Source organism: Amblyraja radiata, chromosome 36 (genome assembly GCF_010909765.2).
Source record: "Amblyraja radiata isolate CabotCenter1 chromosome 36, sAmbRad1.1.pri, whole genome shotgun sequence".
In the NCBI taxonomy this organism is placed as follows: domain Eukaryota; kingdom Metazoa; phylum Chordata; class Chondrichthyes; order Rajiformes; family Rajidae; genus Amblyraja; species Amblyraja radiata.
This window is the reverse complement of record NC_045991.1, coordinates 7,262,905-7,328,458: the sequence shown is the minus strand read 5'-3', so window position 1 is coordinate 7,328,458 and position 65,554 is coordinate 7,262,905. Positions and strand designations below refer to the sequence as shown.

The following is a 65,554-nucleotide window of genomic DNA, read 5'->3' as shown; positions in this document are numbered from 1 at the left end:
TCAATCTGGCTGTAAATTTTTCTTCAGATGCGTTTTCATTTTGTATTTAAAAACCCACTTGAGAACCATGGACGATTAAAAAAAATTACAGCCAGATTTATCACTTCTGAAACTTTTTAGATGCCAAAGGAATCAAGAAAAACACCTTAGTTGATGAAATGCAATGAGCAAACGGCCAATGTTCGCCAAGCACTCTGGCTGTTGTTGTCCCTTCAGCTCTCGCTTCTATCTGCCGTCATTTCTCCACACTTTTGGAATTGTGAAGTAGGTTAAATGTCTCTCATGTTTATCCCGAATTCCATAATTATTTACAGGCAAAAATTGACAATTTCAGCGGTGGGGTTTTAACGGGCCCGCTACGCTGGAAACAACAGGGCAGCCAGAGAGGACTGTGCAATCAGAGAGGACTGTGCAATCAGAGAGGACTGTGCAATCAGAGAGGACTGTGCAATCAGAGAGGACTGTGCAATCAGAGAGGACTGTGCTAAGCGTCGAGGTGCTAAACGTCGAGGACTGTGCTAAGCGTCGAGGTGTGACTCCGCCCAGGACAGGAAGGCTCTGCAGGAACGGAAGGGACGTCACGACCGCGGTACCACAGGTGAGGCCCGGGCTGTCGACGAGGGAGGAAGGACGGAGCCGCGACTCGAGAGACTAACAGAGGCTAAGAGGTTTGCCACGCACTGCAAGGGAGCAGTGGACCAGACAGGAAGAGCGGACGGAATTACCACTAGACAGCCAAACCAGTAGGTAATTTACGGCTGGGGTGAGTACTTTCCCATTTATAGGAGGTAGGATTATATAAATAAGGGGTGTATCAATACAGTATCCGGGTAGGGGATTCTTAAATAGGACCAGTTAATTACTTATATAAGATGGGCGGCCAGGAGATGTGCCAATACTGTGAGATGTGGGAATTTGTCGACACCATTGATGTAGATGATCCCTACAGCTGCAGTAAGTGTTTGAAGCTAGCGGAACTCGAGCTCCGCATTGATGAGCTGGAGACCCAACTTCATACGCTGCGGTACATCAGGGAGGGGGAGTGTTACCTGGATGTTTTGTGCCAGGGGATGGTCACACCGACTAGTTTAATTAATTCAGTAGTTAGTGAGCAAGGAAAGGAAGGTGTGGCCATAAGCGAGGCAGGTAGGGGGAACCAGGAGGAGATGCGGCAGGAGCCACAGCCCTTGTCCCTGACAAGCATGACCGAGGCTCTTACTCAATGTGAGGACGGGATCAGGGGCTGTGGGAGGGATGAGCAACCTGGCTGCAGCACCGTGGATCAGGGGGCCATTCAAGAGGGGGGAGTTAGAAATGCCGTTGTAATAGGGGATAGTATTATTCGGGGGGTAGATAAGGTTCTCTGCGGCCAGCAGAACATGTCCCGAAGGCTGTGTTGCCTACCCGGTGCTAGGGTTAAGGATATCTCTGCGATGCTGGAGAGAAATTTGCAGAGGGAGGGGGAGGATCCAGTGGTCGTGGTCCATGTGGGGTCCAATGACATAGGAAGGACGAGGAAGGAGGATCTGCTAAAGGAGTTTGAGCAGTTAGGGAATAAATTAAAAAGCAGAACCTCGAGGGTACTGATCTCCGGATTGCTACCTGAGCCACGGGCCAAATCGGCGAGGGTACGTAAAATTAAAAAGTTAAATGCGTGGCTCAAAGACTGGTGTGGGAAAAATGGGTTTGGTTTCTTGGGCCACTGGCACCAGTACTGGGACAGGGGGGATCTGTTCTGTAAGGACGGACTTCACCTGAACGGTGCTGGGACTGGGGTCCTGGCAAATCATATAACTAGGGCAGTAGAGAGGTCTTTAAACTAAGTAGCGGGGGGGAGGTATCAAGGGGGGTAATAACGGCAGGGGTAGAGGAAATAGAGCAGGGTATCAGTGGGGAAACGGAAAATCAAAATGTGACAGGAGGATTCAGAATGTGTGAAGATAAAGCTCTAGATGTTAAAGGGGCAAAAACAGAAAGGAAGGGTAGTAAAAATCATCTGAAAGTGCTTTATCTAAATGCACGGAGTATTCGAAATAAGATAAATGAATTAACGGTGCAATTAAATATATATAGTTATGATATCGTGGCCATTACGGAGACATGGCTGCAAGGGGATCAGGACTGGGAGTTAAATATAGAGGGGTACTCGACAATTAGAAAAGATAGACAGGAAAGAAAGGGAGGAGGGGTGGCCCTTTTAATAAGGGAGGGAATAACGGCAATAGAGAGGAAGGATATTGCGTTGAAGGATCAGGATAGTGAAACAGCTTGGGTACAGATAGAGAATAACAAGGGGAAAAAAACACTAGTGGGTGTAATTTATAGACCTCCAAATAGTTGTGACGCTGTTAGTCAGAACATAAATCTGCAAATAGTTGACGCATGTAAAAAGGGAACTGCTGTAATCATGGGGGACTTCAATTTTCATATTAATTGGGCAAACCAAACTGGGCAGGGTAGACTAGAGGAAGAGTTTATAGAATGTATTAGAGACGGGTTCCTAGAACAGTATGTCACAGAACCGACAAGGGGGGAGGCAATCTTGGATCTGGTCCTGTGTAATGAAGTAGGATTAATTAAAAATGTCATAGTTAGGGACTCGTTGGGAACAAGTGACCACAATATGGTCGAATTCCATATTCAAATAGAAGGGGAGCAGGTTGAAACTCAGGCTAGGGTACTTAGTCTAAATAAGGGGGATTATGAAGGTATGAGGACTGAGCTGATCAAAGTTGACTGGGATAGCAGACTCAAGAATAAGACGGTACATGAGCAGTGGTGTACGTTTAAGGATCTACTGTATAACCTTCAAGAAAAAATTATTCCTATGAAGAAAAAAAGGGGTAAGGGTAAGAACAGTCAGCCATGGCTCAGTAAAACTATAAAGGCTGAAGGCAAGGGCATATAAGGTAGCCAGAGATAGTGGGAGGGTAGAGGATTGGGAAGCATTTAAAGGTCAGCAAAAAATAACTAAGAGATTAATTATTAAGGAATTTAGCGAACAACATAAAAACTAATAGTAAGAGTTTTTATAGCTATATAAAAAGAAAAAGGGTGGCTAAGGTGAACGTTGGTCCATTGGAGGGTGAGACTGGAGAGTTGTTGGTGGGGAACATGGAAATGGCAAAGGCATTAAATGAGTATTTTGTATCAGTCTTCACCATAGAAGACACAAAAAATATTCCAACGCTGGATAAACAGGGGGCGGTAGGAATGGAGGAGCTAAATACTATTAAGATCACCAAGGAGGTGGTATTAGGGAAATTAATGAGACTGAAGGAGGATAAATCCCCTGGGCCTGATGGATTACATCCAAGGGTCTTGAGGGAGATAGCGGTGGGAATTGTGGATGCATTGGTGATAATTTTCCAAAACTCCCTGGAGACAGGAACGGTCCCAGTGGATTGGAAAATGGCCAATGTAACACCTATATTTAAAAAAGGAAGTAAACAGAAGGCGGGTAACTATAGACCGGTTAGTCTAACATCGGTGGTGGGTAAAATGTTAGAGACAATTATTAAAGAAACACTAACGGGGCACTTGGATAAACATGACTTCATCGGACAGAACCAGCATGGTTTTGTGAAGGGGAAGTCCTGTTTAACGAATCTGCTCGAATTCTTTGAGGAAGTAACAACCCGGGTGGATAAAGGGGAACCGGTGGATGTGGTATACTTGGACTTCCAAAAGGCTTTTGACAAGGTGCCACATAAGAGACTATTGCTAAAAATAAAAAATTATGGTATTGGGGGTAATATATTAGCATGGGTAGAGGATTGGCTAACAAATAGGAAGCAGAGAGTGGGGATAAATGGTTCATACTCGGGATGGCAACCGGTAACTAGCGGGGTTCCGCAAGGGTCGGTGCTGGGACCCCAGTTGTTCACAATTTATACAAATGATTTGGAGGAGGGAACCAAGTGTAATATATCAAAATTTGCGGACGATACAAAAATGGGAGGAAAAGTAGGGGATGAGGAGGATAGGAAGAGTCTGCAAAAGGATATAGATAAGTTAGGTGAGTGGGCAACAACTTGGCAGATGAAATTTAATACTAATAAATGTGAAGTCATTCACTTTGGGAAAAAAAATGATAGGGCAAGTTATTTTCTAAATGAGGAGGAGCTGCGTTGTAATGCAACGCAAAGGGATCTAGGGGTAGTAGTACATGAATCACTAAAAGTTAGTATGCAGGTGCAGCAAGCAATCAGGAAGGCCAATGGAGTTTTGGCCTTTATTGCTAGGGGGATTGAGTATAAAAACACGGAGGTCTTGCTGCAGCTGTACACAGTATTAGTGAGACCACATTTGGAGTACTGTGTACAGTTCTGGGGTCCATACTTAAGAAAGGATGTACTAGCCCTGGAGGCAGTGCAGCGAAGGTTTACAAGATTAATTCCTGCAATGAGGGGATTGACATATGAGGAAAGGTTAAGTAGGCTGGAACTCTACTCTTTGGAGTTTAGAAGAATGAGAGGCGATCTCATTGAAACGTATAAAATCGTGAGGGGCCTTGATCGGGTGGATGCACCGAGGATGTTCCCAATGATCGGGGAAACTAGAACTAGGGGACATAGTTGCAGAATAAGGGGGGGCTCTTTTAAAACTGAGATGAGGAAGAACTTCTTCACCCAGAGGGTGGTTAATTTATGGAATTCACTGCCCCAGGGAGCAGTGGAAGCAGAAACATTAAATATATTTAAATCTAAAATAGATGGTTTTTTAGCTGCCAAGGGGATAAGGGGCTACGGGGAGAGGGCAGGGATATGGACCTAGGTATGGTTAGTATAGTAAGACCTGAGTGATCTCCTGGACAAGTGTCGATCGCCTGGATTGGGGTCGGAGAGGAATTTCCCGGATTTTTTTTCCCGAATTGGACCTGGGTTTTTATCCGGTTTTTTGCCTCCCCCAGGAGATCACGCGGTTCTTGGGGAGGAGAGGGGAGATAGAGGTATAAAGGGGAGGGTAGTGTCTTGTGTTCTGTGTCTTGTGTCTACTGTTTGTGGGTAAGGGTGTCTGTTTGGTGTTCAGCCATGAGCGAATGGCGGTGCGGGCTCGACGGACCTGGTGGTCTACTCTCGCACCTACTTTCTATGATTCTATGATTCTATAATGGTAAGTGCCTACCTGCAGTTCATCTCGTGTACTCCACTTGGAGTAGCGTAGCAACAGTACGGGTCATGGGTCGTGACCCGACTGCCGTGAAACCTCCCTATATAAATAAATGTGACTTGACTTGACTTGATTGAACCTGTGGCCCCCTAAATCCCAATTTTTTTCTGTGCCCCCCTGAAATTTGCCATGGTATGGCCCCAGGTTGGGAATCACTGTCCTAGAGAATCTTTGGTTGGAAGTGGCCAGGACACCTTCACACTGAACACTTGCAGCCGAATAACATGCATTGCCCGGGACGGCAGCGAGCGCAGTGGACACACGCGGTAATGCGGTGGCAACTCGCTGTAATGCAGGGATTCAGCAACTACACGTCAGTGAAAACATATTGAACCAGGGAGATAATAAAATGGCTGCGAAACGCCCGGCCGGGAGTTGGACCGAGGAGGTAGTTTGTCCCATCTGCCTGGATTTCTTCACCGATCCGGTGGCGCTGGACTGCGGGCACAACTTCTGCCGCTCCTGTATCACACAGAGTTGGGACAGGGAGGGGAGAAACTCCTGCCCGGAATGCAGAGAGGATTCTGCAAACCGCACCCTCAGGGTGAATCGGGCCTTGGTTAGACTGTCTGAGAAAGCTCGAACACTGAGCCTGAATCTCAAAGCGAAGAAAAGCAAACTTCAGTGCGAGAAACATCAGGAAGAACTGAAGCTGTTTTGTAAAACTGACAAGAAACTGATCTGTTTGATTTGTGCAACTGCGCGGGGACACAAGTCTCACAGCTTAACGCTGATAGAAGAAGCAATTGAATTCTACAAGGTAAAACCAAATCACTTTTGATCACATCATTGTCTAATCTTTTCTTCCTTGTCTGACATTTTTATTCTCTGATCTGAAACCCAACCCCAGGAACAGGTGAAATCTTCTTTCGAATCTCTCACAGAAATGGAATCAGAGATCCAGAAAGTGGAGCAGGAACAGAAAAAGAGCATTTCTGGAGTTCAGGTGAGGCTTTGTGCTATCGATTTAATGTTCTTGTGTGGATTTGATGCAGTGATGTGTGCAATAATTTGGGAGAGAGGGATGGGAGGAGTGGGAGAGGGGTGAGGAGAGGGAGATGGAGAGGGGGAGGAGAGAGTGGTGGGGGAGGGGAGGGGAGAGGGAGAGAGGTGTGGGGAAGGGGGGAGATGGGGTACCACCATGAGGTACCATCTACAGTTTAAATTCCATTTGGAATATTTTGGAGGACCAAGAAACCAAGAATCAAGAACCTTTATAGAACTCAGTAGTTGAGAGCCAGAACTCTTGGTAGAGGTTGAGCAGCCAAGGACTTTACTCCCTGGACCACAGCAGTCTGTGGCAGGTGTATAATATCATGAAATGAAATGATATGTTGGATGGTCAATCTCGTACGCTTAGTATGGGGATCGAGAATGTGGAGCATTTTGGTTTTAGCTGAGAGGGAAAAGATTTAAAATGAATGTGAATGACAACTGTGGAAGTACTAGGTTACATGGAACGAGCTGCCAGATGAGGTAGCATACTCGGGTACCGTAACAACATTTAAAAGATATTCAAACAAATTTGTGGAGAGCACCGTTTTAGAACTGTCTTGGCCAAATGCGGTCAAGTGGAACTAGTGCAGATGGGGCGTGTTGGTCGGTATCTAACACTTTTTCATCATTGAGCTGATGGTCCCATGGGAGGAGGCTGTGGATGAGGCTTATGAAAGGAAAAAGCTTTGATATTCAAACCTTGCAGCAGAGGAGAGAGATTGGAGTGTAAGGGTGTGTCCAGTGGCGGTGGGGTGCAGGGGCTTTGTAGCCAGTTCCACCGCAAGGCTCCTGAGGGAAGTAGGAGTCAGAGGGCAGGCGCAAAGGAGGGCAAGAAAAGAACTTGCCAATGCTGCCGAACGGAGCAGTCACTGGCTGTGGCTGAAGAGGATAGATGCTGTCTGGGCTGCCACGTGACCATCTAGAGACCAGCAATAAGACACACACCCAGGTCTGATCACCCTGCGGTGGGCCTGCCTCGACTGAGGATGTCTTGTGATAAAAGGCCGAAACACCCAGTGACGTTGAGGTACACAACTGAAGATGTGTCTGATTGTTACCAAATTCACTTGGTGGTCATACCCATGAATGTCAATTGTAGTGAAAATCTTAGGGATTGTAACACCCAGTCCTACTAATCAATCTTGCTGTGTGACTCTATGAAGTCTGTCATTCTAAGTGGTGCTGGTGTCTGCTACTTCTGATGACCTGGTTCTGTCCACTGAGGGTTAATGGACACATGAAATGGAATAGGCTGCAGGGAATTATACTGGGGAAATGGGAATTATTTGATTGTGCGTTACTTTCACATAATATTTCATAATTATCAAGACGAGTACTTAAATTGCCAAGGTAATGAAAGCTATGGATTAAATACATGTAAATGGGATTAGTGTAGATACGTACAGAGCCCAGCATGGACATGTTGGGCCGAATGGCATATTTCTGCACTCCAGAACTCGACATTGATTAGCTGATTGTCACATTCCATGTCATGAGGAAACACGGCAGAGTGACACATTATATATATTTTTTTAATTTAATTTTATTATTTATTTCGAACAGAATAAAAGAATAAAAAGCAAATGTGAAACAGCATACAAAAAACAAAACAAGAATATTTATAAAGTGTCATAAACAATATCTATAAATAAATGAAATCATATGTGTCCGAAAAGCAGCAGGAAGAAGCCAAAGCTTATTAATTCCCACCCCTTATTCAACTGCTTGTAATTATCTTATACAAATTTAGCTGCTATATGTACACCATATGTACACCATCCACTATATGTACACCAAATTAGTTACATTTGAACACTAATCAAATATTTACAAAGCCATACAAAAAAGAGAAATAAAATAAAAAACCCGCATATACTATACAGTATCTTAGTCATATATACAACCCATCACTCTATAATCACCCTTCCCAATACAATCAGTATAACAAATATCCCACTCACCTATCCTCATTCCAATACCCCTTTAAACAAGTGTTTTTGTACATCTTTTTAAACTGATTGCTATGCACATACTTTTAAGAGTTGTTCTGTTTAAGAGGTTTTTTAAATTATGTTCCCCTCTCAAATTATACCCACCCTGTCTTTCCATAAACAGTTTTTGTATATTTCTTGGAAGTAAATTATTTCTTGCTTTGTACATGATTTGCGCAGTCTTAAATTTAACCAGATCAGTGAACTTCAGTGTATGTAGAATAGAATAGAATAGAATAGAATAGCCTTTTATTGTCATCCAGACCGAAGTCTGAACGAAATTTAAGCAGTCATACATATAATATACAATACAATAAAAAACAACAATAAACACATATTAACATCCACCACAGTGAGTCCACCCAACATCTCCTCACTGTGATGGAGGCAAAAGTCTTAGGGCTGCAGTCTCTTCCCTCCTCTTCTCCTTCTGCGCTGAGGCGATACCCCCCGGGCGATGTTAAAACCTGTCCTCGCGGCTCAAACACCGCGGCCCGGGGTAGTCGAAGCTGCCGCTCACCAGACCTGCTGACGCAGCCGCTGGCCCGCGGCCGAACCCCGGTCTCAGGCCACCGCCACCAGAACTGCCGTCCCAGCCCCCGGAGCATCGTTCCAGCCCCGAGCCGGATCGCCCTCACGTGAGTACTGCCACCGTCTCAGCCTCGCGCCAGGCCGCCGCTCCTCCCTCGGGCCAGGCCGCCCCGACCGGGCACCGCTCCTCCCTCGGGCTGGGCCGCCCCGACCGGGCACCGCTCCTCCCTCGGGCTGGGCCGCCCCGACCGGGCACCGCTCCTCCCTCGGGCTGGGAACGCCGTACCTCCCCGAGCTCGGCTACTCCGACGGGAGCACCGTTCCTTCCTCGGGCCGGCCATCACAGCCCCTCACGAAAGCCCTGTTCCAGCCCCGAGCCGAGCCGTCCTCACGGGAGCGAGCTCAGTGCGAGTCCTGGCGGGCTCTGCCTCCTGAGCCTCGAGGTCGCCAGCTCCGCCATTAGGCCTCAGCGCAGACGGAGGCAGAGAAGGGGAATACGACAAAAAAGTCGCATTCCCCCGCAGGGAGAGACAGCAAGCCCCGTTTCAACCCCCCCCCCCCCCCAAAACACAAACTAAAAACCAAAACTAGACTAACCAAAACGAAAATAAACAACCCAAAAAACACAAAACAAACAGGACTGCCGGAGAGCCGCTGCAGCCAGAGCCGCGCCAATTTAAGAATAATAAATTGGTATGTTCAAGATATCCAACGTTATTGATAATTCTTATTGCTGTTTTTTGTAATGTGCATAACGGCTGTAGGTTGGTTTTGTAGGTGTTAACCCATATCTCCACACAGTAACTCAGATATGGCAATATGAGTGTATTATACAGAGTATGTAATAATTTGTGGTCCAGAATGTGTCTTGATTTTCCCAATTTTGCTATAGACTTTGCCAGTTTTGCTTTGACGTGGTTTATATTGATTTGCATCTTTCATCTGACAGGAAGAGTCACACAACCTTCAGTCACTGATCACATCCCAGTTTGCTGAACTGCACCAGATTCTCACTGAGAAAGAGCAGCGCTTACTCGGAGATGTCCGGGAAGAAGAGGAGAAGATTGTAAAAACAATGGAGAAAAATCTTCAAGAGATTCAAGAGAATTTAAATTCCATTCAGGAGGAACTCTCAAAATTACAGGGACAGATAGACCACAAGGACGGTGTGATATTTCTGAAGGTGAGGGGTTACACTACAGTTGGCAAAGTGAAAGTGCACAGTAACAAAATGGTGGGTTAAATTTCTGAAATAAATGCTGCATTTACCAGTATTTCAGTACTAGGTCAATGTTCCATCTGTCGAACTACTCACCACATCCGACAATAATGCCCCAAATTCCAGGAAACTTCATGTATTTATCCTACTTCAACTTAAATTTATCTGCAATATTGTCTTCAGGCCACCCTGTGAGTTCCACATTCTTTTTACTGTTATTCTTGTAGAATTTATTAAAGGCCATCATACATTTCAGGTTTTATTTTTCTTCTCCCCATAAGTAGTGACAATATTTCCAACCCCCACACATTTAAATCTGCCGCTGATCTTAAAATGTTCCATCACATTATCTCTGACATGTTACAATAAAAGACAAATGGTGCAGGAGTAGGCCCTTCGAGCCATTCAATATGATCATGTCTGATCATCCACAATCAGTACCCCATTCCTGCCTTCTCCACATATCCCCTGACTCCGCTATCATTAAGAGCTCTATCAAACTCTCTCTTGAAAGCATCCAGAGAATTGGCCTCCACTGCCTTCTGAGGTAGATCATTCCACAGATTCACAACTCGGGGTGAAATGTTTTTCCTCATCTCTAAATGGCCTATGCCTTATTCTTGAACTGTGGCCCCTGGTTCTGGATTCCCTGAACATCAGGAACATGTTTCCTGCCTCTAGCGTGTCAAATTCCTTAATAATCCTATATGTTTCAATAAGATCCCCTTCCATCCTAAATTCCAGACTATAAAGTTGTTCGGCACGGACTTGTAGGGCCGAGATGGCCTGTTTCCGTGCTGTAATTGTTATATGTTATTATACAAGCCCAGCTGCTCCATTCTATCAATATATGACAGTCCCGCCATCCCGGGAATTAACCTTGTGAACCTAAGCTGCACTCCCTCAATAGCAAGAATGCCCTTCCTCAAATTTGGAGACCAAAACTGCACACAATACTCCAGGTTTGGTCTCACTTCAGTCTAGTACAACTGCAGAAGGACCTCTTTGCTCCTGTACTCAATTCCTCTAGTTTTGAAGCCCAACATGCCATTAGCTTACTTCACTGCCTGCTGGACCTGTGTGCTTACTTTCAGTGACTGATGAACAAGGACCCCCAGATCTCTTTGTACTTCCCCTTTCCCCAATGACACCATTCAGACAATCTGCCTTCCTGTTCTTGTCACCAAGGTGGATAACCTCACATTTATCCACATTAAACTGCATCTGCCATGCATCTGCCCACTCACCCAACCTGTCCCAAGTCCCTCTGCATCCTCATGGCATCCTCCTCACAGTTCACACTGTCACCCAGCTTTGCGTCATCTGCAAATTTGCTCATGTTACTTTGAATCCCTTCATCTTAATCATTAATGTATATTGTAAATAGCTGCAGTCCCAGCACCGAGCTTTGCGGTACGCCACTAGTCACTGTCTGCCATTCTGAAAGGGACCCGTTAATCCCTCCTCTTTGTTTCCTATCTGCCAACCAATTTTCTATCCATGTCAGTACCCTACCCCCAATATCATGTGCTGTAATTTTGCCCACTAATCTCCTATGTGGGATCTTATCAAATGCTTTATGAAAGTCCAGGTACACTACATCCACTGGCTTTCCCTTGTCCATTTTCCTAGTTACACCCTCATAAAATTCCAGATTAGTCAAGCATGAATTCCCCTTGGTAAATCCATGCTGAATCAGACCGATCCTGTTACTGCTATCCAAATGTGCCGCTATTTCATCTGTTATAATTGACTCCAGCATCTTCCCCACCACTGATGTCAGGCTAACTGGTCTATAATTCCCTGATTTCTCTCTCCCGTCTTTCTTAAAATGTGGGGTAACATTCGCGACCCTCCAATCCACAGAATTTGATCCTGAATGTGTAGAACATTGGGAAATGATTACCAATGCATCCATGATTTCTAGAGCCACTTCCTTAAGTACCCTGGGATGCAGACCATCAGGCCCTGGTGATTTATCAGCCTTCAGTCCCATCAGTCTACCCAACACCATTTCCTGCCCAATGTGAATTTCCTTCAGTTCCTCTGTCACCCTAGGTCCTCTGGCCACTAGTACATCAGGGAGATTGTATGTGTCTTCCTTCAGGTAGAAGGTACAGGAGCCTGAAGACTGCAACAACCAGGTTCAGGAATAGCTACTTCCCCACAGCCATCAGGCTATTAAACCTGGCTCGGACAAAACTCTGATTATTAATAACCACTTTCTGTTATTTGCACTTTATCAGTTTATTTATTCATGTGTGTATATATGTACATTATGGTGTATGGACACACTTATCTGTTTTGTAGTAAATGCCTACTGTGTTCTGTGTGCTTAAGCAAAGCAAGAATTAGGGACACATGACAATAAACTCACTTGAACTTGAACTTGAAGACAGATCCAAAGTACCTGTTCAACTCATCTGCCATTTCTTTGTTCCCTATAATAAATTCACCTGTTACAGTCTGCGTTCTTGGCTAGCTTACCTTTGTACCTTATCTTCCCCCCCCCCCCCCCCCCTGTATTACCTTTTTAGTTATCTTTTGTTGCCCTTTAAAAGTTTCCCAATCCTCACTCAGGCTTCCCGCTCATCTTTGTTACGTTATACTTCTCTTTTATTTTTATACTGTCCTGGTCTTCCCTTGTCAGCCATGGTCGCCCCTTACTCCCCTTGGAATCTTTCTTCCTCTTTGGAATGAACTGATCCTGCACCTTCTGTATTATTCCCAGAAATACCTGCCATTGTTGTTCCACTGTCATCCCTGCTGGGGTATCTTGCCAGTCAACTTTGGCCAGCTCCTCCCTCATGGCTCCATGGTCCCCTTTGTTCAACTGTAATACTGACACTTCCGATATTCCCTTCTCATTCTCAAATTGTAGATTAAAACTTATCATATTATGGTCATTATCTCCTAATGGCTCCTTTACCTCGAGTTCCCTTATCAAATCCAGTTCATTACACAATACTAAATCCAGAATTGCCTTCTCCCTAGCAGGCTCCAGTACAAGATGCTTTAGGAATCCATGACGGAGGTACTCCACAAACTCCCTTTCTTGGGGTCCAGCACCAACCTGATTTTCCCAATCTACCTGCATGTTGGGCAAGAGTGACCATAATATGGTTGAGTTCTTCATTAGGATGGAGAGTGACATTGTTAATTCAGAAACAAGGGTCCTGAACTTAAAGAAAGGTGACTTTGAGGGTATGAGACGTGAATTGGCCAAGATAGACTGGCCAATGATTCTTAAAGGGTTGACGGTGGATATGCAATGGAAGGCATTTAAAAACTGCATGGATGAACTACAACAAGTGTTCATCCCAGTTTGGCAAAAGAATAAATCCGGGAAGGTAGTGCATCTGTGGATAACAAGGGAAACAGGGATAGTATCAAAACAAAAGAGGAAGCCTACAAATTAGACAGAACAAGCAGCCTACCAGAGGACCGGGAGAAATTCAGAGTCCAGCAGAGGAGGACAAAAGACAAATTAGGAAAGGGAAAATAGATTATGAAAGAAAACTGGCAGGGAACATAAAAACTGACTGCAAAAGTTTTTATAGATATGTCAAGAGGAAAAGATTAGTTAAAACAAATGTAGGTCCCTTGCAGTCAGAAACAGGCGAATTGATCATGGGGAACAAGGACATGGCAGACCAATTGAATAATTACTTTGGTTCTGTCTTCACTAAGGAAGACATAAATAATCTGCCGGAAATAGCAAGGGACCGGGGGTTAAATGAGATGGAGGAACTGAGTGAAATCCAGGTTAGCCGGGAAGTGGTGTTAGGTAAATTGAATGGATTAAAGGCCGATAAATCCCCAGGGCCGGATAAGTTGCATCCCAGAGTACTTAAGGAAGTAGCCGCAGAAATAGTGGATGCATTAGTGATAATTTTTCAAAACTCTTTAGATTCTGGAGTAGTTCCTGAGGATTGGAGGGTAGCTAATGTAACCCCACTTTTTAAAAAGGGAGGGAGAGAGAAAACGTGGAATTACAGACCAGTTAGTCTAACGTCGGTGGTGGGGAAAATTCTGGAGTCAGTTATTAAAGATGGGATAGCAGCACATTTGGAAAGTGGTGAGTTCATTGGACAAAGTCAGCATGGATTTATGAAAGGTAAATCATGTCTGACGAATCTTATAGAATTTTTCGAGGATGTAACTAGTAGAGTGGATAAGGGAGAACCAGTGGATGTGTTATATCTGGACTTTCAGAAGGCTTTCGACAAGGTCCCACATAAGAGATTAGTATACAAACTTAAAGCACATGGTATTGGGGGTTCAGTATTGATGTGGATAGAGAACTGGCTGGCAGACAGGAAGCAAAGAGTAGGAGTAAACGGGTCCTTTTCAGAATGGCAGGCAGTGACTAGTGGTGTACCGCAAGGCTCAGTGCTGGGACCCCAGCTATTTACAATATATATTAATGATCTGGATGAGGGAATTGAATGCAACATCTCCAAGTTTGCGGATGACACGAAGCTGGGGGGCAGTGTTAGCTGTGAGGAGGATGCTAGGAGGCTGCAAGGTGACTTGGATAGGTTGGGTGAGTGGGCAAAGGCATGGCAGATGCAGTATAATGTGGATAAATGTGAGGTTATCCACTTTGGTGGCAAAAACAGGAAAGTAGACTGAATGGTGGCCGATTAGGAAAAGGGGAGATGCAACGAGACCTGGGTGTCATGGTACACCAGTCATTGAAAGTAGGAATGCAGGTGCAGCAGGCAGTGAAGAAAGCAAATGGTATGTTAGCATTCATAGCAAAAGGATTTGAGTATCAGAGCAGGGAGGTTCTACTGCAGTTGTACAGGGTCTTGGTGAGACCACACCTGGAGTATTGCGTACAGTTTTGGTCTCCTAATCTGAGGAAAGACATTCCTTAAATTAAACAGTAACAAAACAGAATTTCTCCCCATTGGCTCCAAATCAACACTTACCAAAATTAACAACAAACCCATTCTCACTATTGACGGCACCACTGTCTCCCCATCTCCTCAGGCCCGCAACCTTGGTGTGATCTTTGACTCAACCCTCTCCCTTGAGCCTCACATCCGCCATGTTGTCAAAACCTCCTTCTTTCACCTCCTCAACATCGCCAAAATCAGACCCTCTCTCACACCCCCCGCTGCTGAAAGACTCATCCATGCCTTCATCTCCTCCCGACTGGACTACTGTAACTCTCTTCTCTTTGGCATTAATTCCAGCAACATCAACCGACTCCAACTGGTCCAGAATGCAGCCGCCCGACTCATTACCCACACCAAATCCTGGCACCACATCACCCCAGTCCTCAAAGAACTTCACTGGCTTCCCATTTCCCACCAGATCATCTACAAAATCCTGGTCCTCACCTACAAAGCCCTCAACCACTTGCCCCCCCCCCCTTATCTCACTGACCTCCTCTCCCCCTACCAACCCTCACGGTCCCTCAGATCCATTTCAGCCGGTCTCCTCTCCATTCTGAAATCCAACCTCTGCACTTTTGGAGACAGAGCCTTCTCCAGGGCAGCTCCCAGGCTCTGGAACTCCCTCCCACAATTGATCCGAACTTCTGAGTCCCTCACCCTCTTCCAGTCCCGCCTCAAGACCCATCTCTTCACCTCTGCATACCCTTAGTCCCATGTCCTCCTCCCCTTTGCATCTCTGTCTTACTGCTCTATTTTGTTTTGTTCTTGACTCACCATGTAAAGCGACTTTGAGTCCTTGAAAAGCGCTATACAAATAAAATGTATTATTATTATTATTATTATTCTTGCCATAGAGGGAGTACAGAGAAGGTTCACCAGACTGATTCCTGGGATGGCAGGACTTTCATATGAGGAAAGACTGGATAGACTCGGCTTGTACACGTTGGAATTCAGAAGACTGAGGGGGGATCTTATAGAAACGTACAAAATTCTTAAGGGGTTGGACAGGCTAGATGCAGGAAGATTATTCCCGATGTTGGTGAAGTCCAGAACTAGGGGTCACAGATTAAGGATAAGAGGGAAGACTTTTAGGACCGAGATGAGGAAATCATTTTTTACACAGAGAGTGGTGAATCTGTGGAATTCTCTGCCACAGAAGGGAGTTGAGGCCAGTTCATTGGCTATATTTAAGAGGGAGTTAGATGTGGCCCTTGTGGCTAAAGGGATCAGGGGGTATGGAGAGAAGGCAGGGATGGGATACTGAGTTGGATGATCAGCCATGATCATATCAAATGGCGGTGCAGGCTCGAAGGGCCGAATGGCCTACTCCTGCACCTATTTTCTATGTTTCTATGTTGAAATCTCCCATAACAACCGTAGCATTAGCTTTGGGACATTTTGCGACCAATTTTAACTCTTGATTCATCTTGCACCCTATATCCAGGCTACTATTTGGGTGACTGTAGATAAGTCCCATTAGGGTCTTTTTACCTTTACAATTCTTCAGTTCTATCCATACTGACTATACATCTCCTGATTCTATATCACTCCGTGCTGGGGACTGAATTTCATTCCTCGCCAACAGAGCTACCCCACCCCCTCTGCCCACCTGTCTGTCTTTTCGAAAGGACGTATACCCTTGAATATTCAATTCCCAGCCCTGGTCCTCTTGCAGCCATGTCTCTGTAATTCCCACAACAAATTTCTAACTGAGCCTCAAGCTCATCCACTTTATTTCTTATACTTCGTGCATTCATAATAATAATAATAATAATAATATATTTTATTGTCATTGCACATAAGCACAACTAGATTTGGTATGCAGCTTCCATCCGATGTCATAACTTGAATAACTAATACAATTTAGATATCCCGAGAACATGGTTTGTAAAAGAATAGAAAATAGTCAAAACAGTTCAAACAGACTAAAGTGCAGATGTGTCTGTGCGACGTGACCATCCGAGGGAGACAGTCCAGGGGGGATGGGGGGCACTCAGCAGGGCTGGTTCAGAGTCGCTATAGCTCTGGGAATGAAGCTGTTCCTGAGTCTGGAGGTTCGGGCGTAGAAGGCCTTGTAACGTTTGCCGGAGAGAAGTAGTTCGAACAGTCCGTTACAGCGGTGTGAGGAGTCTTTATGGATGCTGACGGCCTTCCTGAGGCACCGTGTGTGGTAGATGCCCTCCAAGGCTGGTAGCAGTGTCCCAATAATCTTCTGCACTCTGTGGAAGACGCTCCTCTCCGCCTCCGTGCAGCTGAGATACCACACAGAGATGCCATACGTTAATATGCTCTGTGGTGCAGCGGTAGAAGGTTGTCAGCAGCGTCCTTGTCATAGATAAAACTTTTAATCCATTACTCCCCGCACCATTCACATTGATGCCCATTTCACTTGGCTTTACTCCCCTATCCCTTCCTGGGCGTTCTGCCCCGTTAATTCTGGTGTCTTCTCTTTTCTTTTACTCTCTTTCCCTTGTATCTCCATTTTGTCCTCCCTTCTCCAGATAAAATCCCACGACCTGCCCGGTCTTACTCGTAAGTTGCATACTCGCAGTTATTTTCATCGACATTCCTAATACTCTCTCCCCCGTGTTCGATGTCTCTACGACAATATCCACTTACTGTCTGTGTGACAGCGACAAAGCGTTGGGAATTCTCAGAGGGTATTTTGTAGCAATCTAGTGAAATACCCGCCGTCGGGATCATGACGATCCATCTCAGTCTATTGAGATTTGTGTTTTTATTTATTTCAGGAGGAAGCTGGTCGCAAGAGCAGGTAGGACATGCGTTTGACTGAAACAATGTACGTTTTTACAGTACCGCTCAAAAAAAACAGCTAATGCTCAGTTTCTAACCAGCTGTTAAATATTTGCAGGGTTATTGATGAAACCAAACCAATGTTGGTGGTAGATAGCGCGTTGCCCATTGAAAAGTATGATCGCACCCTTTTCTACAACATAGCATTGAGCGAAACATCTGATATCATCAAACGAGGTAAAACTGATACCTTTTCCATTGATCTTTTTTAAGACATCTTTATGCAATACTTATATGTGAAGATTAATGGTATTAATGGACTCTGGGGGGAAGTATCACAAAGACAAAGCAAAGATTGTTTGCATTTGAACAGATCCTTGTTCCTGGGAGAATGGGTTTGCTGTGCTGGGTGAAATTGCGTAGACTAGGCCTGTGTACTCGAGGGTTCAGGTGTATTAGAGGAGAATTCAGTGAAACACAAAGTCCTTACACGGCTCAGTGGGCTGGATGCAGGGAGGATGTTTCCCCTGTCTGAGGGGGTCTGGAGCCAGCGGAAACCCTCTGAATGTGAGCTGCACCATTTAGGACAGAGACAAGAAGACATTACTGCATGCTGAGACTAGGCAACCTTTAGAATTCACTGCACACCCGGTGGCTGTGCATAATCAGTCATTCAGTGCTCTTGGAGCCAGAGAGCCATGGTTGTACATTACAGAATCAGGCCATTGGGCCCATCACCTCCATGTCCACCCTTTTCCCCAGCCACACAAATCCCATTTGCCCACATTAGAACCATATTAGTCTGAAGAAGGGTTTTCGGCCCGAAACGTTGCCTATTTCCTTCGCTCCATAGATGCTGCTGCACCCGCTGAGTTTCTCCAACATTTTTGTGTACCTTATTCTACACCTCGTTTGCCAAATCGCAATGCCTCTTAAATATAGTGGTTACATCTGATTTCACCACCTCCTATGGCAAAATATTCCAGGTATTAACAACCATTGCTGTTCATTTTATGTTTTCATGGCTTTGATGTGAATGTAGGAGGTGTGACTACTAAGTTTGTGGAGAATGGGTAATGTTGGGGATAGCAAGGTAGTCTGTCAAAGTCTGCAGAAGGATATAGGCTCGATCATCGAAACCTTATTGTCATGCAGGGATATCAATACCGGAGGTTGCAGGTGGTTGCCGGAGGTTGCAGGTAGGGAGACTGACAAAAACCTCCGGGAACCGCACGGAAACCTTGGGCAAAGTCTCCAGAGGTTTCCGTTCAGGTTTCCTAAGTGGGACAGGGGCATAAGTCTCTTTGAAGAGCAGCCACGAATGGCAACTGAAATGCAGGAGTCAATTTGTAGACAGGAACACACAAAAGGAGTTTAAAAAGATGCTATACAGTGCGAAGTGATTTGGGTTTATTTCAATTGTAGTATTAGAAGCACCAAGCACAGAATTCATATAAATCTTTCTATTCAGTTCTTGTGAATGTTACTGGTGATGCGAATTATCCAAATTCAACATCAGGGTATTAAGTGTATGTTGTATTAATCTACAAACCTACAATATTGTAAGTGGTTAAGAAGTGTTTAAGATGGAACTGCAGATGCTGGAAAATCGAAGGGACACAAAAATGCTGGAGAAACGCAGCGGGTGCAGCAGCATCTATGGAGGGAAGGAAATAGGCAACGTTTCGGGCCGAAACCCTGAGGCTAAAACCAAGTTTAAATGATCTATCACACCAAGGGGGAGGGGGGGGGGGGGTATAAAATGACCCTATCTGCTGACCTATGACCTATAAATGAACAATTATCTGCTGCCTTGGGTCTACCAGACACCCTAAATGGACCCTTGGACCCATCTAGGCTAGCCTAGATATTAAAGATACCAGTTAAAACCAGGTTTAGATGGTCAATTACAGCCTTGGAAATACAAAATCACCCATTGCCTTGGTCCTACCAGATTCCCCAAATAGTCCCTGAATTGCCTAACTGGGGGGAGTTGAGGGTTTGATAGGCACAAGGCATCCACACCCCACCCCCCCCACCCCCTCTCCACCCCCTCTCTCCCCAGTTCCTCCACCCCCCCCTCCCCTCTTCCCCCCCACCTCTCTCGCTTTCTCTGCCACGGGGAGGGGGTAGAGAGGGAGGGGGAGGGGGTAGAGGCAGCAGCTACCGGTCATGGAGCACAAGCCTCCCCATCGGGCACCGGGCCCAAGCTAGGCTGCCGGCGTCGTGGACCAGAGCGAGGACCGCAGCGCTCGGAGGACTGAAAAACAGCAGAGGGCTGGCAGGGAACTCACCAGCGTGACAGTCTACAACTCTGTCAGTTTCACCACCTCCAACGTGACCTCACCACTGGCCCCATCTTCCCATCTCCCCACATGTCTGCCTTCCGCAAAGACCGCACCCTCCGTAACTAAAAATGTTAATCTATTCGTAAGAAATTGATAGATGTTTAGATCTGGTAATTGAATTTTGTAATTAGCTAGAATTAGGTAACTAACTAATTATATGCTTTAATTTCAAGTCATCTAAGTAAGATTGTTTCATATTTGTTTCAGAATGCTTCAATCTATAATAACTGAACATTTATTTTAGTTCTCTTAATTTTTAAGAAAGTTATGGCCATTTGACTGTCCTCGATCACAGCTTTTGTGTTAAGTCAATGGAAAAGCAATAGGGAACAAGATGCTAATTTCCGAGTATGAAAATGGCCACATATTCTTATAGAAACTTACAAAATTCTTAAGGGGTTGGACAGGCTAGATGCAGGAAGATTATTCCCGATGTTGGGGAAGTCCAGAACTAGTGGTCACAGTTTAAGGATAAGAGGGAAGTCTTTTAGGACCGAGATGAGAAAATCATTTTTTACGCAGAGACTGGTGAATCTGTAGAATTCTCTGCCACAGAAGGTAGTTGAGGCCAGTTCATTGGCTATATTTAAGATATGGCCCTTGTGGCTAAAGGGATCAGGGGGGTATGGAGAGAAGGCAGGGATGGGATACTGAGTTGGATGATCACCATGATCATATCGAATGGCGGTGCAGGCTCGAAGGGCCGAATGGCCTACTCCTGCACCTATTTTCTATGTCTATGTTTCTATGACTTTTTTTAATACTGAAGATATGAAAGTGAATTAGGTGACAAATTAAACTTCTTTTTTTGCTTTATCTGTTGGGATAAATTGCAGACTTGATTTTAAAAATCTCAAAAATTTGTAACATTGCTTGATGGGGGCACGCACATTGAATTCTCCCAATTTTGTTAGCCCTTGCTGTCTCCTCCCCTTCCTACCTCTCCTTCAGCCCTCTGACTGTCTCCTCCTCCTTTATCCGCTATTCTCCCCGCCCCCCACCAGTCTGAAGAAGGGTTTCGGCCTGAAACCTTGCCCATTTCCTTCGCTGCCTAGATGCTGCTGCACCCGCTGCGTTTCTCCAGCATTTTTGTCTACCTTCGATTTTCCAGCATCTGCAGTTCCTTCTTAAACAAATAACATTCACCAAAGATCCTATAGCTCCGAGATGGGATCTTTGCTGCCGCATGGAGTCAGTCGCATACAGGTGGGACAGGCCTCGTAAACACTGCCTCGTTAACCTGCCGTCACTCATGAGCGCGCTCCAGTTAAAGCTCCATTCACAAAATCATTTGTTCTCTCTGACGTCACCGGGCCGCCCACTGACGCGTGATTGGCCGGTCCAGATCACCATGTCCCGCCCCCGGATGCGTGATTGGCCGCCCGTGATCACGATGGCCCGCCCGCTGACGCGTGATTGGTCGGCCCAGATCTGGATGGCCCGCCCCCTTAAGCGTGATTGGTCGGTCCAGATCACTATGATCCGCCCCCGGATGCGTGATTGGCCGGCTGAGATCATGATGGCCCGCCCACTGTCGCGTGATTGGTCGGTCCAGATCACCATGTCCCGCCCACTGACGCGTGATTGGTCGGCCCAGACCAGGATAGCCCGCCCCCCCCCCCGCTGACCGCGTGATTGGCCCGCGCCATCCCTTCTCTCCAGGGATCTCAAGTCAAGTCAAGTTTATTCGTCACATACACAGACCCAGAGATGTGCAGTGAAATGAAAAGTGGCAAATGCTCGCGGACTTTGTGCAAAAAGACAAACAACCAAACAAACTATAAACACAATCATAAACACACACATATTATTTTACATATTAAATATTGGAAGGAAAAACGTTCAGTAAAGTTAGTCCCTGGTAAGATAGGAGTTTACAGTCCGAATGGCCTCTGGGAAGAAACTCCTTCTCAACCTCTCCATTGGCTATTTCCATGCCTGACCTGTTCCGCTGAGTTATAGACCCAGAGACAGACAAAAAAACAAACAACCGTGCAAGCTATTCATTCACACATGGTCAGTATCTGTACATTTAATAGTGTTATTTATTCATGCGGTGACTTCGACTTCTGTACATTCATCACCTATCGTTCCAGAGAGTACTCGTGGGAAAACGTTAAAACGCGTGCAAAGGTTGTAATTTGTCTGTACACAAAAAAGCTGGAGAAACTCAGCGGATGCAGCAGCATCTCTAATGAGCGAAGGAAATAGCCAACGTTTCGGGCCGAAACCCTTCTTTACTCTGATGGTGGGTGGGGTGCGGGGAGAAGAAAGGAAAAGGGAGGAGGAGGAGCCCGAAGGCTGAGGGAGAAATAGGAAGGGGAGGAGACAGCAAGGGCTAACAGAATTGGGAGCATTCAATGTTCATGCCCCCAGGATGCAGACTCCCCAAGCGGAATATGAGGTGCTGCTCCTCCAATTTCCGCTGGTGCTCGCTCTGGCCATGGAGGAGACCCAGGACAGAGAGGTCGGATACGGAATAGGAGGTGGAGTTGAAGTGCTGAGCCACCGGGAGGTCAGGTTGGTTAATGCGGACCGAGCCGAGGTGGTCGGCGAAACGATCGCCAAGCCTACGCTTGGTCTCAGACTCTGCACAATAACATCACTTCAATACCAGACACTGCAATGAAGAAGGGGCCTCGTCCCGAAACGTCACCCATTCCATCTCTCCAGAGATGATGCTTGTCCCGCTGAGTTACTCCAGCTTTTTGTGTCTATCTGCAGTTCCTTCTTATACGCTCGATTTTTATTTAATAATCTCATGTGTAAACTTGAATTCAATGATTCAATTATACTCTATTGTCACGTGTACCTCGTGACTGTGGGATTATTTTCTTTTGCATGCAATCCGGTAAAATACAGACCTCGCCTCCTCCATGGCCAGAGTGAGTCCCACCGCAAATTGGAGGAGCAGCACCTCATATTTCACTTGCGTAGTTTGCACCCCAGCGGTATGAACATTGACTTCTCCAATTTCAGGTAGTCCTTGCTGGCCTCTCCCCTTCCAAGCTCTCTCACATACCACTGTCTCCGCCTCTTCCTTTCTTCTTCCCCCCCCCCTCCCCCACCCCCATACCAGTCTGAAGAATGGTGATAACATCACTTCAATACCAGACACAATAACATCACTTCAATACCAGGCACTGTAATGAAGAAGGGGTCTCGACCCTAAACGTCAACCATTCCTTCTCTCCAGAGATGCTGCCTCACCCGCTGAGTTTCTCCAGCATTTTTGTCTACCTTCGATTTTTCCAGCATCTGCAGTTCTTTCTCAAACAATCATACTCTATTGTTCAATGTACCTCGGATCAGTGAAATGCCTTGTTTTTGCCAGCAATCCGGTAAAATACAGATCTGACCTGGGCGGTAAAGTGGGCGCCGACTAGGTTGCGAGAAGTTCATGGAACAGTCTATATTTCCCCGCAGCGGCGAACCAGGCCCCGCCGCACCAGGTAGCAGGCACCACCCGCGCCGGCTCCCCCTTTGTTCTCGGCTGCCCCCGCCCGGTTGCTCTCGGCTTGAAATGATTCAGGGCTATTTTCCCAGCGTGGAAATGTCAATGACGGGACGCCATAGATTTTAGCACAGTAGGGGATCTTTCAAGGAGATGTGCGGGGCATGTTTTATCACACAGGGTGGTGGGTGCCTGGAACGCGCCGCTGGAGTGGTGGTCGAGGCACATACGGAGGAGGCATTGCAGTCTGATGTGGGCTGAAGGAACTGTTCTGGTTCTATGTGGCCCTCAACAAAACCGACAGGTTCATTAGAGCTCCCATTCTCAGCTCCTTACCCACAACCATTAGATTCTTGAACCGACCTGTACTGCCTGCGTTTGGCCCCCATACCTCTAACCTGTCCTATCAATGTACCTGTCTAAATGCTTCTGAAACGTTACGATAGTGCCCGCCTCATATACCTCCTCCAGCAGCTCATTCCATACACCTACCACCATTGTGTGAACAAAGTTACCCCTCAGGTTTCTATTAAACCTTTCCACCTTCACCTTAACCCTATGTCCTCTGGTACTTGATGCCCCTCCTCTGGGCAAGGGGCTCTGTGCGACTACCCGATCTGTTCCTCTCATGATTTTTTTACATCTCTTCTAAGATCATCCCTCATCATGGAAAAGCAGCCAACATAATCAAATACATGTTCTACCCCGGCCATTCCTTCTTCTCACTGTTCTTGTCGGGCAGAAGGTACAGAATCTTACCAGTCTCAGGAACAGCCTCCTTCCCTCTGTTATCAGGCTTCTGAATGATCCTTCCATAAGCTAGACATTGTGTGTTGAAGGGCCTGTTCCTGTGCAGTATTGATGACGTCTTGTTTTCTCTGTTGAGCGGCAGTGCAAGGTTGATTTTCTGACCAGTGGAGCTTACTTTACTTTAGAGATACAGCATGGAAGTAGGCCCTTCGGCCCACCGAGTCCACATCGACCATCGATCACTAATTAGTCACCAATCACTTGGTCTCTGTTATCCCACCTTCCCGTTCACTCCCAACATACTTGGGGCAATTTACAGAGGGCCAATTACCCTACAAACCCGCATGTCTTTTGAATGTGGGAGAAAACCGGAGCACCCGGAGGAAACCCACGCGGTCACAGGGAGAATGTGCACGCTGCGAACAGTGAACATGGTCAGGATCGAACCCGGGTCTCTGGCCCCGTGAGGCAGTGGTTCAATCTGCTGCTCCATATTACCTCAGAAATATTAACCCTTCCCTCTCCAGATACTGTACACTGCCCGACCTGCTGAATGCCGACAACGCTTTCTGTATTTTTGTTGGCATTTTATGGTCAGACTCATGTTCCAATCACCCATTTAACTGGAACAACTTTAGTTTAAGGGAATGAAATTTACCCGAAGCTGATTACAAATGACATCGGCTTTCTGGTCAGGGCTGTGATTGACGGGGCTGAGCTCCGCCTCCCCTCAGCCTTGCCCCGCCCCTTTCATTGATTGTTCCACAGCTCCGGGCTCCCCCGGGTCCTAAAGCCCGTCCACACGTTGTTGTCCAGCCTGACTTACCTCCTCTGGCAGCTTGTTCCATTTCCCCACGACCTTCTGTGTGGAAATATTGTTCCTCAGGTTCCGATTAAATCTTGCACCTCTCACCACAAACCTGTGTCCTCTAGTTCTCGACTCCACTACTCCGGGTAAAAGACTGTGCATTCACCCTATCCATTCACCTCTTGATCCCATGAACTTCAGCCTCCGGCGCTCCAATTAATTACTGCAGGGCGTCAGCAGTTTCAGCGAATGGGAATGCGTTTTGAACCAGGAAGTGGAGGTTAAAATGGCTGCGAAAGACCCGGTCGAGAGTTGGACCGAGGAGGCAGTTTGTCCCATCTGCCTGGATTTCTTCACCGATCCGGTATCACTGGAGTGTGGGCACTACTTCTGCCGCTCCTGTATCACACAGAGTTGGGACAGGGAGGGGAATAACTCCTGCCCGGAATGTAGAGAGGAGTTTACAGACCGCACCCTCAGGGTGAGTCGGGCCTTGGCGAGACTGTCTGAGAAAGCTCGAACACTGAGCCTGAATCGGACAGAGAAGGAAAGTAAACTTCAGTGCGAGGAACATCAGGAAGAACTGAAGCTGTTTTGTGAAACTGACAAGAAGCTGATCTGTGTGATTTGTGCAGCTGGGCGGGAACACAAGTCTCACAGCTTCATGCCGGTTAAAGAAGCTGTTGAAACCTGCAAGGTAAAAGCAAACAAATTTTGATCGCATCATTGTTTAATTCGGTCTTTATAATCTAACACTTTTATTCTCTGATTTTCAATCACAATCCCAGGATCAGACGAAATCTTCCATCCAGTCTCTTACAAAAAAGAAATCAGGGATCCAGCGAATGGAGCAGCAACAGAAACAGAAGATGTCTGGAGTTCTGGTGAGGCTTTTAAGTTTCGATTTCCTGATCTTGATTAGATTTGATCCCTGTGATGCGTGTAATAATAGGGCAGCGCAGTGACACAAGTAGTGCTGCTGTCTCCTAGTTCTGGTGAGCGGGTTCGATCCTGACCTCGGGTGCTGCCCGTGTGGTTCATGCCTTCTCCCTGTGACCGCGTCGGATTCCTTCCACGTCCCCAATACACGCTGGTTCAATGGTCAATCGGTGACTGTTATAATCCCTGGGAAAGTGGGTGGTGGATGGATAAATGGCAATTAATGGGCACGTGAAAAGGAACAGGCAGCAGGGAATTGTATTGGGGGTAGAGGATTGATGGGTTATAACATTACCCTCACGACATTTCGTGAAGTCTGAAGAAGGGTCTCAAGCATCACCCGCTGAGTTCCTCCAGCATTTTTGTCTACATTAGACAAACTATTGAAATGCCAAAGCTAATAAAACATGCACAGGCCAAATGTCACCGTTAAAGTCGTGAGGAAACACAACCAGTGACATTATATATTAATCTTCACCTTTTATTTCATAGGAACAGTCACACAACCTTCAGTCCAAGATCACATCCCAGTATGCTGAACTGCACCAGATTCTCACTGAGAAAGAGCAGCGCACACTGGCAGATATCCGGGAGGAAGAGAGGAAGATTCTAAATACAATGGAGACAAATCTTGGAAACATTCAAGAGAATTTAGAATCCATTCAGGAGGAACTCTTAAAGTTGCAGCAACAGATGGATCAAAAAGACAGTGTGGTGTTTCTGAAGGTGAGGGGTTACACTACAGTTTGGTGAAGTGAAAGTGCAGTCACAAAATGGTGGGTGACATTTCAGAAATAAATGCTGCATTTACCAGTAATTGAGAACTGGGTAAATGTTCACTCTATTCCAGCTGTTGTTGTTCCCAAACTAATTGGCCTCCCGTATAATCTATGGGATCTCAGGAATGCCTGGCCGGAATGTAGAGAGGTGTTTGTATTCTGTAGCGTTTGGAACAACGACGGGTGATCCTATATCTGATCCCAAGGACCACGAATGGACAGAGGGCAGTAAATCTCTGGGATTCTCCAACCAAGAGACTCTGAGAGGGGTCACAGCTTAAGGATAAGGGGGAAATCCTTTAAAACCGAGATGAGAAAACCTTTTCTGTGGAACTCTGCCACAGAGGGTAGTTGAGGCCACACAGTTCATTGGCTATATTTAAGAGGGAGTTAGATGTGGCCCTTGTGGCTAAAGGGATCAGAGGGTATGGAGAGAAGGCAGGTACGGGATACTGAGTTGGATGATCAGCCATGATCATATTGAATGGCGGTGCAGGCTCGAAGGGCCGAATGGCCTACTCCTGCACCTAATTTCTATGTTTCTATGTAAGACTTATTTAAACCAGAGGCAGATACATTTTTGAAAATTCGGGGGATTGTAATTGAAGGGAATGGGGCAAAGAGGAGGAGTTCAGTCCTGGGCTAGATCAGCCATGACCACATTGTGGGGATTAACATTGAAATCTAAAATGTGGCGCACACATCATCTATATCCAGTTCCCATCAGCAGTGGGTGGTCACCTTGAGGGAATTTGCTCTGTTTGTTTTGTCCACCTTGTTTCACCATAGAATGACATCCCATTTAACATCATAGACAGGCCATTTGGCCCATCCTATCCAGTCAAGATTTCTGCTCCACTCATCATCCCTCCTATCTATTCTCCACACCCGGTAACTATATCCCAAATTCCATGAGCCCTAATGTGTTTACCCCACTGTTAATCCTGGCTAAATTGGACCAGCCAGGACTTCAAAATGGGGTTAAGTTTCAGGGTTTGCTGGGAGATTTGGTCAAATTGGAATTGCTCTCTGGGACTGGCTGCGAGAGATGCCAGGAAGTCTGGAACTTAGATACAATTTGCAAGCAAAGAATGGGAAGCCTTGCAAATCCTGTCAATCTGGTACAAAATGCATAGAATGGATTGGATGGCTGCAAACCAGACATACACCTTGTAAATAGCTTGTAAATAATGTTGCAGAGTCTGACTCTGCTAAGTGTTGATTGGATGAGGTGTTGAGCCTTGTCTGAGAGTTCTGTTCATCGGGGTAAATGTTTCCAAGTTGACTTCATCTTGAAGTCGGTTGTGAATACAATGTACTGAATTGTTGCATCATTGGGTTAACCATATAACATATAACAATTACAGCACGGAAACAGGCCATCTCGGCCCTTCAAGTCCGTGCCGAACAACTTTTTTCCCTTAGTCCCACCTGCGTGCACTCATACCATAACCCTCCATTCCCTTCTCATCCATATGCCTATCCAATTTATTTTTAAATGATACCAACGAACCTGCCGTCACCACTTCCACTGGAAGCTCATTCCACACAGGTACCACTCTCTGAGTAAAGAAGTTCCCCCTCATGTTACCCCTAAACTTCTGTCCTTTAATTCTGAAGTCATGTCCTCTTGTTTGAATCTTCCCTATTCTCAAAGGGAAAAGCTTGTCCACATCAACTCTGTCTATCCCTCTCATCATTTTAAAGACCTCTATCAAGTCCCCCCTTAACCTTCTGCGCTCCAGAGAATAAAGACCTAACTTATTCAACCTTTCTCTGTAACTTAGTTGTTGAAACCCAGGCAACATTCTAGTAAATCTCCTCTGTACTCTCTCTATTTTGTTGACATCCTTCCTATAATTGGGCGACCAAAATTGTACACCATACTCCAGATTTGGTCTCACCAATGCCTTGTACAATTTTAACATTACATCCCAGCTTCTATACTCAATGCTCTGATTTATAAAGTCTAGCATACCAAAAGCTTTCTTTACCACCCTATCTATATGAGATTCCACCTTCAAGGAACTATGCACGGTTATTCCTAGATCCCTCTGTTCAACTGTATTCTTCAATTCCCTACCATTTACCATGTACGTCCTATTTTGATTTGTCCTGCCAAGGTGTAACACCTCACATTTATCAGCATTAAACTCCATCTGCCATCTTTCAGCCCATTTTTTCCAAATGGCCTAAATCACTCTGTAGACTTTGGAAATCCTCTTCATTATCCACAACACCCCCTATCTTGGTATCATCTGCATACTTACTAATCCAATTTACCATCCCTTCATCCAGATCATTGATGTACATGACAAACACCAAAGGACCCAACACAGATACCTGAGGCACCCCACTAGTCACCTGCCTCCAACCCGACAAACAGCCATCCACCATTACCCTCTGGCTTCTCCCATTCAGCCACTGTTGAATCCTACTTGCTATTCCTGCATTTATACCCAACAGTTTAACCTTCTTAACCAACCTTCCATGAGGAACCTTGTCAAAGGCCTTACAAAAGTCCATATAGACAACATCCACTGCTTTACCCTCGTCAATTTCCCTAGTAACCTCTTCAAAAAATTCAAGAAGATTAGTCAAACATGACCTTCCAGGCACAAATCCATGTTGCCTGTTCCTAATCAGACCCTGTTTATCCAGATGCTTATATATATTATCTCTAAGTATCTTTTCCATTAATTTGCCCACCACTGAAGTCAAACTAACAGGTCTATAATTGCTAGGTTTACTCTTAGAACCCTTTTTAAACAATGGAACAACATGCGCAGTACGCCAATCCTCGGGGACTATTCCCGTTTCTAATGACATTTGAAATATTTCTGTCATAGCCCCGGCTATTTCTACACTAACTTCCCTCAATGTCCTAGGGAATATCCTGTCAGGACCTGGAGACTTATTGACTTTTATATTTTTCAAAAGTGTCAGTACTTCTTTTACTTTGAAACTCATAGTACTTTGAAACTACACACGCAACTATGGCATACACTGAAGGAATTCAGTCATTTACATCTGGAAATGGCAGTCAAGTAATTAAAATAATAAGCGAAAAGAAACAACTGAAGTTACAACCATTTGAATGTACCGATCACAATTTACAGGATTTGGAATACGATATAGACCCGGACAATAATTTTTACTTTAATTCTAACGACAAAAATATCTGCTGCTACTACACAGAGGAACAGTATAATCAGAATATTAATGCAAAAGGCAAATTATCTATTATCCACTTTAATAGCAGGAGCCTCTATGCGAATTTCAATAGTTTTAAAGAGTATTTACAAAAAATTTTACAGCCATTCAATGTCATCGCAATATCTGAAACATGGATTAATCAGGAAAAGGGAATTGATTTTGAGATGGACGGATATGATTTCAATTACATCAATAGAAAAAATAAGGGGGGAGGAGGGGTAGCACTATATGTGGATACAACTCTGAATTATAAGGTAGTAGATAATATGACAACTGTGGTTGACAATCTGCATGAATGTATAACTATAGAAATAATTAATGGTGGAAATAAAAATGTAATCATTAGTTGTATATATAGGGCACCGGGGTCAAGTATTGAAATCTTCAGGGGCTGGATGGAGAGTATGTTTTCAACAACAAGTAGTAAATCAGTGTTTTTATGTGGAGATTTCAATATTGACCTACTAAATCCTAATCAACACAACCTTACAGAAGATTTTATTAATACTATGTACAGCATGAGTCTATTTCCTAAAATCACTAGACCGAGTAGAATTACTTCCCATTGCGCTACACTCATTGACAATATATTTAATAATGATGTGGAAAATAAAATAGTAAGTGGATTATTAATTAATGATATAAGTGACCATCTGCCAGTTTTTATAGTTTATGATAATATCCACAGGAACAACAAACCAAACAAATTAATAGAATATAGACGAGTGAGATCGGAGGAAGCTATCAATGCACTAAAAAAGGATCTATTGGCACAAAACTGGGATATAATATACCAAAAAAGAGACATTGATAGTGCTTATGAAACATTTATTGCTATGTTTAAGTCATTATATGATAAAAATTGTCCAATTAAAGAATATAATAGAAAATCAAAATATACTAAATGTCCATGGATTACAAAGGGATTACAAAATGCTTGTAAAAAAATGCCCTATACAGAGATTTTATAAGAGAGAGAACTAAAGATACAGAAAATAAATATAAAAAGTATAAAAATAAATTAACTTACATCATAAGAAAAAGCAAGAAAGATTATTATAAGAAGAAATTAGATGATAATAAAGACAATATAAAAAGAATATGGAGCATACTTAATAGCATTATCAGAAATGGTCCGGGGAGAACAAATTACCCGAAGTATTTTATTGATAAGGATAAGGAAAATTACAATATGGAAGATATAGCTAATAGCTTTAATAATTTTTTTGTAAATATTGGACCAGACCTGGCTAAACAAATCCCTGATTCAGGGACATCTGGAGAAACTCCTGAGAATTTAGTGGAGAGAAATCCCTGCTCTATGTTTCTTACGGCAGTAGAAGAAAAAGAACTGTTGGATATTGTCAAAACATGTAAAAATAAAAAGTCTACCGATTTCAATGACATTGACATGTCGCTAGTTAAGATGGTCATTGAGGGGATCTCCAAACCTTTAACATTCATCTGTAATTTATCCTTCCAAACCGGTACTTTTCCAATTCAAATGAAAATAGCAAAAATAATACCAATATACAAAACTGGGAACAAGCATCATTTTACAAACTATAGACCTGTTTCCTTACTCCCACAATTTTCCAAAATATTAGAAAAAATGTTTAATAATAGATTAGACAAATTTGTAGAAAAGAATAAATTAATCACAGAAAGTCAATATGGATTCAGAACAAATAGATCAACATCACTTGCAATACTAGAATTAATTGAAGACATCACAAACGCCATTGATAAGAAATTATATGCAGCTGGGATATTCATTGACATAAAAAAAGCATTTGATACAATTAATCATGATATTTTATTTAAAAAATTGGAGAGGTATGGAATTAGAGGAATAGTACTGGACTGGATTAAAAGCTACTTAAGTAACAGGCAACAGTTTGTAAATCTGGGTAGTCATAATTCTACATGCTTGGACATTGTGTGTGGTGTACCACAGGGGTCAGTGCTGGGCCCAAAATTATTTATCATGTACATAAATGATATTTGTAATGTGTCCAATGTCTTGAGGCTGGTTTTGTTTGCAGATGATACAAATATTTTTTGTTCTGGGGAAAATTTAAAACAGCTATTGGATAAAATAATAAAAGAAATGGGTAAATTGAAAATATGGTTTGATAGGAATAAAATTTCATTAAATCTGAGTAAAACTAAAATAATGTTATTTGGTAATTGTAGAATAAATACACTAGTAAGTATAAAGATAAATGGGGTGGAAGTTGAAAGAGTGCATGAAAATAAATTTCTTGGGGTTATAATTGACGATAAAATAAGCTGGAAAGCACATATTAAACATGTAAAATTAAAATTGTCAAAAAGTATCTCTGTATTATACAAAGCCAAGCAAGCTCTGGATTACAAATCACTCCGTATTCTTTATTGTTCATTAATTTTACCCTACTTAAATTATTGTGCAGAAGTCTGGGGTAATAACTATAAAAATTCGATACACTCATTAACCATGATGCAAAAAAGAGCAATTCGTATTATCCATAATGCTAAGTATCTGGGTCATACGAATCCATTATTTTTAGAGTCAAAATTATTAAAATTAGAAGATTTGGTTACATTCAAAACAGCTCAGATAATGTTTAGGGCCAAAAATAAAAATTTACCTGGAAACATTCAAAAATTATTTAACGAGCGTGTGGGGGGTTACAATTTAAGAGGAATATTTAACTTTAAGAAACAAAAAGTCCGTACGACTAGAAAAACCTTTTGTATTTCGGTTTGTGGAGTAGGAGTGTGGAATAAATTGAACGGGGAATTGAAGCAATGCACAAACATGAATCATTTTTAAATGATATATAAAAAAATAATTCTCAAGGGGTACAGGGATGGAGGGGATGGTTGACAAGTGGGGGTTGATGTTTATCTTGCTTTACTATTGTTTACTTATGTTTGGGTACTTCAGATATGAAGTTTGTATGTACATAATAGTTGTATGTATATATATGTCTGTAGGTATTATGGGAAATTGCCTAGGGTAGTATTATTATTAGTAATGAATTGATTTTTAAATATGGTAGTAGTGTTGGGGAAAAGGGGTGAGATTTAATAAGTTATTCTTCTTCTCACTCCTTTTCGAGCTTGTACAGACACAGAGTTGGACATTGGAACTTTGATTTTGTTCTTCTCATTGCTTTGTAAATATTGATTGTAATGTCCAATTGTTTGATAATTTCGATTTTGTTAATATTAATGTCTTTAATGTCTTTACTTGTTCGGAATAAATAAATAAATAAATAAATAGATAAATAGATAAATAGATAAATAGATAGATAGATAGATAGATAAATAAATAAATAGTATCCATAGCCACTGCTCGTTTCCCTTACCTCACATAGTTCAATATCCTTCTCCTTGGTGAATACCGAGGAAAAGAAATTGTTCAATATCTCCCCCATCTCTTTTGGCTCTGCAGATAGCTGCCCACTCTGTCTCTCCAATGGACCAATTTTATCCCTCGTTATCCTTTTGCTATTAATATAGCTGTAGAAACCCTTTGGATTTACTTTCACCTGACTTGCCAAAGCAACCTCATATCTTCTTTTAGCTTTTCTAATTTCTTTCTTAAGATTCTTTTTACATTCCTTATACTCCACAAGCACCTCATTTACTTCATGCTGCCTATAATTATTGTAGATCTCCCTCTTTTTCCGAACAAGATGTCCAATTTCCCTTGAAAACCAGGGCTCTTTCCAATTTTTACTGTTTCCTTTCAACCGAACAGGAACATAAAGATTCTGTACTCTTAAAATTTCCCCTTTAAATGTCCTCCATTTCTCTTCTACATCTTTCCCATAAAACAAAATGTCCCAGTTCACTCCTTTTAAATCATCTCGCATCTCATCAAAGTTAGCCTTTCTCCAATCGAAAATCTCAACCCTAGGTCCAGTTCTGACCTTCTCCATAATTATATTGAAACTAACGGTATTGTGATCACTGGACCCGAAGTGCTCCCCAACGCATACCTCCGCCACCTGTCCTGTCTCATTTCCTAACAGGAGGTCCAGCACTGCCCCTCCTCTAGTAGGTACCTCTATGTATTGCTGCAAAAAACTATCCTGCACACATTTTACAAACTCCAAACCATCCAGCCCATTTACAGAATGTGTTTCCCAGTCTATGTGTGGAAAGTTGAAATCTCCCACAATCACTACCTTGTGCTTACTACTAATATCTGCTATCTCCTTACATATTTGCTCTTCCAATTCTCGTTCCCCATTTGGCGGTCTATAATACACCCCTATAAGTGTTGCTACACCTTTCCCACTTCTCAGTTCCACCCAAATAGCCTCCCTAGATGAGCCCTCCAATCTATCCTGCCAAAGCACTGCTGTAATATCTTCCCTGACTAGCAATGCAACACCTCCACCTCTTGCCCCTCCAATTCTATCACACCTGAAGCAATGAAATCCTGGAATATTTAGTTTCCAATCACAGCCCTCCTGCAACCATGTTTCACTGATCGCCACAACATCATACTTCCAGGTGTCTATCCAGACTCTAAGCTCATCCACCTTTCGTACAATGCTCCTAGCATTAAAATATGCACATTTAAGAAACCCCCCGTCTCTTCTTCTCTGTTTATTTCCTTTTTTTTCTTTCTCCTCTTGTGTCCGAGTGCTTCCCTTTTCTGCTTCCTGCCTCCCATTCTGTCTGCTAGCTTTCTCTATTTGAGTCCTTCGCCCCAACCATTCTAGTTTAAAGTCTCCCCAGTGACCTTTGCAAATTTCCCCGCCAGGATATTGGTCCCCCTCGGGTTCAAGTGCAACCCATCCTTTCTGTACACGTCCCACCTTCCCCAAAAGAAGTCCCAATGATCCAGAAACTTGAATCCCTGCCCTCTGCACCAGTCTTTCAGCCACGCATTTATCCTCCACCTCGCTCCATTCCTACTCTCACTGTCGCGTGGTACAGGCAGTAATCCTGAGATTGTTACCTTTTTGGTCCTTTTCCTTAACTCTCCTCCCAACTCCCTAAATCCTCCCTTCAGGACCTCTTCACTTTTTTTACCTATGTCATTTGTACCAATATGTACCACGACCTCAGGCTCCTCTCCCTCTGATTTCAGGATATCTTGGATGCGTTGAGACACGTCCGAGACCTTGGCACCGGGGAGGCAGACCACCATCCTGGTCTCCCGACTGCGTCCACAGAAACGCCTATCCGACCCCCTAACAATAGAGTCCCCAATTACAATTGCCCTCTTTTTTTCCCCTACCTTTCGGAGCAACAGGGCCGGTCTCTGTGCTGGAGGCCCGTCCGCTGTCGCTACCCCCGGGTAGGCTGTCACCCCCATCCGTACTCAAACAGGAGTACTTATTTGCAAGGTGTACCGACATTGGAGTACTCCCTCGTTCCTGCCTCTGCCCCTTGCCCTTCCTTAGCGTGACCCACATGTCTCTCTCCCGTGGTTAGGGAAATGCCTGTTATGTATGGGGTTAATCGATATTTGTAATTGGGTGATTAAGAGACAACCCCCATGTGGTTCGGCCCCTCGAGTTTGTGGGACAGATAAAAGTCCCTGGTCACGAGGCTCAGGGCCGATCATCTGGAAGAGCGCTCAGGACCAGGTACCCTTCTGGAGTGCCTCTGTCTGTGCGAGGCCTAGAGGGCTTGAACAGATAGACGCAGGGATCGAACCCACGGTGGGATAGGTACAGTGTGTGATCTGTGACGTGCTTTTGGTAGAATACAATTAATTGATTCAGTGCTTTTACTGAAACTAGACTGGGGGGAAGCTTAGAACCGAGCAATTATCAGCGCTTGCATTTAAATTTATCTCTGCTGTTGGCTTCAGTCCCTCCAATGCAAGTGAGGTCCATGTTCTCATGACTGCATTCCTTTAGGTATTTATTGAAGACCACGTTACATTTCAACTTTGATTATTAGTCTCCCCTTCAATTTGAGATATTATTTCATCCCCACACATTTAAATCCACCGATAATATTAAATTCCCTCTCATCATTCCTGACATCTTCTACAGATGAAATCCCATGACCTGCCCAGTCTTTTCATTAAGTTCCATCCTCTCAGTTATGGCGTCATTCTCATGAACATTCCTTGTGCTTTCCCCCATCGTTCTACATCTCTGCGACAATATCCGCTTTCTCTCTGCATGTCAGTGGTGATAAGAGTTGGGAAATGGGAATTATCAGAGGGTTGTAGAAATTTGGTGAAATTCCCGCTGTCGGGATGAGGACGGTCCATCTCAGTCAATTGAGATTTGTGTTTTATTTCTTTCAGGAGGAAGCTGGTCGCAAGCGAAGGTAGGACATTGTCTTGACGGAAACAGTGTAAGTGTTTTGTGGAACACCTTAAAACATTTCTAATGCTCAGTTTATAAACAGCTGTTCATTATTTGCAGGGTTCGTGATGAAGCCAAACCACTGTCGGTGGTAGATGAAGCCTTGCCGATTGAAAAGTTTCATTGCCCTGTTTCGTTCAACACGGCATTCAAAGAAACATCTGATGACTTCAAAGCAGGTAAAGCTTGTACCTTCACCATTATTCTTGTTTCTGATATCTTTAAGCAATACCTAGATGCAAACATTAATGGTCTTTTGGACTGAAGGGAAATTGGATCTACCACTAAACCCATCAGCTGGGAAGCATCACAGAGTTAGACGTTCATACTCTCCTGCTTTGGGTGAAATACTGTGGCTATTCACCCTATCTGTGTACCTTATATAGATCTTATACACAGCTATAAAAACACCCGGACGGGCTCCAAAGACAAATGTTCCTGCCTGTACAACGTCTCCTTATAACCCAGCCCTTCAGACCTGATGAAATTATCGTAAATACTTTTGCACCCTCTCTAATTTACTAACAACCATATTGTGTCAAATTTAATATCCTGACCTATGAAAGCATGAGTGACAAACACAATCTTCACCACACTGCCTGTCACTGTTTCATCTTCCATGGCACTGTGTACCTGCAGCCCGAGATCTCTCAGTTCTATAAAGTTCCCCGTTTACTGTGTATGTCCTGCCCTGGTTTGTCTCAGCAAAGTGCATCACCTCACCTTCACATGAATAAATCCCACCTGCCGTTCCTGAGCCCATTGGCCCAGTTCACAGGGATCCCATTTACTCTCAGATAACCTTCTTCACTCTCCACAATGTTACCAATTTTAGTTCCATCTGCAAACTGACTAACCGTGCAACCTACATACACACCCAATCGTGTATATAAATAAGGAACAACAGTGGACTCTGTCTCCAGTCTGAAACACGACCCTCTACCAACATCCTCTGTCTGCGACCTTCTGGTAAATGTTGTATTCCATCGGCTAATTCACCCCGGATTCCATGAGATCCAACCTTCCAGAGCGGCCTCTCATGCGGTGTGTAGAAGTTGCATCTCTCAGAGGGCAGTGAATATCTGGCATGTTGTGCCCAAGGTGGTGGTGAAAAGCTGAGTTATTGGATATGTGCAACTTGGCTACAAATAAATATTTGATAGATCCAATATTTAAGATTATGGGGAACTCACACAGAAGAGGAATTGGTGCCAGCTTAGATCAGCCATGATCACATTGAATGGAGGGGCAAGCCTGAGGAGCGGATTCTAATCCTGCTCCTGTTTTCTTGTGTTCCTATGCTCCTGTGTACCGATAAATTGACAGACTTGACACAGAGGAATTGAAGCAAAGATTAACAATACTTGTTCCTGGGACAATGAGTTTGCTGTGCGGGGTGAGATTGAGTAGACTAGGCCTGTGTACTCTAGAATTTGGGTGTATAGGAGGAGATCTCAGTGAAACACAAAGTTCTTACAGGGCTCAGTGGGCTGGATGCAGGGAGGATGTTTCCCCTGTCTGTGGGGTCTGGAGAACGGGCACCCTCTCAGAATGTGGGCTGCAACATGTAGGACAGAGATAAGGAGACATTACTGCACGCAGAGACTGGGGAACCTATGGAATTCCCTGCACAGGTGGCTGTGGAGACTCAGTCATTCAGTGCTCTTGGAGCTGAGAGCCATGGTTGTACATTACAGCGTCGGGCCGTTTGGCCCATCATGTCCATGTCCACCTATTTCCCATCTTTACTAATCGATTTGCCCAGATTACATTGGTATTCTTCTGCACCTCACCTAGATAAGTGCCTCAAATATAATGATTAGATCTCACCACCGCCTCCTCTGTAGCATGTTGCAGATATCACCCACTCTCAGTGTAAAGAAAACTTACAACTCAGATCCACTTTAAAATTCCTTGCTCTCAAGATAAACCTGTCATCTCTTGATCTGATATCCCTGCTGCAGCACCGATCTCTGCTGCACTCCACCAGTCACAGACCTCCAAGCAGAAAAATCATCCTTCTACCGCTACCTTCTACCTCCAACCACCAAGCCAATTGTGGATCCATTTCACCAGCTCGCCTTGGATCCCATCTGCCTTCACTTTCTGGACCAGCCTTACATGTGGAACATTGTCAAGTCCCTCAGTGAAGTTCATATATTGGTTGACAATGAGATCAGTGTGCTCTTGGTTGTACACATCCATCAAATCCACCCGTGAATCCCCTCTTTCAGCGACGCTACAACCACGTCTCCACACATTCTGTCCAACACCCGATCATTCAACCTCTGCTTCCTCCCATGGTCCAAGCCACCCCTCCCTCTCTCTCACCCTCCACTCAAAGAAACAGGGGCAGGTTCTCTGGCCGCTCATGTCTCCCCCTCCCATTCACTATGGTCATGGCGACTCCACCCCACACCTCTACCTCCTCTTTAACAACCTCAAACTACCACTCACCTCAATATCCTCTTGCTCCGATCTGCCTCCATTTCTGAATAGCCCGCTTCATTTCTCCATCCCCACCGCAATCTCGCAATCCTCCTCACTCTCCGCACTCGTCCTCCCCGTCCACCCTCCCCCACCTCACGAAATTCCCCTCTCCTTCCCTGGATAAAAACTGTGGGAAAGATGTCTGTTGTCCACCGGATGTGGTTGTGGGTGAAACCCCGGGCAAGGTTCCAGTTGTCCGCCCGCCTGTGCCTGAGGCCGAGCGGCTTCTCCCCCGGTCCCGGGGCCGCGCTGCCCGAGTCTCCCCCCGACCCCCGGGGACTCTCTGATTCTCTGCTTCTCCCCCCAGTCTCCGTCACCCTGGATGTGGAAACAGCGCATCCGCGGCTCGAGGTGTCTGAGGATCGGAAGAGGGTGAGACTGACCATGACCAAGAGGAGTCTCCCTGACACCGGGAAGAGGTTTACACACTGGGAGTGTGTGCTGGGATCGGAGGGATTCACATCGGGGAGACATTACTGGGAGGTGGAGGTGGCGGGGAGTCAGTGCTGGAGGCTGGGAGTCGCCGCAGAGTCTGTGGAGAGGAAGAGAGGGGTCGACCTGACCCCGGAGACTGGAGTCTGGAGCATCGGGCGGGGGTGGGTTGGCGGGTTTGTTGCATTCACCTCCCCTACATCCCCTCTCCCCGCCCGTCCCATCCCCGGGAGGGTGGGAGTTTATCTCAGTTACGAGTCCGGGACAGTTTCATTTCACGACGCGAACACCAAGTCCCATCTCCACACGTTCACTGGGAATAAATTCACGGAGAAACTTTATCCTCTCTTCAGGACTTGGGATGGAAACTGGCTGAGAATCTGCTCCGGTTCCGCTCCGGGTGTGTAAAAAAAATGTAAATGTGGGAAGAGTGAAATAAACAGCAACTGAAATCAGAGCTGTCTGTCTGTCTGTCGATCCGTTCATTTTAACGCGTTAACCGCGTCCGGCAACGGAACAGAAATTACTTTTCTTGATTCCGTTGGCATCTAAAAAGTTTCAGAAGTGATAAATCTGGCTGTAAATTTTTTAAATCGTCCATGTTTCTCAAGTGGGTTTTTACAGAGAAAATGAAAACGCATCTGAAGAAAAATTTACAGCCAGATTTATCACTTCTGAGAATTTTTAGATACCAAAGGAATCAAGAAAAAACACGAATAATGCCTTACTGTTGATGAAATGCAGTGAGCAAACGCGATAATTCACAATATTTTCAATGTTTACCAAGCACTGTAGCTGCTGTAGTCCCTTCAGTTCTTGCTTCTCTACCTTCATTTCGCATCACATTTGGAATTCTAAAGTTGGGTACATGTCTCTCACACTTACCCCGACTCCCACAATTTTTTTCAGCGCAAAAATTCAACATTTTGGCGGTTTTTAACAGGTAGTAAAGTACGCGTTTCTAGCATTAATAACATGTACGGGAAGTGCCGGATGTCTTCCAGTTGGATTTAGCGGCTCCGTGCGTCGAGCCCTATGACCCAGTGACCTTTCGTGCAACCCCCTATCGGTTAATTGGCTTGGCGTATGTGTAAAATTGTCGCTATTGTGTGCAGGATAGTGTTCATATGGGGGTCGCTTGTCCGTGCGGACTCGGTGAGCCGAAGGTCATGTTTTCGCAAATGTAGCTAGAAATCAAACCAAACCCAAAGGTCAGAGCATTGGTACTTGCATAGATGGGGCAGCCAATTGCCTCTTAAACGCCACTATCGCATCTGCCTCCACCACCACCACCCCTGGCAGCGCGTTCCAGGCACCCACAACCCCTGTGCCCCGCACATCTCCTTTTAACTTCCCCCAGCCGGCGCATGCAGGAAAGTGTTAATGTGCGGGGATGGTTGGTCGGTGCGGACTCGGTGGGCCGAATGGCCTGTTTCCCAAAACTAAACATAACAAAGTAGAACTGATCATCAGACAAAGTCAACCTTTGCAAACTGCAATAAATGTTAAAGGGTCATATAATATCCTTTAAAGTAACCATACACGCAAACATAGATTGCCCCGAAGGCTGCTGCATGAGAGACAGGTGCACTGTTGTGGATTAAAATGAGGGCGGAGGGAGGTCTCCGGGGGGGAGGGGGGGGGGGGGGTTGCTGTGAACGGAGATGCGGGTGGCGGGTCCCACTGCCCCACCGGTGTAACATCTCCTCAGGTTACACCCGAGGCTCCGTTCCTTTCTGTCCTGCCTTAGTCTTTCACAAGCCCCTTGCTCAGCTTTGTCTTTTTTCAGGCCAGTTTAATGTCTAACTATCCCCTCCCTCGTGTGAGATTAGTTGGAAGCAAATATCCTAGAGCAGTGGTTCCCAACCTTTTTTTAGCTCATGGTTCCCTTGGGATCTTTTAATTTTTCTGTGCCCCCACCCCCCCCCCCGCCCTGACATTATTAGCGGAAAAAAAGTATTTCAATATTATAATACCTTCCATAAGTGTCTATTAATTGCACATATATTCTCTTTTATTCTATTCCACAAACATCAAAAATATTTCAACTACATTTTGAATTTATTAGAACTGAAATTTAGGAGGCAACAGGGTGGTAGCTCTGTGGCCCCCTTCACTGGCATCAGCCAATCTTCCCTGTCCCGCCTGCAACTGGTCCAAAACGCCGCAGCGAGACTCCTGACGGGCACCCGAAAAAGGGACCACATCACCCCGATCCTGGCCTGTCTCCACTGGCTCCCTGTGCGGTTCCGTATAAACTTCAATAATAATAATACATTTTATTTATGGGCGCCTTTCAAGAGTCTCAAGGACACCTTACAAAAATTTAGCAGGTAGAGGAAAAACATGTAAGGGGAATGAAATAAATAGTAGAGACATGACTAGTACAGACAGAATTCAATTCAAAACACAATATGAGGCAATTAATGCACAGATGAAAAGGGAGGGGGACGTGGGGCTAAGGATAGGCAGAGGTGAAGAGATGGGTCTTGAGGCGGGACTGGAAGATGGTGAGGGACACGGAATTGCGGATCAGTTGGGGGAGGGAGTTCCAGAGCCTGGGAACTGCCCTGGAGAAGGCTCTGTCCCCATAACTGCGGAGGTTGGACTTGTGGATGGAGAGGAAACCGGCTGATGTGGATCTGAGGGACCGTGAGGGTTGGTAGGGGGAGAGGAGGTCAGTGAGATATGGGGGGGGGGGGGGGGCAGATGGTGGGGGGCTTTGTAGGTGAGGATCAGGATTTTGTAGGTGATCCGGTGGGAGATGGGAAGCCAGTGAAGTTGTTTGAGGACTGGAGTGATGTGATGCCAGGATTTGGTGTGGGTGATGAGTCGGGCGGCTGCGCTCTTGTTCAAGATACTCCTCCATGTCTACAAAGCCCTCAATGGGCTTGCCCCCACCTACATTAAAAGTCTTCTCACCCACCACTCCACCTCCAGGCCCCTCAGATCGGCCGACATGGGGCTGCTGAATATCCCGCAGTCTAGGCATAAGCTCAGGGGCGACCGCGCCTTTGCGGTTGCAGCACCTAGACTGTGGAACAGCATCCTCTTTCCCATCAGAACTGCCCCCTCCATCGACTCTTTTAAGTCAAGACTAAAGACTTATCTATACTCCCAAGCATTTCCTGACGTCCTCTGAGTGAGGGCTACATGTATATATGTATGTAGTCTGTTTTGTTGTGCTATTCTTATAACAAATGTAAAGCACTTTGGCCAACGAGAGTTTTTTAAATGTGCTATATGGAGCTTGCACGAAAGGTCACTGGGTCAGAGGGCTCGACGCACGGAGCCGCTAAATCCATCTGGAGGACATTCGTCACTTCAGGTATATGTTGTTAATGCTAAAAACCCGTACGTTCCTACCTGTTAAAAACCGCCAAAATGTTGAATTGTTGCGCTGAAAAAAATTGTGGGAGTCGGGGTAAGTGTGAGAGACATGTACCCAACTTTAGAATTCCAAATGTGAGGCGAAATGAAGGTAAAGAGAAGCGAGAACTGAAGGGACTACAGCAGCTAAAGTGCTTGGTATACATTGGCCGTGCAGATATCGGAATTGAAAATATTGTGAATTATCGCGTTTGCTCACTGCATTTCATCAAGTAAGGCATTATTTGTGTTTTTTCTTGATTCCTTTGGTATCTAAAAAGTCTCAGAAGTGATCAATCTGGCTGTAAATTTTTCTTCCGATGCGTTTTCATTTTGTATGTAAAAACCCACTTGAGAACCATGGACGATTAAAAAAAATTACAGCCAGATTTATCACTTCTGAAACTTTTTAGATGCCAAAGGAATCAAGAAAAAACACCTTAGTTGAAGAAATGCAGTGAGCAAACGGCCAATGTTCGCCAAGCACTCTGGCTGTTGTTGTCCCTTCAGCTCTCGCTTCTATCTACCGTCATTTCTCCTCACTTCTGGAATTATGAAGTTGGCTAAATGTCTCTCACGCTTATCCCGAATTCCATAATTATTTACAGGCAAAAATTGACAATTTCAGCGGTGGGGTTTTAACGGGCCCGCTACGCTGGAAACAATGGTAAGTGCCTACCTGCAGTTCATCGCGTGTACTCCAGTTGGAGTAGCGTAGCAACAGTACGGGTCATGGGTCGTGACCCGACTGCCGTGAAACCTCCCTATATAAATAAATGTGACTTGACTTGACTTGATTGAACCTGTGGCCCCCTAAATCCCAATTTTTTTCTGTGCCCCCCTGAAATTTGCCATGGTATGGCCCCAGGTTGGGAATCACTGTCCTAGAGAATCTTTGGTTGGAAGTGGCCAGGACACCTTCACACTGAACACTTGCAGCCGAATAACATGCATTGCCCGGGACGGCAGCGAGCGCAGTGGACACACGCGGTAATGCGGTGGCAACTCGCTGTAATGCAGGGATTCAGCAACTACACGTCAGTGAAAACATATTGAACCAGGGAGATAATAAAATGGCTGCGAAACGCCCGGCCGGGAGTTGGACCGAGGAGGTAGTTTGTCCCATCTGCCTGGATTTCTTCACCGATCCGGTGGCGCTGGACTGCGGGCACAACTTCTGCCGCTCCTGTATCACACAGAGTTGGGACAGGGAGGGGAGAAACTCCTGCCCGGAATGCAGAGAGGATTCTGCAAACCGCACCCTCAGGGTGAATCGGGCCTTGGTTAGACTGTCTGAGAAAGCTCGAACACTGAGCCTGAATCTCAAAGCGAAGAAAAGCAAACTTCAGTGCGAGAAACATCAGGAAGAACTGAAGCTGTTTTGTAAAACTGACAAGAAACTGATCTGTTTGATTTGTGCAACTGCGCGGGAACACAAGTCTCACAGCTTAACGCTGATAGAAGAAGCAATTGAATTCTACAAGGTAAAACCAAATCACTTTTGATCACATCATTGTCTAATCTTTTCTTCCTTGTCTGACATTTTTATTCTCTGATCTGAAACCCAACCCCAGGAACAGGTGAAATCTTCTTTCGAATCTCTCACAGAAATGGAATCAGAGATCCAGAAAATGGAGCAGGAACAGAAAAAGAGCATTTCTGGAGTTCAGGTGAGGCTTTGTGCTATCGATTTAATGTTCTTGTGTGGATTTGATGCAGTGATGTGTGCAATAATTTGGGAGAGAGGGATGGGAGGAGTGGGAGAGGGGTGAGGAGAGGGAGATGGAGAGGGGGAGGAGAGAGTGGTGGGGGAGGGGAGGAGAGAGGGGAGAGGGAGAGAGGTGTGGGGAAGGGGGGAGATGGGGTACCACCATGAGGTACCATCTCCAGTTTAAATTCCATTTGGAATATTTTGGAGGACCAAGAAACCAAGAATCAAGAACCTTTATAGAACTCAGTAGTTGAGAGCCAGAACTCTTGGTAGAGGTTGAGCAGCCAAGGACTTTACTCCCTGGACCACAGCAGTCTGTGGCAGGTGTATAATATCATGAAATGAAATGATATGTTGGATGGTCAATCTCGTACCCTTAGTATGGGGATCGAGAATGTGGAGCATTTTGGTTTTAGCTGAGAGGGAAAAGATTTAAAATGAATGTGAATGACAACTGTGGAAGTACTAGGGTACATGGAACGAGCTGCCAGATGAGGTAGCATACTCGGGTACCGTAACAACATTTAAAAGATATTCAAACAAATTTGTGGAGAGCACCGTTTTAGAACTGTCTTGGCCAAATGCGGACAAGTGGAACTAGTGCAGATGGGGCGTGTTGGTCGGTATCTAACACTTTTTCATCATTGAGCTGACGGTCCCATGGGAGGAGGCTGTGGATGAGGCTTATGAAAGGAAAAAGCTTTGATATTCAAACCTTGCAGCAGAGGAGAGAGGTTGGAGTGTAAGGGTGTGTCCAGTGGCGGTGGGGTGCAGGGGCTTTGTAGCCAGTTCCACCGCAAGGCTCCTGAGGGAAGTAGGAGTCAGAGGGCAGGCACAAAGGAGGGCAAGAAAAGAACTTGCCAATGCTGCCGAACGGAGCAGTCACTGGCTGTGGCTGAAGAGGATAGATGCTGTCTGGGCTGCCACGTGACCATCTAGAGACCAGCAATAAGACACACACCCAGGTCTGATCACCCTGCGGTGGGCCTGCCTCGACTGAGGATGTCTTGTGATAAAAGGCCGAAACACCCAGTGACGTTGAGGTACACAACTGAAGATGTGTCTGATTGTTACCAAATTCACTTGGTGGTCATACCCATGAATGTCAATTGTAGTGAAAATCTTAGGGATTGTAACACCCAGTCCTACTAATCAATCTTGCTGTGTGACTCTATGAAGTCTGTCATTCTAAGTGGTGCTGGTGTCTGCTACTTCTGATGACCTGGTTCTGTCCACTGAGGGTTAATGGACACATGAAATGGAATAGGCTGCAGGGAATTATACTGGGGAAATGGGAATTATTTGATTGTGCGTTACTTTCACATAATATTTCATAATTATCAAGACGAGTACTTAAATTGCCAAGGTAATGAAAGCTATGGATTAAATACATGTAAATGGGATTAGTGTAGATACGTACAGAGCCCAGCATGGACATGTTGGGCCGAATGGCATATTTCTGCACTCCAGAACTCGACATTGATTAGCTGATTGTCACATTCCATGTCATGAGGAAACACGGCAGAGTGACACATTATATATATTTTTTAAATTTAATTTTATTATTTATTTCGAACAGAATAAAAGAATAAAAAGCAAATGTGAAACAGCATACAAAAAACAAAACAAGAATATTTATAAAGTGTCATAAACAATATCTATAAATAAATGAAATCATATGTGTCCGAAAAGCAGCAGGAAGAAGCCAAAGCTTATTAATTCCCACCCCTTATTCAACTGCTTGTAATTATCTTATACAAATTTAGCTGCTATATGTACACCATATGTACACCATCCACTATATGTACACCAAATTAGTTACATTTGAACACTAATCAAATATTTACAAAGCCATACAAAAAAGAGAAATAAAATAAAAAACCCGCATATACTATACAGTATCTTAGTCATATATACAACGGGGAATTACAGACCAGTTAGTCTAACATCGGTAGTGGGGAAACTGCTAGAGTCAGTTATTAAAGATGGGATAGCAGCACATTTGGAAAGTGGTGAAATCATTGGACAAAGTCAGCATGGATTTACAAAAGGTAAATCATGTCTGACGAATCTTATAGAATTTTTCGAGGATGTAACTAGTAGCGTGGATAGGGGAGAACCAGTGGATGTGGTGTATCTGGACTTCCAGAAGGCTTTCGACAAGGTCCCACATAAGAGATTAGTATACAAACTTAAAGCACACGGCATTGGGGGTTCAGTATTGATGTGGATAGAGAACTGGCTGGCAAACAGGAAGCAAAGAGTAGGAGTAAACGGGTCCTTTTCACAATGGCAGGCAGTGACTAGTGGGGTACCGCAAGGCTCAGTGCTGGGACCCCAGCTATTTACAATATATATTAATGATCTGGATGAGGGAATTGAAGGCAATATCTCCAAGTTTGCGGATGACACTAAGCTGGGGGGCAGTGTTAGCTGTGAGGAGGATGCTAGGAGACTGCAAGGTGACTTGGATAGGCTGGGTGAGTGGGCAAATGTTTGGCAGATGCAGTATAATGTGGATAAATGTGAGGTTATCCATTTTGGTGGCAAAAACAGGAAAGCAGACTATTATCTAAATGGTGGCCGACTAGGAAAAGGGGAGATGCAGCGAGACCTGGGTGTCATGGTACACCAGTCATTGAAAGTGGGCATGCAGGTGCAGCAGGCAGTGAAGAAAGCGAATGGTATGTTAGCTTTCATAGCAAAAGGATTTGAGTATAGGAGCAGGGAGGTTCTACTGCAGTTGTACAGGGTCTTGGTGAGACCACACCTGGAGTATTGCGTACAGTTTTGGTCTCCAAATCTGAGGAAGGACATTATTGCCATAGAGGGAGTGCAGAGAAGGTTCACCAGACTGATTCCTGGGATGTCAGGACTGTCTTATGAAGAAAGACTGGATAGACTTGGTTTATACTCTCTAGAATTTAGGAGATTGAGAGGGGATCTTATAGAAACTTACAAAATTCTTAAGGGGTTGGACAGGCTAGATGCAGGAAGATTGCTCCCGATGTTGGGGAAGTCCAGGGCAAGGGGTCACAGCTTAAGGATAAGGGTGAAATCCTTTAAAACCGAGATGAGAAGAACTTTTTTCACACAGAGAGTGGTGAATCTCTGGAACTCTCTGCCACAGAGGGTAGTCGAGGCCAGTTCATTGGCTATATTTAAGAGGGAGTTAGATGTGGCCCTTGTGGCTAAGGGGATCAGAGGGTATGGAGAGAAGGCAGGTACGGGATACTGAGTTGGATGATCAGCCATGATCATATTGAATGGCGGTGCAGGCTCGAAGGGCCGAATGGCCTACTCCTGCACCTAATTTCTATGTTTCTATGTTTCTATCACTCTATAATCTCCCTTCCCAATACAATCAGTATAACAAATATCCCACTCACCTATCCTCATTCCAATACCCCTTTAAACAAGTGTTTTTGTACATCTTTTTAAACTGATTGCTATGCACATACTTTTAAGAGTTGTTCTGTTTAAGAGTTTTTTTAAATTATGTTCCCCTCTCAAATTATACCCACCCTGTCTTTCCATAAACAGTTTTTGTATATTTCTTGGAAGTAAATTATTTCTTGCTTTGTACATGATTTGCGCAGTCTTAAATTTAACCAGATCAGTGAACTTCAGTGTATGTGACTTTAAGAATAATAAATTGGTATGTTCAAGATATCCAACGTTATTGATAATTCTTATTGCTGTTTTTTGTAATGTGCATAACGGCTGTAGGTTGGTTTTGTAGGTGTTAACCCATATCTCCACACAGTAACTCAGATATGGCAATATGAGTGTATTATACAGAGTATGTAATAATTTGTGGTCCAGAATGTGTCTTGATTTTCCCAATTTTGCTATAGACTTTGCCAGTTTTGCTTTGACGTGGTTTATATTGATTTGCATCTTTCATCTGACAGGAAGAGTCACACAACCTTCAGTCACTGATCACATCCCAGTTTGCTGAACTGCACCAGATTCTCACTGAGAAAGAGCAGCGCTTACTCGGAGATGTCCGGGAAGAAGAGGAGAAGATTGTAAAAACAATGGAGAAAAATCTTCAAGAGATTCAAGAGAATTTAAATTCCATTCAGGAGGAACTCTCAAAATTACAGGGACAGATAGACCACAAGGACGGTGTGATATTTCTGAAGGTGAGGGGTTACACTACAGTTGGCAAAGTGAAAGTGCACAGTAACAAAATGGTGGGTTAAATTTCTGAAATAAATGCTGCATTTACCAGTATTTCAGTACTAGGTCAATGTTCCATCTGTCGAACTACTCACCACATCCGACAATAATGCCCCAAATTCCAGGAAACTTCATGTATTTATCCTACTTCAACTTAAATTTATCTGCAATATTGTCTTCAGGCCACCCTGTGAGTTCCACATTCTTTTTACTGTTATTCTTGTAGAATTTATTAAAGGCCATCATACATTTCAGGTTTTATTTTTCTTCTCCCCATAAGTAGTGACAATATTTCCAACCCCCACACATTTAAATCTGCCGCTGATCTTAAAATGTTCCATCACATTATCTCTGACATGTTACAATAAAAGACAAATGGTGCAGGAGTAGGCCCTTCGAGCCATTCAATATGATCATGTCTGATCATCCACAATCAGTACCCCATTCCTGCCTTCTCCACATATCCCCTGACTCCGCTATCATTAAGAGCTCTATCAAACTCTCTCTTGAAAGCATCCAGAGAATTGGCCTCCACTGCCTTCTGAGGTAGATCATTCCACAGATTCACAACTCGGGGTGAAATGTTTTTCCTCATCTCTAAATGGCCTATGCCTTATTCTTGAACTGTGGCCCCTGGTTCTGGATTCCCTGAACATCAGGAACATGTTTCCTGCCTCTAGCGTGTCAAATTCCTTAATAATCCTATATGTTTCAATAAGATCCCCTTCCATCCTAAATTCCAGACTATAAAGTTGTTCGGCACGGACTTGTAGGGCCGAGATGGCCTGTTTCCGTGCTGTAATTGTTATATGTTATTATACAAGCCCAGCTGCTCCATTCTATCAATATATGACAGTCCCGCCATCCCGGGAATTAACCTTGTGAACCTAAGCTGCACTCCCTCAATAGCAAGAATGCCCTTCCTCAAATTTGGAGACCAAAACTGCACACAATACTCCAGGTTTGGTCTCACTTCAGTCTAGTACAACTGCAGAAGGACCTCTTTGCTCCTGTACTCAATTCCTCTAGTTTTGAAGCCCAACATGCCATTAGCTTACTTCACTGCCTGCTGGACCTGTGTGCTTACTTTCAGTGACTGATGAACAAGGACCCCCAGATCTCTTTGTACTTCCCCTTTCCCCAATGACACCATTCAGACAATCTGCCTTCCTGTTCTTGTCACCAAGGTGGATAACCTCACATTTATCCACATTAAACTGCATCTGCCATGCATCTGCCCACTCACCCAACCTGTCCCAAGTCCCTCTGCATCCTCATGGCATCCTCCTCACAGTTCACACTGTCACCCAGCTTTGCGTCATCTGCAAATTTGCTCATGTTACTTTGAATCCCTTCATCTTAATCATTAATGTATATTGTAAATAGCTGCAGTCCCAGCACCGAGCTTTGCGGTATGCCACTAGTCACTGTCTGCCATTCTGAAAGGGACCCGTTAATCCCTCCTCTTTGTTTCCTATCTGCCAACCAATTTTCTATCCATGTCAGTACCCTACCCCCAATATCATGTGCTGTAATTTTGCCCACTAATCTCCTATGTGGGATCTTATCAAATGCTTTATGAAAGTCCAGGTACACTACATCCACTGGCTTTCCCTTGTCCATTTTCCTAGTTACACCCTCATAAAATTCCAGATTAGTCAAGCATGAATTCCCCTTGGTAAATCAATGCTGAATCAGACCGATCCTGTTACTGCTATCCAAATGTGCCGCTATTTCATCTGTTATAATTGACTCCAGCAGCTTCCCCACCACTGATGTCAGGCTAACTGGTCTATAATTCCCTGATTTCTCTCTCCCGTCTTTCTTAAAATGTGGGGTAACATTCGCGACCCTCCAATCCACAGAATTTGATCCTGAATGTGTAGAACATTGGGAAATGATTACCAATGCATCCATGATTTCTAGAGCCACTTCCTTAAGTACCCTGGGATGCAGACCATCAGGCCCTGGTGATTTATCAGCCTTCAGTCCCATCAGTCTACCCAACACCATTTCCTGCCCAATGTGAATTTCCTTCAGTTCCTCTGTCACCCTAGGTCCTCTGGCCACTAGTACATCAGGGAGATTGTATGTGTCTTCCTTCAGGTAGAAGGTACAGGAGCCTGAAGACTGCAACAACCAGGTTCAGGAATAGCTACTTCCCCACAGCCATCAGGCTATTAAACCTGGCTCGGACAAAACTCTGATTATTAATAACCACTTTCTGTTATTTGCACTTTATCAGTTTATTTATTCATGTGTGTATATATGTACATTATGGTGTATGGACACACTTATCTGTTTTGTAGTAAATGCCTACTGTGTTCTGTGTGCTTAAGCAAAGCAAGAATTAGGGACACATGACAATAAACTCACTTGAACTTGAACTTGAAGACAGATCCAAAGTACCTGTTCAACTCATCTGCCATTTCTTTGTTCCCTATAATAAATTCACCTGTTACAGTCTGCGTTCTTGGCTAGCTTACCTTTGTACCTTATCTTCCCCCCCCCTCCCCCCCCCCCCTGTATTACCTTTTTAGTTATCTTTTGTTGCCCTTTAAAAGTTTCCCAATCCTCACTCAGGCTTCCCGCTCATCTTTGTTACGTTATACTTCTCTTTTATTTTTATACTGTCCTGGTCTTCCCTTGTCAGCCATGGTCGCCCCTTACTCCCCTTGGAATCTTTCTTCCTCTTTGGAATGAACTGATCCTGCACCTTCTGTATTATTCCCAGAAATACCTGCCATTGTTGTTCCACTGTCATCCCTGCTGGGGTATCTTGCCAGTCAACTTTGGCCAGCTCCTCCCTCATGGCTCCATGGTCCCCTTTGTTCAACTGTAATACTGACACTTCCGATATTCCCTTCTCATTCTCAAATTGTAGATTAAAACTTATCATATTATGGTCATTATCTCCTAATGGCTCCTTTACCTCGAGTTCCCTTATCAAATCCAGTTCATTACACAATACTAAATCCAGAATTGCCTTCTCCCTAGCAGGCTCCAGTACAAGATGCTTTAGGAATCCATGACGGAGGTACTCCACAAACTCCCTTTCTTGGGGTCCAGCACCAACCTGATTTTCCCAATCTACCTGCATGTTGGGCAAGAGTGACCATAATATGGTTGAGTTCTTCATTAGGATGGAGAGTGACATTGTTAATTCAGAAACAAGGGTCCTGAACTTAAAGAAAGGTGACTTTGAGGGTATGAGACGTGAATTGGCCAAGATAGACTGGCCAATGATTCTTAAAGGGTTGACGGTGGATATGCAATGGAAGGCATTTAAAAACTGCATGGATGAACTACAACAAGTGTTCATCCCAGTTTGGCAAAATAATAAATCCGGGAAGGTAGTGCATCTGTGGATAACAAGGGAAACAGGGATAGTATCAAAACAAAAGAGGAAGCCTACAAATTAGACAGAACAAGCAGCCTACCAGAGGACCGGGAGAAATTCAGAGTCCAGCAGAGGAGGACAAAAGACAAATTAGGAAAGGGAAAATAGATTATGAAAGAAAACTGGCAGGGAACATAAAAACTGACTGCAAAAGTTTTTATAGATATGTCAAGAGGAAAAGATTAGTTAAAACAAATGTAGGTCCCTTGCAGTCAGAAACAGGCGAATTGATCATGGGGAACAAGGACATGGCAGACCAATTGAATAATTACTTTGGTTCTGTCTTCACTAAGGAAGACATAAATAATCTGCCGGAAATAGCAAGGGACCGGGGGTTAAATGAGATGGAGGAACTGAGTGAAATCCAGGTTAGCCGGGAAGTGGTGTTAGGTAAATTGAATGGATTAAAGGCCGATAAATCCCCAGGGCCGGATAAGTTGCATCCCAGAGTACTTAAGGAAGTAGCCGCAGAAATAGTGGATGCATTAGTGATAATTTTTCAAAACTCTTTAGATTCTGGAGTAGTTCCTGAGGCTTGGAGGGTAGCTAATGTAACCCCACTTTTTAAAAAGGGAGGGAGAGAGAAAACGTGGAATTACAGACCAGTTAGTCTAACGTCGGTGGTGGGGAAAATTCTGGAGTCAGTTATTAAAGATGGGATAGCAGCACATTTGGAAAGTGGTGAGTTCATTGGACAAAGTCAGCATGGATTTATGAAAGGTAAATCATGTCTGACGAATCTTATAGAATTTTTCGAGGATGTAACTAGTAGAGTGGATAAGGGAGAACCAGTGGATGTGTTATATCTGGACTTTCAGAAGGCTTTCGACAAGGTCCCACATAAGAGATTAGTATACAAACTTAAAGCACATGGTATTGGGGGTTCAGTATTGATGTGGATAGAGAACTGGCTGGCAGACAGGAAGCAAAGAGTAGGAGTAAACGGGTCCTTTTCAGAATGGCAGGCAGTGACTAGTGGTGTACCGCAAGGCTCAGTGCTGGGACCCCAGCTATTTACAATATATATTAATGATCTGGATGAGGGAATTGAATGCAACATCTCCAAGTTTGCGGATGACACGAAGCTGGGGGGCAGTGTTAGCTGTGAGGAGGATGCTAGGAGGCTGCAAGGTGACTTGGATAGGTTGGGTGAGTGGGCAAAGGCATGGCAGATGCAGTATAATGTGGATAAATGTGAGGTTATCCACTTTGGTGGCAAAAACAGGAAAGTAGACTGAATGGTGGCCGATTAGGAAAAGGGGAGATGCAACGAGACCTGGGTGTCATGGTACACCAGTTATTGAAAGTAGGCATGCAGGTGCAGCAGGCAGTGAAGAAAGCAAATGGTATGTTAGCATTCATAGCAAAAGGATTTGAGTATCAGAGCAGGGAGGTTCTACTGCAGTTGTACAGGGTCTTGGTGAGACCACACCTGGAGTATTGCGTACAGTTTTGGTCTCCTAATCTGAGGAAAGACATTCCTTAAATTAAACAGTAACAAAACAGAATTTCTCCCCATTGGCTCCAAATCAACACTTACCAAAATTAACAACAAACCCATTCTCACTATTGACGGCACCACTGTCTCCCCATCTCCTCAGGCCCGCAACCTTGGTGTGATCTTTGACTCAACCCTCTCCCTTGAGCCTCACATCCGCCATGTTGTCAAAACCTCCTTCTTTCACCTCCTCAACATCGCCAAAATCAGACCCTCTCTCACACCCCCCGCTGCTGAAAGACTCATCCATGCCTTCATCTCCTCCCGACTGGACTACTGTAACTCTCTTCTCTTTGGCATTAATTCCAGCAACATCAACCGACTCCAACTGGTCCAGAATGCAGCCGCCCGACTCATTACCCACACAAAATCCTGGCACCACATCACCCCAGTCCTCAAAGAACTTCACTGGCTTCCCATTTCCCACCAGATCATCTACAAAATCCTGGTCCTCACCTACAAAGCCCTCAACCACTTGCCCCCCCCCCTTATCTCACTGACCTCCTCTCCCCCTACCAACCCTCACGGTCCCTCAGATCCATTTCAGCCGGTCTCCTCTCCATTCTGAAATCCAACCTCTGCACTTTTGGAGACAGAGCCTTCTCCAGGGCAGCTTCCAGTCTCTGGAACTCCCTCCCACAATTGATCCGAACTTCTGAGTCCCTCACCCTCTTCCAGTCCCGCCTCAAGACCCATCTCTTCACCTCTGCATACCCTTAGTCCCATGTCCTCCTCCCCTTTGCATCTCTGTCTTACTGCTCTATTTTGTTTTGTTCTTGACTCACCATGTAAAGCGACTTTGAGTCCTTGAAAAGCGCTATACAAATAAAATGTATTATTATTATTATTATTATTATTATTCTTGCCATAGAGGGAGTACAGAGAAGGTTCACCAGACTGATTCCTGGGATGGCAGGACTTTCATATGAGGAAAGACTGGATAGACTCGGCTTGTACACGTTGGAATTCAGAAGACTGAGGGGGGATCTTATAGAAACGTACAAAATTCTTAAGGGGTTGGACAGGCTAGATGCAGGAAGATTATTCCCGATGTTGGTGAAGTCCAGAACTAGGGGTCACAGATTAAGGATAAGAGGGAAGACTTTTAGGACCGAGATGAGGAAATCATTTTTTACACAGAGAGTGGTGAATCTGTGGAATTCTCTGCCACAGAAGGGAGTTGAGGCCAGTTCATTGGCTATATTTAAGAGGGAGTTAGATGTGGCCCTTGTGGCTAAAGGGATCAGGGGGTATGGAGAGAAGGCAGGGATGGGATACTGAGTTGGATGATCAGCCATGATCATATCAAATGGCGGTGCAGGCTCGAAGGGCCGAATGGCCTACTCCTGCACCTATTTTCTATGTTTCTATGTTGAAATCTCCCATAACAACCGTAGCATTAGCTTTGGGACATTTTGCGACCAATTTTAACTCTTGATTCATCTTGCACCCTATATCCAGGCTACTATTTGGGTGACTGTAGATAAGTCCCATTAGGGTCTTTTTACCTTTACAATTCTTCAGTTCTATCCATACTGACTATACATCTCCTGATTCTATATCACTCCGTGCTGGGGACTGAATTTCATTCCTCGCCAACAGAGCTACCCCACCCCCTCTGCCCACCTGTCTGTCTTTTCGAAAGGACGTATACCCTTGAATATTCAATTCCCAGCCCTGGTCCTCTTGCAGCCATGTCTCTGTAATTCCCACAACAAATTTCTAACTGAGCCTCAAGCTCATCCACTTTATTTCTTATACTTCGTGCATTCATAATAATAATAATAATAATAATATATTTTATTGTCATTGCACATAAGCACAACTAGATTTGGTATGCAGCTTCCATCCGATGTCATAACTTGAATAACTAATACAATTTAGATATCCCGAGAACATGGTTTGTAAAAGAATAGAAAATAGTCAAAACAGTTCAAACAGACTAAAGTGCAGATGTGTCTGTGCGACGTGACCATCCGAGGGAGACAGTCCAGGGGGGATGGGGGGCACTCAGCAGGGCTGGTTCAGAGTCGCTATAGCTCTGGGAATGAAGCTGTTCCTGAGTCTGGAGGTTCGGGCGTAGAAGGCCTTGTAACGTTTGCCGGAGAGAAGTAGTTCGAACAGTCCGTTACAGCGGTGTGAGGAGTCTTTATGGATGCTGACGGCCTTCCTGAGGCACCGTGTGTGGTAGATGCCCTCCAAGGCTGGTAGCAGTGTCCCAATAATCTTCTGCACTCTGTGGAAGACGCTCCTCTCCGCCTCCGTGCAGCTGAGATACCACACAGAGATGCCATACGTTAATATGCTCTGTGGTGCAGCGGTAGAAGGTTGTCAGCAGCGTCCTTGTCATAGATAAAACTTTTAATCCATTACTCCCCGCACCATTCACATTGATGCCCATTTCACTTGGCTTTACTCCCCTATCCCTTCCTGGGCGTTCTGCCCCGTTAATTCTGGTGTCTTCTCTTTTCTTTTACTCTCTTTCCCTTGTATCTCCATTTTGTCCTCCCTTCTCCAGATAAAATCCCACGACCTGCCCGGTCTTACTCGTAAGTTGCATACTCGCAGTTATTTTCATCGACATTCCTAATACTCTCTCCCCCGTGTTCGATGTCTCTACGACAATATCCACTTACTGTCTGTGTGACAGCGACAAAGCGTTGGGAATTCTCAGAGGGTATTTTGTAGCAATCTAGTGAAATACCCGCCGTCGGGATCATGACGATCCATCTCAGTCTATTGAGATTTGTGTTTTTATTTATTTCAGGAGGAAGCTGGTCGCAAGAGCAGGTAGGACATGCGTTTGACTGAAACAATGTACGTTTTTACAGTACCGCTCAAAAAAACCAGCTAATGCTCAGTTTCTAACCAGCTGTTAAATATTTGCAGGGTTATTGATGAAACCAAACCAATGTTGGTGGTAGATAGCGCGTTGCCCATTGAAAAGTATGATCGCACCCTTTTCTACAACATAGCATTGAGCGAAACATCTGATATCATCAAACGAGGTAAAACTGATACCTTTTCCATTGATCTTTTTTAAGACATCTTTATGCAATACTTATATGTGAAGATTAATGGTATTAATGGACTCTGGGGGGAAGTATCACAAAGACAAAGCAAAGATTGTTTGCATTTGAACAAATCCTTGTTCCTGGGAGAATGGGTTTGCTGTGCTGGGTGAAATTGCGTAGACTAGGCCTGTGTACTCGAGGGTTCAGGTGTATTAGAGGAGAATTCAGTGAAACACAAAGTCCTTACACGGCTCAGTGGGCTGGATGCAGGGAGGATGTTTCCCCTGTCTGAGGGGGTCTGGAGCCAGCGGAAACCCTCTGAATGTGAGCTGCACCATTTAGGACAGAGACAAGAAGACATTACTGCATGCTGAGACTAGGCAACCTTTAGAATTCACTGCACACCCGGTGGCTGTGCATAATCAGTCATTCAGTGCTCTTGGAGCCAGAGAGCCATGGTTGTACATTACAGAATCAGGCCATTGGGCCCATCACATCCATGTCCACCATTTTCCCTAGCCACACAAATCCCATTTGCCCACATTGGAACCATATTAGTCTGAAGAAGGGTTTTCGGCTAGAAACGTTGCCTATTTCCTTCGCTCCATAGATGCTGCTGCACCCGCTGAGTTTCTCCAACATTTTTGTGTACCTTATTCTACACCTCGTTTGCCAAATCGCAATGCCTCTTAAATATAGTGGTTACATCTGATTTCACCACCTCCTATGGCAAAATATTCCAGGTATTAACAACCATTGCTGTTCATTTTATGTTTTCATGGCTTTGATGTGAATGTAGGAGGTGTGACTACTAAGTTTGTGGAGAATGGGTAATGTTGGGGATAGTAAGGTAGTCTGTCAAAGTCTGCAGAAGGATATAGGCTCGATCATCGAAACCTTATTGTTATGCAGGGATATCAATACCTGAGGTTGCAGGTGGTTGCCGGAGGTTGCAGGTAGGGAGACTGACAAAAACCTCCGGGAACCGCACGGAAACCTTGGGCAAAGTCTCCAGAGGTTTCCGTTCAGGTTTCCTAAGTGGGACAGGGGCATAAGTCTCTTTGAAGAGCAGCCACGAATGGCAACTGAAATGCAGGAGTCAATTTGTAGACAGGAACACACAAAAGGAGTTTAAAAAGATGCTATACAGTGCAAAGTGATTTGGGTTTATTTCAATTGTAGTATTAGAAGCACCAAGCACAGAATTCATATAAATCTTTCTATTCAGTTCTTGTGAATGTTACTGGTGATGCGAATTATCCAAATTCAACATCAGGGTATTAAGTGTATGTTGTATTAATCTACAAACCTACAATATTGTAAGTGGTTAAGAAGTGTTTAAGATGGAACTGCAGATGCTGGAAAATCGAAGGGACACAAAAATGCTGGAGAAACGCAGCGGGTGCAGCAGCATCTATGGAGGGAAGGAAATAGGCAACGTTTCGGGCCGAAACCCTGAGGCTAAAACCAAGTTTAAATGATCTATCACACCAAGGGGGAGGGGGGGGGGTATAAAATGACCCTATCTGCTGACCTATGACCTATAAATGAACAATTATCTGCTGCCTTGGGTCTACCAGACACCCTAAATGGACCCTTGGACCCATCTAGGCTAGCCTAGATATTAAAGATACCAGTTAAAACCAGGTTTAGATGGTCAATTACAGCCTTGGAAATACAAAATCACCCATTGCCTTGGTCCTACCAGATTCCCCAAATAGTCCCTGAATTGCCTAACTGGGGGGAGTTGAGGGTTTGATAGGCACAAGGCATCCACACCCCCCCCCCCACCCCCTCTCCACCCCCTCTCTCCCCAGTTCCTCCACCCCCCCCCCCTCTTCCCCCCACCTCTCTCGCTTTCTCTGCCACTGGGAGGGGGTAGAGAGGGAGGGGGAGGGGGTAGAGGCAGCAGCTACCGGTCATGGAGCACAAGCCTCCCCATCGGGCACCGGGCCCAAGCTAGGCTGCCGGCGTCGTGGACCAGAGCGAGGACCGCAGTGCTCGGAGGACTGAAAAACAGCAGAGGGCTGGCAGGGAACTCACCAGCGTGACAGTCTACAACTCTGTCAGTTTCACCACCTCCAACGTGACCTCACCACTGGCCCCATCTTCCCATCTCCCCACATGTCTGCCTTCCGCAAAGACCGCACCCTCCGTAACTAAAAATGTTAATCTATTCGTAAGAAATTGATAGATGTTTAGATCTGGTAATTGAATTTTGTAATTAGCTAGAATTAGGTAACTAACTAATTATATGCTTTAATTTCAAGTCATCTAAGTAAGATTGTTTCATATTTGTTTCAGAATGCTTCAATCTATAATAACTGAACATTTGTTTTAGTTCTCTTAATTTTTAAGAAAGTTATGGCCATTTGACTGTCCTCGATCACAGCTTTTGTGTTAAGTCAATGGAAAAGCAATAGGGAACAAGATGCTAATTTCCGAGTATGAAAATGGCCACATATTCTTATAGAAACTTACAAAATTCTTAAGGGGTTGGACAGGCTAGATGCAGGAAGATTATTCCCGATGTTGGGGAAGTCCAGAACTAGTGGTCACAGTTTAAGGATAAGATGGAAGCCTTTTAGGACCGAGATGAGAAAATCATTTTTTACGCAGAGAGTGGTGAATCTGTAGAATCCTCTGCCACAGAAGGTAGTTGAGGCCAGTTCATTGGCTATATTTAAGATATGGCCCTTGTGGCTAAAGGGATCAGGGGGGTATGGAGAGAAGGCAGGGATGGGATACTGAGTTGGATGATCACCATGATCATATCGAATGGCGGTGCAGGCTCGAAGGGCCGAATGGCCTACTCCTGCACCTATTTTCTATGTCTATGTTTCTATGACTTTTTTTAATACTGAAGATATGAAAGTGAATTAGGTGACAAATTAAACTTCTTTTTTTGCTTTATCTGTTGGGATAAATTGCAGACTTGATTTTAAAAATCTCAAAAATTTGTAACATTGCTTGATGGGGGCACGCACATTGAATTCTCCCAATTTTGTTAGCCCTTGCTGTCTCCTCCCCTTCCTACCTCTCCTTCAGCCCTCTGACTGTCTCCTCCTCCTTTATCCGCTATTCTCCCCGCCCCCCACCAGTCTGAAGAAGGGTTTCGGCCTGAAACCTTGCCCATTTCCTTCGCTGCCTAGATGCTGCTGCACCCGCTGCGTTTCTCCAGCATTTTTGTCTACCTTCGATTTTCCAGCATCTGCAGTTCCTTCTTAAACAAATAACATTCACCAAAGATCCTATAGCTCCGAGATGGGATCTTTGCTGCCGCATGGAGTCAGTCGCATACAGGTGGGACAGGCCTCGTAAACACTGCCTCGTTAACCTGCCGTCACTGCTTCTTCTTCTTGTAGGATTCCGGCAGTGTAGACGCTGCTAAGCGTATTACTGCCCTCCACAGGCCAAAGTTTGAACTAAATCCTTACATACAGTCCTGTAACTTGCAGGAATTGAAGAACAGCCCTGGATATCAGTTGATGTTTCTCACTGTGTCCAAACAAAGATGAAACAGAAAAAGCCTCAACTCCAAGTCCTGTCAGTCTAACAAACAATACTTCTCTTTCTACCCTGTACTTTTTACATTCTAGGAAAACATACTTAACTGTCTCATTACTCCCACATTCACACAAGCCAGAAACATGTTTCCCTACAATGCACAAATAGTAATTTAACCCACAGTGTCCCAACCTCAATCTACACAGTTTAACTGAGTCCCTACGGGACAGAGATGTACAGAAACATATTTTCCTAACTTCAGATTGTATAGAAAAGTAGTGTCTACCCCTGACTTCCATTTCCCATCCTCTCTGCCATTCTTTTGTTAAGCCCTCTTTAATTATTTCTCTCAGTTCCACTCTCCCCAATAATACATGGATATCTATTTCTCTTCTTAAACTCTCCTTTGCTATGAGGTCCACCTGCTCATTCCCCCTCACCCCAGCATGCCCGGGAACCCAGCAAAAAGTGATGTTACACGCAAACCCAATTCTAGAAAACACACTAATGATTTCATTTAGAATGTCAGGACGAGCTTTAGATTTCCCTACTCTTAAAGTTTCAAGAGCAGCTGCAGAATCAGAACAGATAATGACTTCACTAAAACTGGCTTCCTCAATCCACCATAGAGCCCATTGAATTGCCATTAATTCAGTCGTGAGAACAGAGCTTCCATCAGAAATGCGCCGGCCAATCTTCAACCCAAGCTGCTCCACATACACTCCAAACCCAGCTCTCCCACTAACTGGATCTTTAGATCCATCTGTAAAAACAATCAAAGTGCTCTCACTGATTGAATTTAGATATTCCACTATTCTTGGAGTCACCTCGCGCTTATCTTTTTCCTGAAGGAAAGCAAGCTCAATAAACAGTTCAGGAAGAACCCAATAGGGCACAGGTAGCCATATTGTATGCTCTATAATACCCCCTTGTTCCATACCCAGCTTCTTAGCCCACTGATTTATAATGACAAAAAATGTGTTATATTTGTTACCATCATCAACCTCTTGCAACAAACACCTTGCTGGGAAGGTATCATTACACCCACAAAGTTTAGCCCAGTAATGTAACCCTAGCTTAATGCGCCTTAACCATAAGGGCATTTCTCCCATTTCAACAATCAGGGCAGGGACTGGGGAAGTCCTGAAGGCTCCACAGCAAAGCCTCAAAGCCTTTGCCTGCAACACATCTAGCCTAGCCAGAACAGTTTTAGACGCAGACCCATACACAAAACACCCATAGTCAAGAGAAGATCTGATCATGGCCTGATAAATTAGCAGCATTGTCTCCCTGTTGGCCCCCCACTCACACCCAACCAGACTTCTCATAACATTCAGAACTTTTCCACACTTCAACACAATTTTACCTACATGCACAGCCCAAGTCATACGCTCTTCAAACCAAACACCCAAAAACTTAAAAACCTTTACCTTCTCCAATAGAGACCCATACATATACAGCCCTAACTTAGGTAACTTTCTTTTAAAACCAAATACCATATATTTAGTCTTAGAGGCAGAGATTTTAAAGCCCCATGTGTTCCCCCATTCCTCTACAGACACTAACACTCTTTGAATCTGTTTTAAAACAAACTCTACATTACGACCTCTTTTCCAGATGGCCCCGTCATCTGCAAACAAAGACAGACCAAATCCTCTCTCTAATTTACAAAATATGTCGTTTATCATGATATTAAATAAAACTGGACTGATAACACTTCCCTGCGGGGTTCCATTCTCTATTTCTACAGTCTCTGAGCTGACACTACCAACCATTACTTGTATTGTTCTATTCAATAAAAAATCCTTAATCCAGTTGAACATTAGTCCCCTGACTCCCAAGTCAAAAATTTTAATCATTAATCCCTCCTTCCACAAAGAATCATATGCCTTCTCAATATCAAGGAATACACTCACTACTGTTTCCTTGCTTCTAAATGCCCTTTTAATATCCTGATCCAAAACTGATACAGACTCCATTGTAGACCTTCCATTCCTAAAGCCATTCTGTACATCAACAAGTAGTCCTCTGGTTTCTAAAAAATAAACTAGTCTGTTGGTTACCATCCTCTCCATAATTTTACAGAGCACTGCTGTGAGCGCTATAGGGCGATATGAACTGGGGTCAGATGCCTCTTTGCCTGGTTTTAAAATAGGGACCACGACTGCATGTTTCCATTCCTTTGGTAAATAACCCTCTGCCCACACAGTATTAAACAAAGCTAAGATTTCATCAAGTACAATATCATCCAGATGTTTAAATAACTCATACGACAACCTATCTCTCCCCGGGGTGGTATTTGCCCCAGACATAATTGCATCCTTCAACTCTTTTATGGTAAAAAACAGATTAAAGGTATCATTTACTAAACTCCTCTCCAGCTTCCACTGATTAACTGCCATCAGCTCAGTTCTCTTTCTACACCTCTCCACTCCCATGCTCTCTGATCTATGCACTGCTTGAAAACTGTCAACACACATGTCTGCTTTTTCCTTATTGGAGACTGCTACCACCTCACCCTTCTGCAACACTGGTAACAAACTTCTTTTGTATACTCCTGACATTCTACGCACAGCTGACCACAAATGCCTTACTGGAGTTTCCGGGCCTAGCGTACCACAAAACTTCCTCCAACTATTCCTCTTTGCATCCTTTACAACTCGTCTTGCTACTGCCCTTAGCCGCTTGTACTCCATTGCATTGACCAAAATTGGATACTTTCTTAATTTTCGATAGGCTATATTCCTATTCCTTACAGCTTCATCACATTCTTTATTCCACCAAGGAACAGACATACGGGACCTAGGTTCCTGCTTCACAGGAATAGTACAACAAGCTGCCTCATGAATCATGAGACTAATGGAAGTATTCCAACTATCTACAGAACCCTCACTATTAACCTCTCCAACTAAACTTTGAGTCTTCTCTTGAAATGTATCCCATTTGGCCTGAGAAAAGTTATATCTAGGGACTTTCTTTTCCACTTCTCTCCTCAAATCCCTACCAAACCTACATAAAATTGGATAATGATCACTACCCAATGTATATCTATCCATTACATCCCATTCACCAATTCTTGCTAAATTTGATGAAGCAATTGATAAATCTATGTGGCTGCAGGTGTTTCTCACAATATTATACCTAGACGGCCTTCCATCATTTAACAATACCAACTCATACTTGTCTAGAAATTCTTCAACAATAACACAATTTTTATCCCTGTGATCACTACCCCATAAAGGATTATGCGCATTAAAGTCTCCAATCCATATAACAGGACACCTTACCTTCTCCATTATCTCATCAACATCTGACAATATCAAGGGTTGACAGGGGTTATAATAATTTATCACAGTGATAGAATTCTGGCCGCTCCTAACTTCCACAGCCAAAACCTCAAGATTAGAATTAATGTCAACTTTCCTATACTGCAACCCAGTCTTAACAAAAGTTGCACAACCCCCACCTGATCTATCAGACCTATCTAATCGCACACATTCATAACCTGGGATTACAAAATCTAGACAGGGCTTTAACCATGTCTCTTGGATACATATTAATTCTGGTGCTTCTTTAAATTCATCAACAAATCTCTTTAACTCTTGACCATTTCCAATCAGACTCCGGGCGTTCCATTGAAGTATATAAAACATTATGGTGTTAATGAGGATCACCATCATCCACCTCACTGACATACTCCATACTGCTAGCTCTCGACAACTGTGACCTCTCCATACACTGACTCTCCGTCATGTATTGATGCAACTTTTCTGGCAACTGCTTTACACTGAGGAACCTTTCAGCTGCCCCCACCACTAACCTGATGATACCTGACCGGTTAGCTGCTTTCTTAGCTCCTACCAGCACATCAGAAACAAAAGACAGAAATGACTCCTTATTAAAAATCAACATGTCAGATGGAAAAGCCGACGGCAAGTTTGGCACAGTGATCTGGCTTCCTAGCACCACTCTAGTCCCAGCGCTCACATCTCCGCGTTCTCTAGCCACCCTTTGAGCTGCCTCTGCATATGACACGTTGTTCTGATCCTTCACTTCCTGCACTCGCTTCGCCTGAACAAAGCGCTCACAACCATGAAACCCTGCTGCATGATCCCCATCACAGTTAGGGCACTTAGGAGCCTCTGCCTTGCAATTTTGTATTGCATGATCTCCACCGCTCTTTGCGCACTTTCTTTTACCCCGACAAGACCCAGCAACATGTCCAAACCTCTGACAGTTATAGCAGCGCAACGGTGGTTTAATGTACTCCCTCACTTGATACGCCATACTCCCAAGAAACACTCTCTGTGGCAGTACTCCATCTTTGAACGTAAGCAGGACCGGCGGGTCCCTGACTCCATTCCTACTCTTAAATCTCACAACATCAATTACCTGGGCCCCCTTAACGTTTTCTAAGATCTCCTTCTCAGACAAGCCATCATACATCCCATACACCACTCCCTTTATTCCCTGCTGTCTTCCTCTAGGGACCAAACTCTCCACCTTGACCACCAATTTCCCCACACCCCTAGCATCATTAAACTGTTTTCTGTCTTTGCAACAAACTCTTAACATCCCATTATACAGAATCTTGGCCTGAAAATCCCTGCCTATCTGGCTCTCCAAAGCGGTGGTAATTTTTAATGGATTCACTGCTCTAAATCCTGCATCTCCTTGATTTGTTCCTTTAACTTTAAACAGCACGACGAATTCTTCAATAATTCTAGTTCTCCTAACTTTACTTCCTTCGTCTCCTGACATTTCGGGTCTTTCGCTCGATGCCTCTCTCTTAGAGCCCCCCCTTTCCTTACCTACAGTCTGCCACCCACCACCCTCAGCCCCACCGCTCTCTGAAGCCATGGCGCCAGACGCGGATCCCGCGGCCTGAGCCTCTCCTCAAGTTGCTCGAGTCGCTGCCCGGGCTGTTATTCTGATTAACTGAAACAGTTATACTGGATCTGAACCGCTCGGCGCCATGTTGACAAGAAGCCTGTCTGCCGCGTTTCATTGCCCTGCTCGTTTTCATTCCTTCACTTCTGGGGCATCACCTGATGGTCAGATCACTTACAGTCGAGCCCACGTCAGTGGTTACAACAACTGTCACGTGACGTCATGGGTTAAGGCGAGTGTCCTGCTGCATCAACAGATCTTACCTTGAGATCACCAGTCTACAGGCAGCTGAGCTCAAGTCAACACCCTCGCTCAGCAGCAGCAGCAGCAGCAATGACTCAATATGTTAGAGTCCCAACGCACATGTATGTCAAACTTATCACACCAAATAAAGTAAATGTTTGACCACGAAGTTTGTACTCGATACAGTGTTTTATTTTGGGAAGTCTAACATGGGCAGGACCCACACAGTGAATGGTAGTGTTCTGGGTAGTGTTGTAGAGCAGAGGGATCAAGGTGTACTGGTACAGAGTCCCTGAACGTGGCCTCACAGGTAGATAAGGTGGTCAAGAAGGCTTTGGGCACATTGGCCTTCATCGGTCGGGCTTTTGAGTAGGATCCAGAGGTGAAGGGGTTACAGAGACGGGAGAGGGGGTGTAGGGGCCGGATACGTTTGACAACTGGTACAAGTGTGAATCTAACTGTTAATTTTCGAGGCTGGTACAGAAACAGTTGTTACTCACTGCATTCGTCCCCACAGACAGCTAAGGAGGGGAGAAAAGTAGGAAGGAGTTTAGTTAATAACAAGTGATTGAAGGGTCTAAAGCCTCCCTCCCTCCCGCAGTGTGGAGCTCCCTCCTCA

General features: G+C 44.5%; 2 long non-coding RNA genes across 2 annotated transcripts; both read left to right on the top strand.

Moving 5' to 3' along the window:
- The first annotated feature begins 17,564 nt into the window (after window positions 1-17,564).
- LOC116966252 lies at window positions 17,565-39,038 on the top strand. The gene is made up of 3 exons (XR_004409941.1): window positions 17,565-17,589; window positions 17,689-17,807; window positions 38,994-39,038. It is a non-coding gene; the product is annotated as an uncharacterized LOC116966252 (long non-coding RNA).
- Window positions 39,039-43,915: 4,877 nt separating this feature from the next.
- Window positions 43,916-48,172, top strand: LOC116966248. Its single transcript, XR_004409939.1, has 3 exons — window positions 43,916-43,971; window positions 44,062-44,157; window positions 48,113-48,172. It is a non-coding gene; the product is annotated as an uncharacterized LOC116966248 (long non-coding RNA).
- Window positions 48,173-65,554: the final 17,382 nt, after the last annotated feature.